This window comes from Furipterus horrens, unplaced genomic scaffold, assembly GCF_987537825.1.
Source record: "Furipterus horrens unplaced genomic scaffold, mFurHor1.1.pri manual_scaffold_7, whole genome shotgun sequence".
In the NCBI taxonomy this organism is placed as follows: Eukaryota; Metazoa; Chordata; class Mammalia; order Chiroptera; family Furipteridae; genus Furipterus; species Furipterus horrens.
This window is the reverse complement of record NW_028327177.1, coordinates 59,882,984-59,955,072: the sequence shown is the minus strand read 5'-3', so window position 1 is coordinate 59,955,072 and position 72,089 is coordinate 59,882,984. Positions and strand designations below refer to the sequence as shown.

General features: G+C 36.3%; 1 protein-coding gene across 2 annotated transcripts; it reads right to left on the bottom strand.

Annotated features, from left to right (window-relative positions):
• Nucleotides 1-23,820: 23,820 nt before the first annotated feature.
• Nucleotides 23,821-60,256, bottom strand: CRISPLD1 (cysteine rich secretory protein LCCL domain containing 1). 2 transcript variants are annotated; one of them, XM_090282887.1, is made up of 14 exons: nucleotides 59,996-60,256; nucleotides 42,773-42,891; nucleotides 42,302-42,434; nucleotides 40,947-41,062; nucleotides 40,157-40,257; nucleotides 38,360-38,500; nucleotides 38,130-38,190; nucleotides 37,958-38,024; nucleotides 37,626-37,756; nucleotides 35,669-35,712; nucleotides 35,503-35,575; nucleotides 31,309-31,384; nucleotides 26,268-26,398; nucleotides 23,821-23,880 (listed from the first exon to the last, which is right to left on the bottom strand). In XM_090282887.1, the coding sequence occupies exons 1-14, from the start codon at nucleotides 60,254-60,256 to the stop codon at nucleotides 23,829-23,831; spliced, it is 1,506 nt and encodes a 501-aa protein (XP_090139013.1). In that variant the 3' UTR covers nucleotides 23,821-23,828. The 2 variants fall into 2 exon arrangements, with proteins under 2 accessions (XP_090139013.1, XP_090139014.1); XM_090282888.1 differs by lacking the exons at nucleotides 40,947-41,062; nucleotides 42,773-42,891; nucleotides 59,996-60,256 and having other exon boundaries at nucleotides 42,302-42,369.
• Nucleotides 60,257-72,089: the final 11,833 nt, after the last annotated feature.

Below are 72,089 nucleotides of genomic sequence, written 5' to 3'. Positions count from 1 at the left end.
CAACATGCAGAAGAGTAAAATTGGATCCTTATATCACCCCATATACAAAAGTAAATTCAAAATGGGTTGAAGCCTTAAACCTAAGACCTGAAACTGTAAAACTTTTAGATAGAAGAAAACATAGCTTCTTGACATTGGTCTGTGGAGGGATTCTTTGGATATGAACCCCAAAACATTAAACAGAACAAATTTTTTTTTTATTGATTATGCTGTTACAGTTGTCCCAATTTCTTTTCCCTCTGCTCCCCCCCTTCCAGTTGTCCTCCCCTCTTAGTCCATGCCTATTGGTTGTGCATGTAGTTCTTCTCAACATCTTCCTGTCTACTCCACTCCCTCCTAATATGCTTCTTAATTCCTGCATCATCTCTCTCCCTTTTCCCCCTTCGCTCTCCCCGCTGACCTCCTCCCCATATGTTCCCTGTACCTATAATTCTTTTTCCCCTCTTGTTGCCTACTTAGTTTGCCTTTGTTTCAATTCCCTAGCTTCTGCTGTTGGTTGTTGTGATTCAGTTTTCATTTTAATGTTCATAGTTTTGATCTTCCTTCTTCTAAACAAGTCCCTTTAACATCTCATATAACAGTGGTTTGGATCTGATGAACTCCTTCAGTTTTACTTTGTCCTGGAAGCACTTTCTCTGCCCTTCTATCCTGAATGACAGCTTCACTGGATGGAGTAATCATGGTTGTAGGTTTTTGATTTTCATTACTTTGAATATTTCTTGCTGGTCCCTTCTTGCCTGTAAAGTCTCCTTTGAGAAGTCAGCTGATAGTCTAATTGGGACCTCTTTGTACATAATTCTCTTCTTCTCTCTTGCCGCTTTTAAAATTCTCTCTTTATCTTTAACTTTTGACATTTTGATGATAATGTGTCTTGGAGTGGTCCTCCCTGGGTCCAGCCTATCTGGAACTCTCTGTGCTTCCTGGACCTGTAAGTTCATTTCCTTCCCCAAGTTAGGGAAGTTCTGCTTCATTATTTTTTTTACACAATTTTTCAATTTCTAGTTCTTCTTCTTCACCCTTTGACAATCCTATAATTCTAATGTTCATTCACTTATAGCTGTCCCAGAGGTTTCTGAGCCTCTCATCATATTTCTCACTTTTTGTTTCCTCTTTCTGCACTGGTAGACTGTTTGTTCTTTCCCTATGTTCCAATTTGTTGATTTGATCCATGGCTTTCCCTTCCTCACCACTTGTCTTGTATGTATTTTTGTTCATTTCAACAGGACTAGTCTTCATTCCTTCCCTGTCTTGATTCAGTCCTGCTGTTTGGTCTGTAAGCCGCCTTATAACTACAGCTCTGAACTGAGCCTCAGAAAGATTCACTATTTGTTCACCAGTCAAGGCTTTTATTTGTTTTTTTGTTAGCTGTGTGATTGGTATTTCAATCATTAATTCTGCCATTCTGACCATTTTGTTTATCTTTCCCTCTTGGGCGGGGCACTGTCACACCTCCTACGCTATATTAGGCGGAGCCCCGTGTGCTCATCACAACCTGGCCACCTTTCTCACCACACTGTGGCAGTTTGCGTGAGGGTGGGGGTCCAAGATGGATTCCTGCTATTACTCTCCACTGAGGAATCGGGAGCCTCCTCTATCCCCACAGTCCAAGACAATGGGGTCACCTTCCCTGGTGTTGGAATTGCGAGTTGATGGGTCTGGTCTGCAGCCAGGGTGGGCTCCCAAGCACCTCTCTCCTCTCCCAAAATACGGGTGTCTGCTTACCAGGTCCCGCTGTTTGCTGCTGTGGCTGCCGCCTCCAGCACAGTTTGATCGTTATCAGCTGTGGTTTCACCCTTTCTACCCATCCATACGAGCACCACTTGTTTATGACTTCATACTTTGGACTTCCAGGTAGCTTAATTTTCTGGAACTTATTATTTCTGGTTTTGCGGTAGTTGTAGTCCTTCTTAGTTGTGGAGGGAGACAGAGTGTATAAGTCTATGCCTCCATCTTGGCTGAAAGTAAACAGTGCAAAGTTTAATGGAAGTAGTGAGAGCAAATAACATTGCCTTGCTCCTGACCTTAGGGGAAAAGAATGATTTTTTCTTTTTTTTACCAACATAATTTGGATTTCTTATTTTTCTATACAATTAGATCAGTTTTTGTTTCATGTATATTCTCTCCATGAATTGACCCTTTTATCAGTATGAAATGTCTCTTTCATACTATATGAATACTGATATTTCTTATTCTAAAGACTACTTTATCTGATATTAATGTAGTCATTCTGGTTCTTTTGATTTGTTTTTACATAACATATTTTCCACTTATTTACCTTTAATATATTTGTCTATTTATATTTAAGATGGGTTTTTTTTAGATGGTTGACCTTGCTTTTATATTCAATTTCACAATAAATAATGTAAGGCATTTCAGACTACTAGTTGCCTCTCTAGAATCTGTTTATGTCTTTTCCACACTAAATTAGTAAATGTTAGAAAATGGCTTTGCTAAACAACTAGCCAGTCTCTGCCACACATAATAATATTTACCCTGGTATATTGCCATTCAGAAATAAATAAATAAATCCCATTCCCAGTTTCCACAAGGCTAGGGATCCTATGTGAGAACATTCAGACTAACAGAATGTGAACAAAGTGAAGGGGAAAATGTCTGTTATTTGAAAGACAGGTTGCTTATCCTCATCTTTTTTCTTTCCCCTTCAGATGGGCTGAAATGTGTTCACAGCAAGGACATAGATTTAACTGTACAGATGAGGAAAGATCCAAGAAAATAGTAGAACAACAAGGATACAATAGGGACCCTGGTCCTTGAATGAGAGAGGCAAAACTGCTTCCCTAGACTGTCCACTATTAGTGAAAGTGGCATTGATATTGTCCCACACACAATATTTTTCTCTGTTTTAAAACCTTATCATTTCTAGTTATAATGACTCTAAATTGACATGATGTAAGAATCTAAAAACTTAATCTACTCTGCTCATTTATATTTACTTTTCAGAGCAAAATAAAAACAACCTCCACATTTTTAGCTTAGTAACTTCCAGAAATGGCCAATAGTTCCATACATGCTGAATCGATAGAGAAACTGAAATTTTGTGGCCTCTCTTATTTTAGAAATAGCTTCCATATGATCTAAATTACTTTAAATTTCTTCTTTCATCTGAAACCAAGGAACAAGGTCATGTTACCACTGACCATGTTTGTTATGTACCAGAAAAAAGCTTACAGTATTCTTCCAAAAAATGTTTAACGTTAATTTTCCACTTGCAGATCTTGAGAAAGAATTAACACAAAGAAGGGCTCTGGGGAGCTATCTGGGCTCAAATTTAAAATACAGAGCCTAAGCGTCACTTCTAAACAGGGGCCACTTATGCAAACTATGATTCAGGGAGCAACCTGCACTGAATTACCTGCCTCCCACACTGAATTGCCTGCCTGCACTATGTTCCCGTCTTCTGAGCCGGCCTTTATAAATCAGTTCCTGAAATTTTATTTTAGCCAATAGAACTGAGACTTTCCCTATCCAGTCAAAGCTGCGCAGCTGTATCTCAATCAGTGTCTTCACTGACCAATCAGAGCAGCTCCGATCAGGACAATGTTTTTTGAACCAATGAAAGAATCTGGAGTCCTCATTTACATAAGGAAAGACCAATCAAGGACTGGGTCAAGGAATTCTGTCTATAAATCAGCTTTCATCTGGCTAAGGAGCTCATTTTCTCCTTCTGCCAAAGACCGAAACTGCATTTCCCTAGCTGAAGCTGAAATACCAAAGATGCCTCACCAGATCAGAGTAGAACAGAGAAGGTAGAAGAAAGCAGGGCAAAGTGGAGCCAACTGGCATGGAATAGAGCAGGTAGAGCAGGACAGACCAGGGCTGTCTAGCCAGAGACGAGGCTCGCTAGAGAACCTCCTAGCCCAGGACCTCCTTGCCCTGGGGCCATGTCAAAGCCATGCTGTTCCACAGCCATGTTGCTTCATAACTCAGCTGTAACACTACTGAGCTGTTCTCACAGCCCTTCTGGTCTCATAGTTGTGCTGTATCACATTTAAACTCTTTGCATTAAATAAAGTTTCCTTCACCCCAAATTGGGAATTCCTGTTGGCACTGATTTGTGCCAACAACTATCAGCTGACATATTAATGCAAAATAAATGATTGCAGAAGTTGCATGTCTTATTGTGGTGAGGCACAATGAAAGAGGGAAAAAAGAAAAAAAGTAAAGAAGAAGTGAGCAAACACACACTGTAAACATGCAATGTTCTTTACTTCCTAATCTGTACCAAAATTGAGACAACCAACACTCCAACTCTAAAGAGGCAAGTAGAAATCTGTCAGGGCTAATGGATAGGTAGAGTATATACATGTGTATTTTGACTGAGTACTGTCAGATTGCCTGACAGAATGGTTGCAATAGTAGATCTTTGCACCAGTAGAAGTCTATATACCCCACTCCTGCCCATATTCCTCATTTTCCAGTTTTCTATTTTTTTCAGTTCAGTAAGTGTAAAGTGATATCTCTTTATTCTTGTAATATGTATTACTCACTTATAAGTTAAAATGTGTCTTCGTATTTTTGTTGGCCATTTGGTTTTCCTCTTTTTTTAATTTTTTTAATCTTTTGCCTTATTCTGCACTGGGATGGTTGTATTTTATATAACTTTTGTAGGGATTCTTACATATTCTAAACATTAATCTCTAAATATTAATCAGTAATCTCATTTTTGATTGTATATTATTAATTTTTCCTATGGTATTTCTTGTTATACCAAAAATTTTAATTTGTGTATGGTTAAAATAATATATTTGGTGTGTGCTTTTTAAGTTTTAAGAAGTTCTTTTTTCCTCTGGGTCACAAAGATATGCTCTCTCCTGCAGTTTTCTTGTCTTTAATATTTTATCTTTTATTTTTAGGACATTAGACATTAATCTACATTCGTCTGTGAAAGGTTAAGCTGGAATGTTTTTTTTTTTAAATTTTCATATCATAAACCAGTTCCCCCAATACTATCTAAGAAATTCATTCTTTTCTTATTGATTTGTTAGAAGTGAATAATATTTCATTCACCTACTGAAGGACATTTTAGTTGCTTCCAAGTTTGAGCAATTATAAGTAAATCTGCTATAAACATCCATGTGCAAGTTATTGTGTGGACCTAAGCTTGTACTTGGTTGAATTTTGTTCTTTAAAAATACTTTTATCTAAATATATTTTGTGTATGGTGTTTTAAAAATCAAAGAAAGCAATGGTAGGTGGCTATGAATTATATACAAACATTTCTCACTTTGACTCATAATTCTAAGATTCTGTTTTTTTATTTTTATGAAAAAGAATTATCAAATCATTTTCTCTTGTTTTTTCCAGAACTTTTCCACTTCTCTTTCACACTAGCCCAAATTTTCACATCTATATCTGTTTCTCCTTACCAGTCAAGTACTTCCAGTGGGCAAGGCTACCAGTAAGATTTAGTCAGCATGTGAGGACGTGGAAGAATACTTGGCTGATGCATGCCAATGCTAGCTTTCTCTGGCACTGCTACACTGAAGACTACTGTCAAACACAACATCATATTGACCAAAAGAGCTGGGGAAGAACCATTAGAATCTGCAGAAATTATCTGTGTGTTTGTCTAATGTTTTTTAACTGTAAAGAAACATTTCTTTTTTTCCTTTTAAGATTATTATGTTACTTCAACTGACACAAGGACAATATTTAAATGGTTTAAACAAGATGTCTTGTATAAAGAAGGAACAAAAATTCAACACATGCAATAAAGTTTATATTTAGTAATGCTTTATAGTAAACAGCAAATAAAGAATTTCCTATGCAAGTCGAGTTTTCAAATGTTTGTAAAGTACATTTACTATAATATATGCTGAATGCTATAATTTTGACAATATTGTATTGTAAGAAAATAATATGCAGATAAAAAATAATGCATATTATGATATATATTATTTGTCTTATGATCATACATAAATGAATCTTAATATGCATATAGTGTGTGCATGTATCCTTGTACATAAATAAAAAATGTGCAAGTACTTATGGACACTATCTTATGAATAAAAATATTTTTAAATGATTAAAATATGGCAACGACCAGTTAAACCCTGATTTATAAAAAGCTGTAATATATTCCAAATAAATCTTTGCAATTAACTGACATCCTCTTAGTAATCTTAGGTGGGTCTACATCAGATCACATGCCTTACTACTTCTTTATATAAAGCAGTTAGAAGGCCAGTCAGTTCGATTGATTATACTATTTCAACAAGAGAAGAAGTAGTGATACTCTGCTACACAAACTAAGCATTAACACATTTTGTGTTACCTATCCTACACAAGCCTCCAGGGCTTTTGTAATACACATTCATTAATCTTTGACATCACAGACAAAGAAGTCTATTCAGACTCTTAAACTCTTCTGCATTCTCATTGTTTTTATTTTTCTATTATTTTACCTCACTTTATTAATTTCAGGTTTCTAGACTCTAGTCTTATTAACCAACCAAAAAGCCTGCCTACTATTATTTTGACCTTCCATATCTTGGATTCTCCCAATGACCTATAATTATGAAAGTTCTCAACTCTTAGTTCGGTGTAATCAGAAGAACTTGATGATTCATTCATTTGATCCTACCTACGTGACTGCGAAAGCCTTTTTTTTTTTCAGTTTGGCATCAACCATAGGAATTGATTTTATCCTCCAAGAGATACAAAGAGACCTGATCAGATCATTGGGAATGAGTATGGAGGGGCTGTAAGAGGAGATTGCCCAAGGCAATGGCAAACAATCTAGGGCAGATTGGCTGAGAAGCTGAATGCCTCCAGGAGTGCATGGAATTATGGATCAGAAGATTTAAAATAAAAAAGAGAGCAGAGGCTGGCTCTTGGGCATTCTTCTTCAAGGATGCTTGGATGATAATGTTGCAGCTACCTGCATTTCCCAAAGGATAGTATTTTGAATGGATTTTGGGTGGGGGAAGAAACTCTGGTCATAGCCCAGGATCAGGCTGGCCTGGCAGAGGATGGCAGGATTTTTCTTCTTTGAGTATTCTAGAGGGAATGGGCTCTGAGGCACAAGTCTGCCATTCTTCCAAAATTGTGTAGCTTTTGTATCTTACGTTGTTTTAGTTTATAAACTGACCCTACAAAAATAAGATACATGTATCCCCCATATAACATGGTATGTCTATAACACGGGTTTGCTCTAACACGGTTAGAGAATTGGGGGGTCCCCCATATAAAGTGGTACTTCTATAACATGGTTTCACTCTAACATGATATGACTGTAGAAGATATCCAAGAGTTGCTAGTAGAATAAGAAACTGATGAAGCAATTTTGGAGGAAATGACATCTGGAATGTGCCAAGATAACTTAGGGGACAATAGCACTGATTAAAAAGAAGAAGTTAAGCCCCTGGCTGCTGTGGCTCAGTGGATTGAGCATTGGCCTGTGAGCCAAGTGTCGCTGGTTCAATTCCCAGTCAGGGCACATGACTAGGTTGCATGTCAGGTCCCTAGCTGAGGGCATGAGTGAGAGGCAACCACACAGTGATGTTTCTCTCCCTCTCTTTCACCTTTCCCCTCTCTCTACAAATAAATAGACAAATTAATTAATTTTTTTAAAAAATAAGAAGTTAAATAGTTTACTCCAAAAACATAAAGAAAGGCCTATACTTAGCCAAACAGTCAGAGGCATATTTCTTAAATGAAGATCCTTGCACTGAAAGGAGCACAAATTTTAAGAGAGAACTTCAAAAGTGCTTAGCACCATATAACAAAATTTGTAAATATCTCTCAGCTAAAAGCTAAATTAACAAATCTTTTGCAAAAAGTAGAGCATAGAAATCAAGACAATGCTGAAGAAATTTCAGAGGATGAGGATACCTTGTCAAAAAGAAAATGCATTCAGTTAATGAAGCTTAGTAGTGATGACAAAGAAAACATTACTTAATTCACATTAATATGTAATACTGATGTAATTTGATGAAAATTGCTTTGATAAAAATATATTTATTAATATTAATATATTTATTAAAATATTTATTTTTTATAAAAATATAATAGTATGTTTTAAAAAATTTTTTGGAATCTAACCCCCCTTTTTGTACTAGTTCTTTGTTTCATATAACATGGATTTGCATAACACTGCATTTTTCAGGAACCTAACAAACGTGTTATATGGGGTTACCTGTAATTAAAAACTAACAGGGGTAATGATAGGAGACTAAGGTGTTAAAGAGTTTAGCCTTCATTGATTAGTTTAAGTGATTAAAGTTATAACTAAAGAGTTAAAAAAAATTTAGCCTTAATTGATAGGCTTAAGTGATTAAAGCTGTGACTAATGTATGTGGAAAGTTGTTACTCCAATATTGTGTAGCTTTTGAATAAAGACTCCCCTCCTTTATCACCAAACCTTTGCCTCCAGAATTTTGCCTAGAGGGTGGAAGCAGATAGCAGGACCTCACTTGCTGTTTGGTAACAAAAGCATAGGGGTTATTTAAAGTAGTCTTTAATATAAATCTGTTTACTCTCAGAAAAAGAAAATATACCAAGAGTCCTTTGTCTTCAATCATTTATTGAAATATATGATTATAATATTTTTCTATGTCTTTGTGAATATTGATGGTTTATTCTTCTGATAAAAAAAATTCATAGGCTTTAGATTGGCAAAAAGGTGATATATTTGAACCTCCTGTTATAATAAAGTATTTTGGTATTAGTAAAAAGGTAAAATAAAATTTGCATGTCACTATTTCAATAAATGAAGGGAGAAGTTCAGAATACCCTTCATAGGTACTTAATAAATATTAAATAAACAAATTAATAACAATCATATTTAAAGCAAAAGTGCCTTATTTTATTTTCAAATCATTCTGAAGTACAGTGAATAGAGTTTGAGTCTAAAATTACTTTTCCCAGTTGTAAATTAGAAATACAAGCATCTACTTCATGAAGTTTTTGTCAAAATAAAATTAGATACTGTATGTGAAAAAATATTGTAAATTGTAAGAGTATTGGAATTGTTAGAATTATTCTGTGACATTTTCACCAATATAACAAAAATTAATATAATTTTCATTTATTAAAACATGTAAAATAAACGGTGTTAATATCAAATGAGTTTTATAGCATTTATTGCTTTCATAAAATATAGGTTGGAATCATAATAAAATATACGTGGCAAAGTTTTCAAATTTGTGTATACTCAGCATTGTATAAAAAATTGTTGACTTCCAGCCAAGATGGAGGCATAGACAGACATGCTGCATCTTCCTCCATAACTAAGAAGGAATACAACTACCTCAAAACCAGAAACAGGACTTCCGGCCAAGATGGAGGCTTAGACGGACACGCTAGGTCTCCCTCTACAACTATAGAGGAATACAACTACTTCAAAACAAAGGATAACTAGAAATTCCAGAAAATAAAACTACACGGAAGCCCAACATATGAAGTTATAAACCAGCGGTGCCATTTGGGCAGGTAAGAGTTAAAGAGGGCAGTGCTGTTTGCGGTAGCACCTGGACAGCGGCGGGGCGGCGAGGAATCCCGGCTGCGGTCAAGCCCCTGGCGGTGCGCGACTCCGGCGCTGGGGAGAGCAGCCACCGCATCGCCTTGAACAGTGAGGCCCAGGGGGGCGGGAGGACGGATCCCGGTCTCCTAGCTGAATAACTGTGTGAATCCATCTTGGACCCCCGCCCCCAAAGAAAGCACCACAGGGCTGCGAAATAGGTCGCGGACAGGCAGGCGCCGGTCGCTGATTTGTGACGCGTACACAGGCACTGCCCCGGACAGCCGGCCCAAGAAAACAAAACGCATCTGTCAAAATGAGGCAGACAACTATAGAAATCCCGGTGACACAGCTCACCAGGCAGCAGATAGAGAACCTGACAGATGAACAGATAAGAAACCTGTCAGAGGCTCAGTTCTGGGCCATTGTTATCAGGTGGCTTACAGAATTCACAAAAGAGCAGGAAAAAGATAAGAAAGAAGTGAAAAACTTTCATAACAAAAGGAACAAAACCGCATACGAGATAGATGGTGAGAAAAAAAAATCCAGAGTTCATTTCAACAAACTGGAATATGGAGAAGAAACAAGCAGTCAACCAATGCAGCGAGAGGAAATGGGAAGCAACAATGAGAGGATCAGAAACCTCTGGGACAGCTATAAAAGGCCCAACATAAGAATCATTGGTTTGCCAGAGAATGAGGAAGATGAACTAGAACTTGAAAAATTGAGTGAAAATATAATAAAGGAGAACTTCCCAGACTTGGGGAAGGGAATAGACTTGCAGGTCCAGGAAGCAAGGAGAGTTCCCAAGAGACTGGACCCAGGGAGAACCACTCCAAGACACATTATAATCAAAATGTCAAAAATTAAAGATAAAGAGAGAATCTTAAAAGCAGCAAGAGAGAAGAAAAGAATTATGTACAAAGGGGTCCCAATTAGACTATCAGCTGACTTCTCAAGGGAAACCCTACAGGCAAGAAGAGATTGGCAAGAAATATTCAAAGTAATGAAAATCCAAAACCTACAACCACGAATACTCTACCCAGCGAAATTGTCATTCAGAATAGAAGGACAGAGAAAGTGTTTCCAGGACAAAATAAAACTGAAAGAGTTCATTAGATCCAAACCACTGTTATATGAGATGTTAAAGGGACTGGTTTAAAAAAAAACAGAAGCTAGGGAGATGAAACAAAGGCAAACTAAATAGGCAACGAGAGTGGAAAAGGAACTGTGGGTACGGGAAGCATATTGGGGGGAGGTCAACAGGGAGGGGGAATGGGGAAAGGGAGGGAGATGATATAGGAATTGGGGATCAAGGTAGGAGGGAATGGAATAGACGGAGAGAGGTTGGGAGGAACTGTATGCACAACTAATGGACATAATCTAAAAGGGGGGGACAACTGGAGGGAGGGGGGCCACCGGGTGGAGGGGAGCAGAGGGAAGGGAAATTGGCACAAATGTAATATTTTAATCAATAAAACACATTAAATCTGAAAAAAAAATAAAAATAAAATAAAATATATGAGTGAAAAAAAAAAAAAAAAAAAAAAAAAAACCAGAAACAACCAGGAGTTCTAGGAAAATCAAACTGCATAGAAGTCCAGAAAACAAAGATATAAAGAAGAAACACTCATCCAGACAGGTAGGAGGGGTGGAGAGGACGCGGTGTGGTGGTGGCAGCAGTGGCAGGCCAGCAGAAAGCGCAGTCACACATTTTAAAAAGTCAGCAGGGACACCTGGGGAGCATTCCCAGCTCCTCACCAGACCTTGCAGCCCACGGTCCCAGCACCAGGGAAAATCAAGCCTCATTGCTTCTGACTGTGCAAACCAGTGAGGGTTGGGACAGAGGCAGAAACTGCCAGTCTCAGCAGAGTCTGCTTGTTTAAAGGGCCCCATGGTCCTAGAATGTCCGCAGACCCACCCAGTCTGGGAATGACATCCAGGGCAGCAGCTAGAGGGGTGCCAGTCCAGTGCGGAAGTGGGAGAGGTACCTGGAAAAGGGGCAAGTGCTGGGCAGGTGGCATTGTTTTCTCTCAGACCCCTCCCCCACATACAGCACCACAGCATGGTGAAACAGGTCGCCCTGTACTGATGAATCCCTAAGGCTCGGCCCCTTACAACATAACAGGAGTGACAGCTCTACCTGGGATGTGGAGGCAAACAAATACACGAGCCTGTCAGAATGAGGAGACAGAGAAGTATGGCCCAAAAGGGGAAACGGATCAAGGTTCCAGTGGGAGAACTAAATGACAAGGAGGTAGCCAACCTAACAGATGAGGAGAGAGACAACCTAACAGATGCAGAATTCAAAACACTGGTGATAAAGATGCTCACAGGTTTGACAGATATGCTTGAGTATGGCAAATGCATAAGAGAAGAAGTGAAGGCTCTGCTAAATGAAACAAAGAAAAATTCACACAAAACCAATGGTGAAGGGAAGGAAACCAGGTTCAAATCAATGATTTGGAACATAGGGAAGAAAAGAAAACAGTCAACCAGTGCAGAATGAGGAAGCAAGAATTGAAAAAAAAAAAAAAAAAGAGAAAAACTTCCCAGATTTTGCTAAGGAGATGGACATACAGGTCCAGGAAGCATGAAGGGTCCTAGGCGAGCTTGACCCAGAGGGGACCACACCAGGACACATCATGATTGAGATGCCAAAGGTGAGAGATAAAGACAGTCCTGGGGGCAGCAAGAGAAAGAGAGGTGTAGAGTTGCCTACAGGGGGGTGCCTGTAGGACTATCAGCTGATTTCTCAGAGAACACTTTGCAGGCAGGAAGGAACTGGCAAGCAGTATTCAATGAAGACAACTTGCAATCGGGATTACTTTATCCAGCAAAGCTATCATTTGGAATGGAAGGGCAGATGAAGTCCTTCCCAGACAAGGTGAAGCTAAAGGAGTTCACCATCACCAAGCCATTATTATATGAAATGTCAAAGGGACTTATTTAAGGAAAAGAAGATCAGTACTATGAACACCAAAATGACAACAAACTCACAACTATCAACAACTGATTCTAAAAAATAAAACCAAAATTCAACTAAGCAAACCAGAATAAGAACAGAATCATAGGTACGGGGATCATTTGAAGGGTTATCAGCTGGCAGCGGGGAGGGGGAGAAATGGGGAAATGGTGCAGGGACTAAGAAGCATAATCAGTTGGTACAAAATAGATGGGGAAATTAAGAATAAAATAGAAAAGGGTGAAGCCAAAGAACTTATATGCATGACCCATGGACATGAACTAAGGGGGGTGGGATTGCTGGAGAGGAGGGGGGTACTGGGCAGAGGGGAGCAAAGGGGAAAAAATTGGAACTACTGTAACAACATAATCAATAAAATATTCTTAAAAATTACTGTTTACAATAATGCAATGAATGTATATGGAGCAGATAAAATGACAGCTAGAAACTAAGTGAGAACATTAAGTGCATTGCACATCTCAATGTTGAAACACATATTGGACATTACTGAAGTGACTAAATATATTTTTAAGTATCTTTTCAAACATGCAAGGAATATTTGTAAGAGTTAGACTGAGAACTGAGAACACTGCACAAATCAATGTTAAATTATATACTTTATTATTCTTTTTGGTGTTGACTATAACTTATTGCCTGTATACATCAAGAACTTCTTTGGGATATGTTTCAAAGAACTTCTTTGAGAAATGTTATCTAAGTCCTAGTTAGATTGACTAGAAATAGGAAAGAATGACCCCTCCTGGAAGAACTCTGCCAGGTGCCAAGAATATGCACACAGCTAGTAGGAACATGCCACTGCACTACAGAGTGCATATGACTATGACCTCAAGTCTTAGGCTGTAGAGATAACATTAACCCACTTTAATGAAATGTACTGTATAGAAATTATGGCAGCAAAAACTGTAATTATAAGTAAAAGCAAAATCACGAAAACTCTGCTAACATACCATGTTTCTCAAACTTGACAATTTGCAGTTCTTATCAAAATTTAAACATGTGGACTACCTGGAAATTTTTTTTAAAACATCAGTAGTAGTCCACACCAAACATTGAAATATAACACAAAGCGCATTAATAAAATATGTTAGTACTGGCTAATAGATAGCTAGATTAATATATCAGAAGATAGAGCCAATAATCATATCAAATATTTGTAGAAATTTAGTTCAAAAACAGTAGCTTTGTGTGGGAAGATAAGGATGAATTATTAAAAAACAGTATTATAAAAATAGAAAATAAATTTTCCTCAGTCTTTACACCAGAATAAATGTTTGGTTGACTCAACATTTAAACATAAAATATGAAAATCTTAAAGGACCTTAAGAAAATGTTAGGTAGCAGCTAACAATTAGTGGCCAGAGGGGAAATAAAGGGCCTTGCCATTACAATCTGACAGCCTCAGTTCCCATGCCCTCCCCCTCCCCCCACCCACCTGCAGCTGTCTGGGAGTTTCCCGTGATTGCAGAATGTGCCAAACCGAACCTCCTTCGGCCTTGATCAGCCAGCTGAAAGATAAATGACTGAATTCAATAGTTTCTATTTTTCTTCCCCCTATAAAACAGCCCCTTCCTTCCCTAGGAGGCCGAAGTGGGAGCCATCCGCAGCACCACTTCCTCCCCACTTGCTAATTCTCTCAATAAACTTTTTTTCTGCTCGCTGCCTCTTAATGGTTCTCTGAGCGACTCCGTTCTTACATGATGGTGCCAAAACCAGAGATTGGGACACCGGCTCAATTGGGACTCCTGAGTCGGACTCAGGCCCTAGTTGACCCCAATTCTTGAACCTGGAGTTACTCAGACCTCCGTAAATCGGCACCTCGAGCTTTCCCTCTGGCTTGCTGACCCCTTCTGCCTCCTTTTTCCTCAGACCCCCTTCCCCAGCTGCCATTTACTCCCAGTCAACACCGGCCCTCAGATTTATAGGTGGGTCTCCGCCTCCATTTCCTCCGGTGGCTCTGTTTCCTGATCTAAACTGAGACCATTCTGGGCAATCCCGCCCTAAATCTGAGCGCTCAGTGGGAACCACTCTTGGGTTCAATCCAGACCCTTTCTCTGGGGCCTGATGAAACCCAGGGATGCCTGGGATAAATCAGTGCCTCTCCTCTCAGCGTTTGGCCTCTCCACCTTCTGGTTGAAACAGGGACACTCCTCTGGACTGAGTGCGGAGCCGGAAACGTTGGCTTGGATTCGCCCTCCCCCTCCTTCTCGGAAACCGTCCCTATGGGAATCGGCCAGTCCCTCCCACCCCAAAATACCCCTTTTAAGTGTTTAGCCTGTAATCTCAGACCTCTCCAACTAAATGGAGAAGTCAAGGCACTGTTGCGTGGCCCCCATATTCTGTAAATAACTAGAGTCAGTAGCCCAAAAATGGCACGCTTAACTTCAGAGTTATCACAGACCTCCATAGCTTTCTCCACAGTCAGACAAGAGGTCTAAAATCCCCCAGGCTCAAGCTTTCTGGACTCCTTGGACCAAAAACTCTCGCTGCAAAAAGCTCACTATCCACCAAATTATCCTTATCCAAAAAAGCCACCTTCCTCTCGGCCCTCTACACCAACCCCCAACCCCTTCTCCTTCTTCCTTGCAAAAAAAAAAAAAAGAAAAAAGAAAATTACAATGAAACACCAGGACACGGGATTTTAACAATAACCCAAACAGTTATTTATTCACGGGCCTCCAGCTTTGGGCGCCGCCTGGCTCTGCGCTCCTGCTGGCCCTGTGCTCCTGCCTCCGCGGCTGCTGGCACCCCAGTACTAGATCTCCCTGGCCGTACAGTGGCCAAGCCGCCGAGGGAGAACTGAGGCATGTGGTTTCCTTTCCCCACCCCTCCCCTGCTCCTGCCTTCCAGGCCACCGGCACCGTATCTCCCTAGTCGCGCCTTGGCCAGGTCAGTTCAGCATGGTTTCCTCTCCCCCTGCCCATGCGCACCGGCACCCGCCGGGCTATCCCGGGCGCAGCCACTACACCAGCTCAGCTAGGGCGATCCACCGGAAGGGCCCAGCTTGCGTCCAGAATCGCTGCTGCTGCCGCACCCCCTTCCCTGCCCCGCCCCACCCCGTGTGCAGGACCCTGTCTGCAGGGGGAACCTCCTTCTGCCGCCTTCAAAACCTCGGTTACTTGACTCCTCACAGCTCCCGCCCTCCTGCAGGCTCCGGGACTGCAACCCATCCCTACCTCCTCTTCCCTGAGTCTCTCCCAGCCTCCCGTCAGCCTCGTCACTCTAGTCTCCACCCACCCCTCTGCGAGGTCTCTGCTGATAGAGACAGTGTCATACCAATACCTGTCCCACTTCGCTTGAGGGACGCCTCATCTTACCCACCCACTCCATTAGTCAATAGGCCCCAAACATTCAAAAAAGCTCCAAAAATTACAGGCAAGCCACAAAAGCCCCCAAAATAAACTTATTCAGGTTGCCTTCCAAATATATAAAAACCGACAAGAGGAGAGGGAGAAGGAGCGACAAAAATGGAAATACAACCACTCTTCTTCGCTGGCTAATGCCCTAAAAAACTCCTCCAAAAAGCAAAAATTAAGCCAAAGGGCAAAGCCTCCACCAACAGGCAGCCTCCAGGACCCTATTTCCATCCAGTCAGGAGAAACATTGGAAAAAGCTCTGTCCAACCCCCCGCCCTTCCCCGCTTATCTTTTCTGGGTCCCTGCCCTCTCTGTCAAAAGACAGGTCATTGGAAGATTGACCATCCATCGGCCTCTAACCATGGAACTAGCCCACCTACCCCAGCAGTGGATCTAGATGCTGGCCTTACGGTTCCAGACCTCCTTGGGCTTTCCACCGCCTGACAGGGCCTGTGTTCGGGAGCCCCACCTTTCACCATCAAGGCTGCAAAACCCAGGGTAAACATACTGGTGACAGGTAAGCTTGTCTCCTTTAACCTTGATACAGGAGCTACTTATTCTGTCCTGCCCGAATTTTGGGGGCTCCTAACTCCCTCTGCCATATCGGTTATAAAAATAGACAGCAAGGCAACCCAACCCCTAAGTACCCCTCCCCTAACATGTCTCATTAGACATCAGGCATTCACCCACTCCTTTCTAGTACTGCCCCACGGTCCAACCCCACTTCTCAGACACAGTATTCTAACCAAACTGCACACATCTATATTTCTTAGTTGTTTTAACTCCATGCCCTCACCAAATAATCCGACTCCTCTCATTTTCTTCTAATTTTAGAGCAGTCCCTTCACAATATCCCAAACATTCCCTTACCATCCTAACTAACAGCAATCAATCCCAATATCTAAAACACAAATAATTCTTCCATCACCTCTCACTACACTCCAGTCTCTATAACCCTAAAAAAATACCTCCCATATCCCCAACAAATCTCAATATTCATTAACCCCCTTGGCCTTAAATGATCTGAAGCCTATTACAGACCGCCTGCTGGGAGCAGGTCACCTCTGACCTGCTGCCTCTCTCACCAATTCCCCCATCCTAGCAGTAAAAAAAACCACCAAATCTCACCATCTTGTCCAAAATCTACATACAATCAATAAAGCCACCATCTCTATCAACCCCATTGTCTCTAATCCAGCGGTTCTCAACCTATGGGTCGCAACCCCTTTGGGAGTTGAATGACCCTTTCATAGGGGTCGCCTAAGACCATCGGAAAACACATATATAATTACATATTATTTTTGTGATTAATCACTATGCTTTAGTTATGGTTGGGGGTCACCACAACATGAGAAACTGTATTAAAGGGCCGCAGCATTAGGAAGGTTGAGAACCACTGCGTTATATCTTGCTGGTAGGAATGTAAATTATGCATCTTGTTTAAAAAACAATTATATAGTTATCTTGAATATGTTGTTCTGGAGATGTAATGTATAGCATGGTGATTACAGTTAAAAATATTATATAATATACTTGAAATTTACTAACAGAATGGATCTCAAGTGTTCTCACATGCACACAAAATAGTAACTATGAGATACTGGATATGTTATCTAGCTTGACTTTAGTGATCATTTCAAAATGTATACACATATCAAAGCATGAAGTTGTATACCTTAAATATATACAATTTTTGACTTACAATTATAATATACCAATAAAGCTAAAAAAGAAAAATTATTAATTAAACTGGATATTAAATTATATAATTTAGTTATATAAATATAAGTATTGAGTTGGCCAAAATGTTTGTTTTTTTCTGTAAGTTTCCACTAGTAGCACTTAGTTGTCTTTAACTTTATTCAAAAAAATTTAGATTTTATGCAACAGCTGTGATATCAGCATGCATTTTTTAAAAAACATCAGAATTGGTGAATTTTTGTGTAGCCATTTTAATATTGAAGATAGAAGAAAATATAATTTATTACTTCAAGAAAGGTAAAAACACAAGTGAAATACAAAAAAAAATAAAAGATTTGTGCAGTGTATGGAGAAGGTGTTGTGACTGATCAAACATGTCGAGTGGTTTACAAAGTTTCATGCTGGAGATTTCTCACTGGACAATGCTCCACAGTCTAGTAGACCAGTTGAAGTTGTTAGTGATCAGATCAAGACATTAACTGAGAACAATCAACATTATACCACATGAGCGATAATTGACATACTCAAAATATCCAAATCAATAAAGTTATTGATGAAAATGAAAAATTGTGTCTTATTTTATGGAAAAAGCTAAATGTACATTTGGCTAACCCAATATATTTAACAATTACATAACTCATTAACTAATTATATAAATTAACATATCTTAAAATTATAGATATATCTATTATAATTATATAAATATATAAGTTTATTACTTATAAATTAAATTTATATTGGACATTTTATTGGAATAAAGTGTCCCAAAATAGATCCACATATATGTGATCAATTGATTTGTAACAGAGGTATCATGGTAAATTCAATGGAAAAATGATAGTTTTTTTCCACAGTGGTGCGTGGAAAATTGGATGCCATATGGAAAAAAATAAACTTCCACTCTTACCTTATACAATGCACAAAAATTAATTCAAATGGATCATACAATTAATCCTAAAATATATATATGCATACATATGTGTGTGTGTATATATATATATGTGCAAAAACCTACACAAAATATTTTTTAAAACTTTTACTATTATAAATCAATAATAAAAATACAAATCTAATTTTAAAATGGCAAAATATTTGAATAGACAGTTCAGAGTAGATATACAAATGACACATGAAAAGATGTTCAACGGTATTAGTTAATCATCAAGTAAAATAAAGTAAAACCACAGTGAAATAGCTCTACACACAAATTGAATTGCTAAAATTATCTCTAACAAATTTTCTGTTATGTTTTTCATTTCTATACCTCTCTTAAAATTACTACTTTTAGACCAAATGACAACTTGGAAACATGTCTTCTTTCTTACTTTCTGGAGTTCAGTAGCTAACTCTTATATATTCTAATCTCTTCTAAGACCTGGTACTTTTCTTTCTTTTTCTTTTCTATGCTTGCCTGTTCTTCTTTTATGGGTATAGTATCTTCTAAACTCCTTTTGAGGATATTAATGATAATATTTTTAGAGATACTACTCTTCTTTTCTCTGAAATGTCTGCTTCTTCTGGTGTCAGTTGATGTGATATTTGTGTATCTGTGTATATCAGACTTATGTCTGATGATCCTGTTGTCTGTCCGTATGTGTTTGAAAAACTGGTTTGATTAACATAAGTATATCTTATTGTCAACTTCTTTGCTGAATGGTAAGGGTCTTACTTAACATTGTGTATGGTGAAGTGTTGATAAGTTGGAGTCATTTAAGGAATGATATGCAGGCATATAGGGATTGGAGAATAAAGAATAAAATAGGGGAAGCCGACTTAATGAAAGTAAGAAAGCTTACTTCCATCACTTTGGTTTATGGCTGTACCATTAAGAGAGGCCCTGTTGTCAACTGCAGCCTTTTCTTGTGCAGGCTCTGAACTGAGGGTCCATGTGCTCTGAATCAGTCATCACTATGATTCCAGCACTCATCTATTTTCAGGATAGTCATGCTTTTATGAGTATATTATATTTCTTCCTCTTTGTTATCTTTTGAATGAATTGGAGGAGGAAAAGCATTTAATCTAGTTCAAAATCTATAAAATATAAACCTCGTATTTTTCTGGTGTTTCCTGAACCAATGTTCTTTTTTTATCTTATAGGCCACTTCTAAAGAAAACTAATTCCTCTTCTGCAGATCTTCCCACATACCACACATTTTTAGCATAGTTCAGGATTATAAAATTTTCTGCCATAGTAATTCTCAATCTGATGTGGGAAAAATTAATGAAGTTATTCAGTCTCCAAGGAAATGTGTAGGAGGGGTGATCTAGCAGCAAAAACATGGGCTTTGAAATTAGGTAAATAGAGACTTGAATTATATTTCTCAAACTCAAGACCCTAGACAATGTTGCATAACCTTTTAGAATCTGTGTTCTAATATATGTTTGGAAAAACAATCTTGTCTCACCATTTCCATTACCATTTATCCCCGCTATACCCTCTTCCACCTCCACCCACCCCGTGTCCTCCTGCAATCACCACTGTTGTCCGTGTTCATGAGTTCTCTCTTTTTTGCTCAATCCCTCCACTCCTCCAGACATCCCCCAGAGCTGTCAGCCTGTTCTCTATCTATGAATCAAATGAATAAACTGAACTAACAAGAAAAATAGGGATAGACTCATAGGTAAAAGGCATTTTTGCTTATAAGCATATCTACAGTGATCAGCCAGTCCACAAGCAAATTGTAGGAACTCAATATTTTTGTAATGAATAAAAGCAGAAGCTTCAGGAGGAGCTGTTTGTTTTTCATTATATTGTTTCTAACCAAGTTTTTCTCACATGGATTTTTAAAAATATTTCTTTTAGGCCAAGTAAAAAGTTCAACCAGGTTGTAATTTTATATTTCTAATGTTATTTTAAATAACTTCTAGCACTTTTAAGTATTTATTCTTGAATTCCACTTCATTTTTTAATACATGTTCCTTCTTAAAACTGAGCTTGTCAAATACAGCTTTGTATAGCCTCTCTGCTTTTCATCTTCATCAGCATAGTCTTAAATGCAGTTGGCAATTGTTGTTAATTAGAGAGATTTTAGTAATTATTGAAAAATGTGTTTCATAATTTAATTGTCTAGTGCAAAGATGTTTGCTTATCAGTAGTGTTTTATACTCTATGTTGTGGAACATGACATAGGAATTGGATGATAAGAGGAAAGGAGTATCTTAATTACTAAGCATAATAATAGAGCTCTAAAAAGTTTGCCTGCCTCTTTAAAATCTCAGACTGAGATGATTTAGCCTTTAATTCTAACAAATTAGTGAAAGAGGATCATATTATCTGGCTAAACTATTTCTTCAGCTCCTAAATATTATGGTCCCAGGGTTGACAAGTATTTTAAATTAACCTAAACGATATAATTCTTTGTGCAATAAATTAGCTTAAATTCCAAATTTGAAGTTTGTTATGTTTGCAAAGAATAGCTCTGTTTCTTTGCTTAGAACAAAAGAGTTTACATTAAAAAAAGATTAGAAATTCTAGAAACATTCAAGATTGCAGAATACAATATTGAACAAAAAAACATATGCTATAATATACCAATTATCTAACAAATTAAGGGGGAAGAATTTTTGGAAAATTCTGCTTTGCTTAAAATGCATAATTACTTTTATTAGATACAAAACATTGAAGAAATAATTACAATGTGGTCTGATAAACTTTAAAAAATAAATTGATGCTAATACTATTTTATAAGTATTAACCTCTTTAAAATACACATTTAGAATATTTATCAATTAACTACTTTCATTAGCTACAATAATGTATCTTTTGCTGTTATAATATGCAATAATATTCACTTAGGTCATCAAGAATAAAATTAGGGATTATTGAATATAGATTTGGCAGTAGTGACCCACCACATAAATGGTAAAAATCACTGTGTCTCTGGGGTAGAGAGATCGATAAAGAAAATTACTATTCTCATGGAGCTTATCCTTAAGTTTAAGGAACTAAACATAACACAAGGCAAAGTTTAAAAAATTAATATGGTCAAAGTAGAAGGGCTTATTAAAGAGTATTATTTCATTATTACCAGGATAATTGCAGGTAAATTCTTGGAGAATTTTATTTAGTTAGGTTCTGAAGGATAAACAGGGTAGTATAATAGATGCATAGTAAATAACAATTATAATGATATTATAAAAACTAACATATATTGACCACACGTCATGTGTTTGATGTTCTTTTCAATATAATAAGTAACATCTAAGCTACTTCCTAGAGCAATTTCTATGAAGTATTATTTGTTCTATTTTTCAGGCAAAGTAATTGAAATACAGAAAATTGAGTAACTCACTCAAGATCACGAACCTGTGTAGAAGAGTATAGAAAAGCAGTATGGAAGAAGACTACAGAGGTACTTAAATACTTTTATAAGATGGTTTATTTTTCTTAAATACTGCAGTGGCAACTTATAGAAGAGAGTGATTCCAGTGAAAAAAATTAAGTATGCATTAAAAAGGAGTGGAGATGAAAAAAAGAGGAGGCTCTTTGGAGACCTTTAAATAGTATGGAAAATTGGTGACGAGTATCTAAACTAGGGATAATACTAGAATCCTGACTAAATTGATAAGGCTTTCCTGTTAGGGGAAGAAGTGAGAAATAGAAGATGATTATGGATAGTTTAAATTTGAATGATGCTATTTAAGAAGGTGTAATGCATCTATTGGGAAAAAGAAAATGTTCCCACAAAATCTGCCTTAACTTTAAAAACTTTTAATCTATAAGTGCTGAATTTTTGATTACCTGTATTTGAACCATTTAATTCCCAGCCAATACTTCATAACTTATAATGGTGTTCATCTTTCACAATTTGCTCTCCAGCAGCTGTCTATATGAGCCCTTCTTTTCTTTTTTGTATTATCCATCAATCTGTCTTGCTCTCCCTGATCTCTGAATGTAATTTACTGCTATTCTCTGCTCCTAAATACCTACTCATTTACTTTCTAAAAAAATATTTGAAGTATCTATTGTCTTGTTGATTCTTTTATAATTACTTTATATCTTTCAGATTATTTCCTTCTAGTTTAGAAATTCATTTCTCTCATTTTATTCAAGTTTTCCCTTCATATAATGCTTCTGAAGTTAAGATTGCTTCCCCTTTCACATACAGATACCTAAATAGGTTGACTTTGCAGACTTTTGGTATTAAGGATGCTATTGATGTTCATGTTAATAACCCAAATTTAAAAGGCAATAATTTTGTAGAATTGAAATGATTTCTAAATCAAAAGAAGAATGCAAAGGAGACTGAAAATAATACTTTGAAACATGATTATTTTAATGTGTTTACAGGGAAAGAGTAAATTCACCAGCAGAAAAAATTTAACATTTTACAGATTTTAGTCTCAAAGCACAATACATTTTTCATAGAAACAAATATATCACCATTATAGGTACCATAATATGGCAAAATTTATACACACAGCCATTTACCATTAAGACAATCAGTGGCAATGGTGATACAATACATTAGTTCATCTTTGTTAAATGGTTTGTTGTAATACTTCCTGGCCTGCAGGAGTATTTGCTAGGATACAAAAGAAGACGTGAAGTCAATGTGAACAGTATGCAGAAAGCTCTGGCTGCCCATTCTTACCTCTCTGTTTACTATATAATCTTAGGAACGTCATCCTACCACTGCTCTGGTTTCATTGCATTTGCTATGAAAGCCATTCCCAGGGAATCAAATATTATAACAGATTCATTTAGATATTAAGGAATTACTTTATACAAAATAAGAAGAATAGCATATTTGATATGCCTAAAATTAACAGAAGAGAAAAACTATACAGGCAATAAGTGAAAAATAATTTGAGATTATTTGGAATGGGTAATGGCATAGTATTAAACTGGGGAAAGTGTAATAACATCTTTTCTCTCATTTTTACAGTTAATATTTTTGTCATTATTGTTTTTAAATATATCAGATGATTGTCTGAGGGCCATTCACATTCAATGTTAAGATTCATTTTATTAGTGGCATATACACAGCACCATGTAATATAACATATAAAATGTAGAACAATCATGACTATGTAATTAACTGTAGAAATAACTGCTAAGAAAATATAGCAATATTTAACACAGGATTTCTAAAACCATTACATATTCATTACTTTTTCCAAAGCTAATAATGTCCCATGTTTTATTTTACAGACTTTGTGTATCAAGATTTATATGTAGTTGGTACTTTTGAGAGGAGGCTTAAAATAGTTTCTGTGTTCTGTACAGTAATGTTACAGTTTTATACAAACTTCAGAAATATGGCATTTGGAATAGTTTTTAAGATCCTCTTCCAAGTGTTCCATTTCACACAACAGCAAATACTCTGAATGCCTTTCCCCCTGGAGGATTCTGTAAACTGCAAAAATACAAAAAGTACATTGATGTCATCTCCACATATAATACCTCAAATAAATCATGCTTTCTTATGACATTCAAGAAAACAGCTCTATGAATCCAGCTGGTCACCTTTCTTAGGCTACTGTAATTTATATTTATTGGAAAGCTTGAGTAAGGATGACATAATTCTTTAAATCTTGGCTGTGCCAATCTGCAAGTTCACTAAAGAAACTTAAGGTGCACAGTGGTAAAATTGTATTTTATATAAAACTTCACTGATTCGAGATCATGTTTTCATATATTACCACATTTGATTCTAATAGACCATAGTTAGCAGCTGCAATTCAGTTTCACTGGGGAAATACTGAGATGCTGCTGTTCAATACTGAGATCCAGGTTTACTGCCTGACTGACATGGTTAAACTAATTGCAAGTTAAAAAGATGGTGTATTTAAGCAATACTCTAGAGTACTAACATTATCATTTCCTAAGTCTGACAAAATTTATATATATTTTTTGCTATCATACTTCATATTTTTAACATCTATGGTTTCAAGAAAAATCTTAGAAAATTTAATGATGAAATCTGAAAGATTCTAAGAATTTTTCATTAAAATGAAAACATTAAAAAAAAAGAAAAAACATACACACACAGTAATCAATTTCATTTTGGAGGTATTTTAAAACAATACAGAATCATACATTTACTTCTTCTTAAATTTCTTTTACTTTATTTGGCAATATCAATCAAGGTATGTTTTGTTTAAAAGCCTAAAATTTAAAACAGATTAATAATGCCATTAGTCATTAGTTATTCTAATAAAACTTACACTTTTGAAGTCTACATTTTTTTGCAAAAAGTTTTATTTTCTTAATAATAAAGAAGGCTTTGGGGACCAATACAATAAATGCCATGAGGGAGACAAAATACAATTCTTTTTCTATATATATTCATGTACAAGAAAGGGGGAGAATTTTAAAGTGAAGAAAGTATATCACAGATGATCACACACAGTAAACACACATGACAGGTTTTCCACACAAATAGATGGCCACTCAAAAGCCATGTTATTTATTGGACATGGATTGACTAAGTTCCAGAAATATGTTTTATTTATAGGACACATACTGACTAAGTTCTAGAAATGTGTTTCCTTTGTACACAGTGATAATACTGGGAAAATGTAGATTTCTGAACATGAGCTATTAGACTGACCAGGTATATGGCCTGGGCATATTATTTAACCTCTTTGGGTATCAGTTAACATGTCTATAAATTAGGGTTTATAGAATTGACTTTACAGGATTGTTGGTGAAGCTGAGCTAATAAAGTGCCCAGAGCATCTGGAAAATTTGTAGCAGATTCTCAGAATAATTACTCTCAGTTTCCTTAGGCTATCACCTATCATCTTATTGTTTTAAAATAAATTTAAAAAATAGGACAGATAAATGAAAGCACATCACTTAGTTTTTAGCTTATAAAACTGCATCTCAGTATCTTATAACTCAAGCATTTATTTTATACATCATATCTGCTTAAGGAGATAAGCCAGGTTGTAGAGAAGTCATCTTAATATAGTCTCATCTGAAAAAAAAAATGCTAAATACAAATCTCTCTTTTTATGAAGATAGCATCCAAATAGTTTTGTGGAAGGCAAGGTAAACACCATGCTGGGCATACCTTTGGTGTCCTTCAAAGAAATCTTACTAAAATGTAAACTTTCATTTGCAATTTGAATAATTCACTAAATATCTAAAAGCTAAGGACTTTTCTGCATCTATACAAAACATATGGGACTTAATATTATTTCTACAAGTACCAGTGATTTGAAAAGTCATTATGGGTTCATTTCTCTTAACTTTTATTAATACTTCATAATGTAAGCCACATGCATTTTCTCAAACTACCAAAATGTATAATACTAATGAGCCAGATACTATGAGATGACCTGAAAGAGTTCATTTATGTCATATTAATCACTCAACATCCAATCACAAAGAAAATTTGGTTCTGGGGGAAATCAGACTCATTGTTGTCAAATACTTTGTCAGATAACTGGATTAGAGAATTTGTCAGTGCCTTGCTCACCTAGAAAGAACTACTATAAAAACTTAATCTAGAAAATTGATAAGAGGATAAAAGATATTTTCTTATTATAAGATCAATTAACAAAAGAGTGGTTCTGACTTGTAATCCAATTTTCATTTTTATTTTTATAAGCCTGCAGGAGACAGGCACCTCTGGTACTAAGCCTCTCCCATCACTGGAAAACCTACTACTACAATCAGCAAGGGAAATACCGGCTCAGCCACATTACCTCAAACCCACGCGGAAGTGACTTGGTTGTAAGGCAAGCATCAAAGAATAGAATTTGTATATATGTACATATATGATTTTAAATTTACCTTTCTGAGAAGATTCCATTTTGAAAAGAAGCGGTATAAGCCTTTCTTTTGTCCACAGGCATAATGTCAACATAACCACCGTGATTTCGAATCACCCCGGCATGTACTGCTGCTCTGCAGATACTGGACAGCTGAGGAAACAGAAAACCTGCTGTTAGGAAATTCCTGCTGAATTCGTCCAGCTTACTCTTCAGTTGGACTGAAGTCACTGACATGTCTCTATGTCGATTCTCAGTGAGCAGCTGAAGGATGATGCTTTGTGCATAAAAATTGCAAAGTTAAAGCCACTTCTGAGCATGTGGGAAGGCAGAGCTTGAGATGGCTGCAGTGTTAAGATCCCCTCACCATCTAATCTAGCAAAGGCATGCCTGGCCAAACAGCAGGCTTTTTCTGTTGTTGAAGCAATAAAATGCAAATTAGCTCCTTCTAGTCTTAAATTTCAGCCTTTGCTGGTCCCTACTGGAATCACTGGCCTAATGTTCAGTTTTGACTTATAAACAGCTCAAACATAATTCTGTGTATCTCTATGGTCCCTTTTCCAGAATATTGGTGTATATTAAATTGGGAGTTTTCCCCTATTGAATAAATATAAACTCCTCAGAGAAAATCTGCCCAAGAGTAACTGCCTCCCCCTGCCCCCCATCCCTCCAAAATGAAGAACAATCATCGCTTCCACCTGGATTTGCAGTGTCTATCAGCACCCTGGTTTGAATGGTCTGATATGATGTACTGACAAATTTCTATGATTATTACATTGTGCCAGTTATATAATCTTAACTGAATGGAATGTCTGTGGAGGAGAAAATTGTTGTTTCAGGTCCAACACTTTCAAGTTTTTAAAACCACTGACTTCTAGAAGTCAACTCTTTTGGCCCATGGAAATCTTCTCTGGATTTTAACCTTTGATTTTTATTCAAATGTTCTGCCGAAATTGGTCAATAGCTGAGTAGAGCCCAAGGAAATGCCATAAAATGAAACACAAACTGTTTCAGTACCAAGTGATCCACCTCACTTCCCCATGGGTCTTTTCTGACCCCACTAGTGTGCTCTTTTCTTATCTTCATGCACATGTGAGTGGCTTAGCGTGCTTTTGAAAGTTCACATGAGCATGTGCATCTTACACGACCTTACTTTATTACTGTGCTCTGAACTTTGTGGCATTAGTATTTATTAGATCAGAGAGCCCAAATGTCAAGCTGGTTTATCCTTTTCATGTCTTGCTCTATCACAAAATGCCATATATCTAAAACCTCATATCCTTACTCTTTGGAGGCATTTTATTCAAAAGTTAAAGTTCTTTGCTGAATTTAATATTTGTATCCATAATGGTTCATAACAAATGGAGTTAAAAGAAATTCCATACACATTTTAGTATTTATCTTGCTCCATTAAAAAGGCATTATCAGCATTTTTCCTGAGGCAATAAAAGTGCTTAGATATACGTTAACAGTCACTAAATTTAAGTACTTAATATGTTTTGAAACTATTGTTTTCCCCATAACTATGGAGGTATTCCTACTTGAATTCAAAGATAAGAGAGTTTTTCTGTTCATGCCCACACTTTATAAGCATTAATATATATCATGAAATAAAAGAATTTATCTGTGAAAACAGGAGAACATTTTTAATGAATGCAGAAATTAACTTCATCTATCACAAATGGGAAATAAAAGTTGAAGCAATAAAATGTTTAAGCCGTAAATTTACAAATGGAAAGAGAGAGAGAGAGGAAGAAAGAGGAAGGTGGGGAAGAAGGGTGGTAGAGAGGAGGGAAGTTAAAAGATTGGTTCTCCTAGCTCCATATCTTGTACTTAAAGAGGTAATAAGATTGGCAGATAATAGTTGAATCTCTTTCCTTGTTATTATCGGTGAGAGTAATCTTTATATTCTCAATTTATCTTAAAAGGATCTATGTAATAATACATAATTACCCATTTCACTTAAGTAGGAAGATAAAATGATCTCAGGATATAAATTCTAAAAAATCCTTCACTCTGAGAAAGAAATGTCTTAGTACAGAAGAGTGTAGGGTACTGTGAAAGATTTTCACCAGACATAACTAAAATTAAAAGTTTTGGTATTAAAGGGACAATCTGGAAAGAATAATTTCTTTGGAATTCTCTGATGATCTAGATATGTTCATTCATATACACTTATAAACTTGTTTCTTCTACAAATATTTATGTGCAAACTATTTGCTTCATTTCTGATGTTACTCTGTTAAGTCAGGAAGCCAGTCTGTCTTGTTCACAGCTTGGCACCCATCAATTTATTAGTGAAAAAGTGATGCATGAATTGCCCAGCTGCTACCCTCAAGGGACTTACAAATTAATAAGACAGGTGATGAAACAATCATAATACTTAACTGAATCAGCTAAGTGCTAACAGGAGAAAACAAAGTAATAGGGTTGAATGAAAGGTGACATCTCCTTGGATTAGGAGATTTAGCAATACACTTCACAGAGAAAGTGATATGAAGAGTGGCCATAATTTTGACAGATAGAAAATTAGAAAAAGGATGTTTTTAAATAGAAACAAGATATGAACAAACTTGAGGACTAGCAAATTAAGATACCAGCAGGATTAAGCTGCAGATAAGAACATTGCAAAACTGGAGCTTGGGAGAAACTTAGATTTGGAGAATATTCAGAGGTAAAGCTGAACTAAAAGAAACATCTGGATGTAAATGAATTTACCAAGAGAAATAAGGTGGTAGCATACCTATTTCAGGCCTCTCTCTACAGTCATTATTTCCACCTTATTTGACTGAACATGTGCATCAAGAGTATTATTACCTAAGTTTGATTTTGTAACTCGCTGGTTTAAAAATCTGCAACAGTTCCCAAATGTCTACCACATAAAATATAAACTCATCAGCATGCACTCAGACTCGCCATTTAAGTGTTTCAAGAGCTGGATCCCTCTATTGGTCCACTGAATTTGCTGGAGCCATTTGCAAACCTATATGTTCTGCTCACATGCAGCTCAAATGTTCTCCCCTGCAGTCTCTATAGACATCATTCACCCCAGCCTCCGACCCCAGAATATGTTCCTTAATCCTCTTTACCAGTCCACACTTGAAACCTGGCTCAAGGAGCATTCATCCTCATCTGTACTGAAGCTATCACAGTTAATATTCCTTGTCCAGTTCTGGGAATGTCACCCATTACAACATCCCCTTAACTGATTTCCTTTTGTATGTATTCTAGTGTTTTATCTGTTTGTGATTCTATTTTTTCCCTTTTTAATTAATTTTAGTGGGATGACACTGGTTAACAAAATTATACAGCTGCACAATTCTACAACACATCATCTGTACACTGTATTGTATATTTATCATCCCAAGTCAAGTGTCAGTCCATCACCACTTACCTGCCTTTACCCTCCTCCACCTCTCTCCACAACCTCTCTTTCTGGCAGTCACCACAGTGCTGTCCATCTGTCCATACCCATGAGTTCTTTCTCTCTCTCTTTCTCCCTCTTTTTTTTTTTTGTTTGTGATTCTATACTACTTTAAAAATGACCTTTTGGCAGTGAAGATACTGTTCATACATTTGACAAATTCTTAATTATCCAGTTTATACTTCAAATGCTAAAGAACAAAAAAGGAAGACTAAAGAAAAGCAAAATGCTGTTTTGTTCCCAAAATTCCTCCAGACTATTTCATTAAGTTTCTGATATAAGATATATGGGTAGGATATAAAGAAAAATTTAACCAAACTAAATTATTGTGCATGCATATTTACATATGGATATTTATTTTTATTATTATCAGTGGTTAACTTCGGAGAATTCATATGTCAGCACAGAATCTGTTTTGTTATTTTGTGCAGTAGTCTACCCTTATCCATGGGGGCTACTGTTCCAAGACCCACAGTGGATGCCAAGCCCTGTATAATCTCTATATTTCCTATATATGCACAGTATGATAAAGTTTAATTAATAAATTAAGCACAGCAAGAAATTCACAGCAATAATAATACAACAGAACAATTATAACAATATACTGTAATAAAAGTTATGTAAGTAAATGTGGTTGCCATCTCTCTCTCTCTCTCTCTTCTCCCACCCTTTAGTATATCTTACTATACTATACTCAACTTTCACTTAAAGGAAGCCCTTTGTGTCTTCGCTTTGGCATGCCTGAATTGCCAGCATCACTACTCTTACTTGAGGCCATCATGAAGTAAAGTAAGGTAATTTGAATAGAAACATTGCCATACCATGACAGTTGGTATGATAACGGCAACTAATGGGAGGGGAGCATCTACAGTATGGAGACTCTGGACAAAGGGATGAGTCATGTCCTAGATGAGACAGAGCAGGTCATAATGAGATTTCATCATGCTACTCAGAACAGTATGCAATTTGAAGCTTATGAATTTTTTATTTCTTCAGTTTTTCGTTCAATATTTTCAGACCAGAGTTGGCTGCAGGTAACTGAAACCATGGAAAGTAAAACCATGGATTAGGAGGGACTACTGCATATAAATGTCGTCGTCGGCAGCCGTCCGTCTCGAGAGACGATGGTGTAGCTTCTTAAAAGTCTATCTGCACCACCGAGAATGGCTGTGCAGTCCGACTCGGGAGTGACATGGTATCTGTCTCCTCCCATGTTGAATTGACATCTTGCAATGATGCTGAAGCTACAGAGCCTGGGCAGGGTAATATGGAGGGTCTGCTGTTGCCCATGCAGCAGACCCCCCCTCTCTTCGCAGCTGAAGGGTCCAAGGGAAAGACGGAGTCAATACAGCTTGGCTTCAGGTGCACCGCAGGAGTTGCCGGTGTTGACTACAACGTCAAACAGCCTTAGGGACTCCGGCTCCGGATTTTCTGTCGGGGTTTACTCCCTTAGCCTTTCCCCTGAAGAGGTATGCCGCAAGGCAGCGGAGGTTTTTTGGAGTCAGAGTTTTCCTTCTCTGAGCATATAAATGTACATATACACATTTAAGTGTGTGTGTATGGAACCTACGGAATCTATACATACACACACGTATGCTCACCCATGAATGCTGAGAGCTGCATAAATTAGAATACTTACATCAGAATAAACTCGAGTTCCGATTACACGAGCATAATGTGGATTTGCCTGCATACAGTTGCGAGGACAGTATACTCTGAAAAATGAATATATATTTATAAATATGTAGTAGTTGGTTATTTCAGTCTTTCTTATTAGTAAGACTAGAGACATGCAAACACAAAAGTAAACTCAGATTCTAAACCCTACTCATTTTTTTTTTTTTCTTCTCAAATAGGTCAATTGTAAAAGCCATGCACTGGACACAACTGCTTCTGCTTACACTCTCCACTTCCAGCTTTTGGCACAAATGTGTTTCCTATTAACCAGAAAGCCTTCTAATATAGGGACTCGAGCAGAAAGAGGCAGCAGGATGTAACTCTTAAGTGTCTGGGTATTTGATACCCAATATGTGTAAAGAATTTACTAAACAGATAACTTGTGGAATGTGAATCCGTTTGACTCATAAGTCTCATAGTTTCTTTTCTGTGTGTTCACACCTTGGGTATCTCATCCAATTTCATGGCTTTAATTATCATCCATAAACTTGATTTCCAAATTTACATCTATAGTTGGGACCATAATAATTAAATAAAGTTTCATTTAATAATAAATTTGTATGTCCTACTGCTTATTCCATATCTTCACTTAGACCTAATAAACTTCTCAAATGTAGTATGTTTGAACCCAAATTCCTAATCTCTGCTCCTAGCCCCCAAGTATGTTTTTCCTGTACTTTCCGAAATAAATGGCAAAGCCGTCAATTCCAGGTGCTCAAGGCCAAAGACTTTTATTCTATCCTAAATCCTTCCTCTTATCTCACACTTTACATTCCACCCACCAGCAACTCCTACTGACCATAGATTAAAATATATCCAAAATCAGACCACTGCCAAGCACCTCATCACTGTGATTCCAGCCTCGGTCATCTGACATCTGGCTTTCTGCAAAAGGCTCTCCTACAACCTCCCGGTTTCCTACTTTGCCTGCTCCAATTTACTTTTTCCACACACTTATATCCGTCTTTCCCTTGGACCCTTCAGCTGCGAAGAGAGGGGGGGTCTGCTGCATGGGCAACAGCAGACCCTCCATATCACCCTGCCCAGGCTCTGTAGCTTCAGCTCCACTGGAGAGGACACTCCAGCCAGCGTCATCGTAAGATGTCGATTCAACAGGGGAGGAGACAGATACCGTGTCACTCCCGAGTCGGACTGCACAACCATTCTCGGCGGTGCAGATAGACTCTTAAGAAGCTACACCATCGTCTCTCAAGACGGACGGCTGCCGACGATATATCGAAGCACAAAATTCCAATTATATAATTACTCTACACCAAATACTCCAATGGCTTTCCATCTCATTCAGAATAATAAAATCCATACAGTGATCAATAAGCCTTGCATATTTTCTCTTCCCATTTCCTCTCTGGCCTTATATCCTACTCTTCCACTTCTCACCCAAATAGAGTCACATTGGTCTAACAGTTATGCTTTAGAACCTTTACACTTACCTTTCTCTCTGCATGGAATGTTCTTTCTCCAGATATCCTACAGCCCGCCTTAGTGATATCTGATTGGCTTAGTCATTTTTAAAAAGGCCCCAAAGCTATTTTTTATTTAAAAATATGGTCCAATTATCAGTGTTCAGTCAGTTACATGATATTAAAAAGAAATCCACTCCCAGAGTTTAAGAAACTGTCAAGTGGCACCCTTTTTTTAAAAATTGATTGGCTCTTCTGAGTTTATTTTTCCTTTCCTTTCTTTTTCTTTCTCTCTCTCTCATACAAAAACATAATTCACTTTACATAGCAACAAAATGACTAAAACCATTCTTTGATGAAGGCATTGATGACTTTCTAAAAACTATTCTAAAAACTCCAATGCCCCCCCAATTAAATAATTAATTAAAAAAAAACTCACAACTATAAGCAACTGAATCTAAAAAATAAAAACAAAATCCAACAAAGCAAACCAAAATAGGAAAAGAATCATAGGTATGGAGGGTTATCAGCTGGGAGGGGGAGGGGGAAATGGTACAGGGATTAAGAAGCATAAGTGGTAGGTACAAAATACACATGAGCAAGTTAAGAATAATATAGGAAAGGGTGAAGCCAAAGAACTTATATGCATAACCCATGGACATGAACTAAGTGGAGTGGGGTTGCTAGAGGGAAGGGTGTTACTGGGCAGAGGGGAGCAAAGGGAAAATAAAATGAGGACTACTGTAACAACATAATCAATAAAATATACTTTTAAAAAAAACCTCCAATGGCAACTACCTTTACCAATTGAAGTGTTTAAGAAATAACTACATTTCTTAAAGTTCTTTTTTTCTAAAATGTGTATAACACTGTCCAATCTAAAGTGCATAACTTCCTATAAATTTAAGCCAGAACCATTTCCATATACGTAATAAATGAATCTGAGTTTTTATAACTTTGAACTAAAAGTTTCATTTTTGTAAAGACACTGTTGGGTGTTTCTGTAGAAAGAATAGTGTCACCATTGACTGTAGAAGTTTCTCCTTGTAATTGAGAGCTGTTGGGTATTCAGTGACCACTCAATGGTCTTAAAACTACCTGCTCTACCCTTAGGATCATGCTATGTGAGCTCTACCTTGACCTTATTTAGTACTTGGTTTGTGGAAGGCCAAGGTCAATAGCACCAAACAGAGAACTGGAAGAAAGCCTGGAGGAAGTTTTTGCTTGTTTGTGTTCTAATCTAGTTTTAACACCTTGTTACTACTTAGAATGTAGATAGTGATCTAGTAAAAATGTTCCTTTATCTACAAATTGCTTGTATGTTTTGAATGGACATGCTGAAGGATTTTAATGATAACTGCTTTTACATTGTGAGCATGCAACAAGTTTTAAAAACCTAATTGTTTATAGACATGTAAAACAGGATAAGATTGCCAATAATGCACACACAGGTACACATAGATACATCATCTACAAGATTATGGTACTAAATATTAGAGACTAGAGAGAGTTTATTTTGGGCTGATGTGCTAGCTATAAAACCTCTGAAGGACACAACATGCAGATGTCCAGGTAAATCTTATTTCTTCGTGCTCATCTTGAGTTAATATCCTTTAATTTATCTCTCTTGGCATTTTTTCTCCTGAATAGATTTATTCCTCAATTTAATAAGTGATATAAAATTCTAAAACAAATGCACTGACAATATGGTTCCCTAAAAGTCATAAAATGTCATATAAATAATATCATTATGAACTAATTTATCAAACTATTAAAAATTTTATATGAGGGGCAAAAAAGAAAACCTCCATTTCACTGGTATATAAAAAAATGGTAGGGGGGAGCTCTTCAGACCAATTAAGGTCAAAATTATGGATAAATCATTATTTCCACTGATTTGTTACAGTGGTGACAGTGCAAGTTAAATTTTTAAAAATTATGTCATTTCTATTTGGAGGGGTAAGTATTTGTATTTCCCTTCCTGAAATAAGCAAAGAAATAGAAAACTTATTTACTGATATTTTACTTGAATGATCTGTTCTTTTTGAAACAAGATTGCTATTGTTCCATAGATATGTTCCAGTGTGATTCTTACTATTTAGTTATCATAAACCTTGTCACATGGCTGAGATAAGGTCGAGCATAATACTGGCATGTAGTAGGTATTTAATAAATATATAAATGAAAAATTCTAAGTTTTTTGCTTTTTTTTTCATTGTATCACAATGCTAAAATTTCCCAGCTTCACCCAGTAATATGTTTTGTCCCTCTATAAAAATAAAATCTGTAAATATAGAGGTTTGAGAAATATGAAAAAACTTACACAAAATTTTCTAAGATTATAAAACATGCCATGATTTTAATTAAACCTAGCACAGTGAGTGAAGCTCTAGTAAGACATTATACCTTTATAACAAATATATTTGGTCTGTGCTTATAGCAGCCTGAGCAGAAGACAGAACTCTTGCAGCCTATGTGAACATGCAGATTATAGGCATGAGCCCAGCTACCATGGAGCAGAAGAGAATACTTGGCATTTGGAGAAAGAACACTAAGAATGCCTGGACTGCTTGGAGTTTGTGATGGCCCATGGCTCCCTGTTGCTTACCAGTTTTATATCACACCCCTTTGAACCTTAGAAACACCAGAATTTCAGGCAAAACCAGTTATAACAGGAAAAGAGCACCTTACATGTTCACTGGTAAAAAAGAATGAGAACATTTAGAAAACATTACCTTGGGCAGTGTGATGCCGGCTTATGGAATGGGCAGAGCTGTTCCACCGTTGTCTCACAAGTGACAGCCTGAACTGCAGAATTTAAGCACAAAACAAGGAGAAGATTCTTTGGAAACAGTAATGTGCAACACAGTAATAAGAAGGTAAGATGAAAAAAGGGCTAACCTGTTACTTTAGAGACTGTGAAGGAATTAGCAGAATGATATTTTCTGAGGATGAAAACAAAAATTTCAATCACTTTCTTGTAAGTATCATCATCTACATAACTTCTGGTATTTTTTTAAGTCTAGGAATATTTTATATTTTCTTAAATATTCTTATTTAAATGTCTAAATAACGTAATATAGGAATATATCATCTACTTTATGCTAAATCCATATTAACTTCAAGTATGAACCAAATCAATACCATTCTCTTAATTTATTGTATTATTTGCTTAATTCTCACCCAAGAATATGTTTATTCATTTTAGAGAGAGGGGAAGGAAAAGGGTGGGGAAAGAGAGAGGGTGGGGAAGGAGAGAGAGAGACAGAGACAGGCCAGGGATGAAACCCACAACCTACGTATGTGCCCTGACTGGGGATTGAACTAACAACCTTTTGGTGCATGGGACAAGCTCCAACCAGCTGAGCAATGCCATTCTTCATATTAGAGGATGATCTCTTCATTATCAGTTGCAAAAACTTATAGATACTATCATAAATCAGTAGATATTTATATCTATACATCTGTTTCTTATTCAAGTTAAAACTCTCAATATACTAATTTTCTGTCACCACAGAACCAGATGATTTAATCTTTCACAATAGTAAATACAAGGTAGTATAAAAATGCTAAATAGTAAGTACCTTATAGCAGTGTGCATTATTTAATGCCCCTAGTATCTAGTAAAATGTCTACAATAAATGAGTTAATTCCTCTTTATTATATGCATTAGTGAAAAACAAGAAAGTAAAAATAAGTATACCATTATATATAAAAAATGTCATTGGTTTATCTATATCCGGATTTTCAGAACGTCATCTACTGTACAAGGTAAGGATTATTTGTGATGGTACTTTAATATGACACACCTTTCTAATTTCAAGAGAATGTCCATAATGAACATAATCAAAAAGTAAGTTAAGAGAAAAAATAAATAATAGGATAAATGTTTTCTAATCCAATATCCAGTTTGGCGTACTGAGACTGAAAAATAATATTTATTATTTATTCAAGGAAGTTAACAAATATTTGCTAAATCAATCAGTTAATAAATGTTTCTATGAAGTTTTTATGTGAGAGTAATAGCTAATGGCTGAAAAACATACATCAAACCTTCGATAAAAATTGCACAAATTTGCAAGGCTTTTTAATAAATTCTCATCATCATGAGTTCCAGCTTTACTGTGACTTTCTGTGTAACTGTATATTTACAAAAGAAAGAAACTATGTCACATTTCCTAAGAAAAGGCATTCCATATGAGATTCAATAATGTTTATTTTTTCACACAGAAGGGAAAGACACTAAAAGACATTTCCAAAACCTCATTTTTTCTACCTTTTTATAGAGTATATATGAAAATATATGAGTGTATGAAAATATATATTCTATAAAATAGTATTTTTGACATGAAAAGCATTTTAAAAGTAATGCTTTTATGTGGGATTAAATTATATTTAAATGAACAAAAGAAAGTTGATGTATTACATACTTAGCAACTTTTCAAAATGCTCTTTTATGCACTAATCTAAGTTTATTAACAAAGTTACTGTTGCAGGAAATAAACTTCTCTCCCTTAATAGGGCAGGTAGAATATGCAAATCTATTAGCTTTCCCTGCAGTATTTTTCTGGTATAGCTGAAAAGTTTATTGGCTCACATTTGAAATAACTATAAATTTATACATTCTTGAAGAAACTAGAAAACTTGGAGTTTCAGCATGGTCTTTAAAAGCAAAAGGGTTCAACTTTAATTAAGATGCTTTTTCTTTGGTGTGTCCATAGAAATGTTGTAGCCAAAATGAACCTTGGAAATTACTAGCTTCCCTCTTAATAAATTCTATGCTTTTCCCTAAGTAATCTATTTAACTCATCGTTAGAATTTGAAATTATCTGGTCCAAAAGTTCATTTGAGTACTTACCCAATTGTTTGAACACCATTTCTATTGGATTTAATGAAATAATGTTTTCTTCCTTGTCTGGTGATATCTACCCAACCACCATCATTGTCTACTATACCATAATGAATTGCAGCTCTACAAATACTGGATTGCTTGGTGAGAAGGAGGGAAGAAAAATATATTAAAATATTAGAGTTCAGCATAAGATGCAGCTAGTTACCATTTACATGACTTTAAATTAGACAATCATTTCTGAGTAAAATATACTTAAATAAATTATTTTTGAAGTTAAAAAAAGCAAGTATTATATGAAATAATTCTACCCCTAAATAACTGTATTTATTAATACTTACCATTTCATAATATACACTGCCAATAACTTTAGCTTTACTATCCAAACAGCCAGCAGGACATTCATATCTAAACAAAAGATAATGGGGACAAAATTTAGTTTCTCTGATTGTCAGTATAAACTGAAAATATTTCTTACATTTTGCTAATTTTGAGAATAATAATAAACATTACCGATTGCAGGTTGTTCCTTTGCACTGATCTCTTAATCTTACTTCGCAAGAAACAATTTGGGCTACAAGAAAAAAAAATTAATTTAGATAATGTAAAAACAGCTATAATTCTTCACATTCAGTCAAATGCCAAGGTTTTAACATTCTAAAAATAATAAAGCTAATAAAATATGGATAGATATGCCACCTATGTTTGCCTTAGCATTTTTGTAAACAGTGCAGAAGTCTTACACATTTGCTGCGTGCTTATAACTTCGTTTGTGTTAATATCATCTGTTCTTGTCCGAATATGGGTGTCATGGACTTGTGACTGCTGCCGCTCAATTTCATTGGTTTCTTCTTCTTGAGGAGTATAGTACCTGTCTGATCCTTCTGTTAGAGAGAATGGAGTTAAGAAATATGAATCCTATTTAAATGTGCACAAATTATCAAATAATGGTAAATCTTTACTTGTCTAACGTGAAACTAGAAAAATCAGATTGCTTTTTGGCATAGGTTTTGACTTAAGGAGGTGCTCTTATGCACTACATTGGAGTAATAGAAACAGACATAAGCCTCTGAGCCCCTGATTTATTGATTCAGCCCTTTGGCTAATGTTAAATGGGGTCATTTCTAAACTCTGCTTATATTTTAACATGTTATCAGTGATTGGTTTTCATAATGACAACATGAAATCTATGCAGTGATCTAATCAAGCCAGGGCTTGGTGAATTTGAATTTGTTTTCCCAAATGAAATCATATCCTTAATATTTTTGGGAAAATCACACTTAAAATTCTCCTGTAAGGAAATTCAGCCTAAAGAAGGGTTGATACGCCCCTGTATTTTATTACAACATCGGTTTTCCTGAAAAGGTGTTTCTCTTTCAGAAGGGAATTCACTGTGCACAAATTTAAACTTCACAATGAAAAATAATTTCAAGATTTGAATATAACATTTTTCCAGATTGAATTATATCAAGGGCTTGACATTGGCATATTTTAGAGAGCTGTGTTATTTTCATGTGTGTCTAAGGATGCAGAACCCAGAAGAAGGAAGTCAGAATAAAGCCAGGTTTAAGTAAAACATAGAAGCCATTGGAGAAAGGGTAAGTAGGTTGGAGGTTTAGAGGTAAAGAGGATGGAAACAGAAAAACACACACAATGAAAAATGCTTCCAGGAATTAAAAGTGGCTTATATAACACAATGAAATATATAGTCACTTCTTGTCTTAATGAGCGCTGAGTCACTAAGGGGGTAAAAAAAGACCCATTGCCTTATGAGTCCTGAAAAAGGAATGCATTTATTCATAGATTTTCTAATACACTTAGTCTATATTAATCTTAATTTAGACATCAGAAACAAAAAAGTACAAGAAAGTAAAAATTGTTCATGTGGATGGATGCCCAACAAAAGCTTGATGACTTTCACAAAGCTTTGTCACATTTTATCTTCATGTGCTATAAATAGGGCACCATATTTGTATTTACCTTTAGGACATCAAATGCATTTGGGAGCACTACTTTTACAATAGTTTTACAACACTATAATACATTTATTAATTATTATTTGGGCTTGAGAAATAGTATACTCTACGGTGAGAAGCAGAGAATCAGTACAATTCATTAGCATGGTTCAAGTAAAAATTATGGTATTTTGGCAAAAACTTCAAAAGTGCTAAAACTAAATTGTGTTAAATTGCTAAATTCTTCAAAAAGAATTAGTTTTAGAAATAACTCCAGTCTACAGTATATGAAAATGGCTTTTGCAAATGTAAATATAGTTGTCATTCTGGGATAAATTCCAAGTATAATTGGAAGTTATCTGGAATAATCATGAAACTTTCCTTTAAATACAAAGGCATTAATACTGCATATATATATATATATATATATATATATATATATACACACACACACACACACACACACATACATATATATATTTAAATATTCTAAATGGTTTCTTCAGAATATTTGAATATTTGAAATAGAACTCTGGAAACTTTCAGGTAATCAAAAACTAAATAGCATGGCACAACAACACATACCTTTGTAGCACAGATTATCTCTACAGCCTCCTCCGAAACTAGGTGGACAAGCAGAACAGGGCCTTCCATGTTTGTAGGGCGCATGGCCCCACCAGTTCCCCCTTAAAGAAATAACAGCACTCTCTTAAGAGGTAGTCTCATAGTATCATTTATAAGACATTGCAAAATATTACTGTATAGAAATCTCCTAAGTGATGATTTTGAGGTGTGGATTTAAGACATTTATATATCGTTTTATCCTTTGTTTACTAGGTTTAAGTATAAATTGTTGTCTCATTCTTTTGAAATATACTAAATAATTTGTTATGCATATTGTTAAAAATTACAAGACCAAACTTTTGCAGAAGACCAAACTCTGTTATGGGATATTCATCCACATTCCATTTGTTTTAATAAAAACAGATTTTAGACTTAACTTTGACCTTACATATGACTGTGTAATATTTTGAATGTAATAATTTGAATAGGTAAAATGCATTTCTCAGATAATATATCATTGTTTGTATCTAATAAATCAAAATTATTGGATATTTATGCAATGTAATAGTGCATTGAGTAAAACTGAAGGCATATTAATCCTGTCTTTACAAAGATCGTATTTTCAATTTCAATTCCTTTTAAGTACTGATTTCATGCATCAGGCAATCATAATTATTATCATATTAAGTAAACTAGGTTAAAACAATATACTTAATAATACACACCGAAAATTAGAAAAATTCCGAAATATAAAGTAATTTTTATATTATTCAGAAAACTTACATATGAAATTATTGTTTTGTGTACTTACTTTGGGGAATAATTACACACCAAGTAGACAGCTTTGGGCCATATCTGCCCCCAGATATTCATGTTATGACACAAATTAATGGCACAGCCTATTCTGCTACTTGTTGCCCACACAACCTACATTAGAGAAAAGAAAGGCTCAGAAAACAGAAGTTGAGATGAAGCAAGACACAATATACTGAAGAGAAAAGTAAATAAAACTGAACTTGAGAAATGAACATTTATCACTGAAAATTAAATGAGGCAATGTCAAAGAGGATACATTTCCTGAGACTTTGGAAAGTGATTAATTCAATTAAAATACTAGATCTACAACTCAATAACTCAATCTGGCTATAAAATGTAAGCATTTTCAAAATACAAATTTACTGCCCTGGTTGGTGTGGCTCAGTGGATTGAACACTGGCTTGTAAGTAGAAGGGTTGCCAGTTTGATTCCCGGTCAGGCCACACGCCTGGGTTGTGGGCCAGATTCCTGGTTAGGGGCATGCAAGAGGCAACTGATCATGCATCTTTTGCACATCAATGTTTCTCTCCCTCTTTTTCTCCCTCCCTTCCTTTCTCTCTAAAAATAAATAAATAAATTTCAAAAAATACAAATTTACTCAATAATTCAAAAGTTGTCTCCTCACAAACCTAAATTCTGTGTTAATATTTCTATGAAGAAATGAACCTAACAAAGGAACAGAATTTCTCATCTTAAACAGAAAGTACTGGAGCAAAATTTAGGTGTTCAAATTTCTTATACAATGTGATATTTTCATTGTCCCACTGGTCATTAGGGAGTTCAATAGTGATCTTACTCTTGTTACACACAAAGGCACATAGTACAATTTGTCTTCTCTATATTCCCTAATAATCAGCCATAGATCTTCTGGAAACTCACATCTGTGGTGAGCTTTATCTAATTGAATCTGCCTTCAGTTGTGTGATTTCAAAGTTAAAACATATCCAATATCAAATGCAGACTTTCAATTTAAAAGAAAGAACTGCTGCACACATGTAAATACTCAATATCATTGGTAAATAAAACTATATTTTTATTTTTTGGAAAATAAAAAATAATGACACCTGATTTTGAAGATAGTATATTTCTCCCCATTTGCATTTATTGGGGCCATATTAAAAATGTTTCATATGTAAAATTATTGCAATAATGTTTTTTAAGTATATGTTTGGACATTTTTTCTGATCATTACTTTTATTGTTCATAGAAATTTATAAACTTATTCTACATAAATCAATAATTAAATAATTAGTAGCCATAGTAGACAGATGCAAATTCAGTAGCCTAAGTTTTCCCATAGTTACATAAACTCAACTTAGAAAAATGAAGTATAATATACTTAAAACATACCTGTGTATAATGAGTACATACAGGACCAGAACATCTGAATGGGCAATATGGGTTGCACTCATGTTCATATGGGTAGCTAAAGTCTCTCACTTCATCATACCATGCTTGTACATGAAATGTTGGGGGCCTATATCTATTTGAAATAAAATAACCACAAAGAGCAAGTAGTGGAGAAAATTTAAAACCAAATATTGCAAACAGACTGATAAAGAAGTGTAGAGATATTTTTGTGTAAGTCATTAATCTTAAATACTTATGCTCATTACATTACTATTATATCAATTATTTAAAACAAAAATAAATCTCTAATACTGCTTATCATTCTTGTATATTTATTTTTTGTTATTCATGTTGGTTATGATTGCTTGTTTTCCTTTTAGGTACAAGCCTCTGAAAATGTGCAACATTAACAAATAAGCATTTCATTTCAAACATGTTTTCATAAACAGAAAAAATTACATTTTAAGCTACCTTCCCCAATGTGCTCCCAAATTCTGTCCGATTGATGGAAGTAAGCTTGCAGGCCCATGTTCCCACAAGCAAGTTTCAGCCCAGGACTCTGCAGATCTTTCCAGCTCGACATCCCATGTCTATAGTTTAAAACAAAAACAAAATACAGATACAAACACTTAATGTTTGTGTACAGTTTGAATATTTCTTCTGGAATACAGTGTTTCTGAGTTCTTATGTTTTTCTTCCTTCTTACTTTTGATAAAGTGAACATCTTAGTCTGGGTTCTCACTATCTCTCATCAAGATTTTTGGAGTAACCTCCTACTTAATCTCCTGGCCTCATCTCTCATCCCTTCCAATCTGCCCTAACAAATGTTTAGAATCACCTAAGTGAACACAAATATACTTAACTAATTCCTCTGTCTGAACACATGCAACAAATTCCCATCTATGTGAATTCCAAGATTCTTGGTCCAACTGTTCCCTATTACAAACTCTGCTATTCATTGTTCTCACTAGCGTTTCCTTTGCCTAAAATATCCTTCTCTCAATTATCTGTCAGACAGATTGCTACTCTCCTTTCACAATCCAGCTTTATGTAATACATTCTTGACACCTTTTCAATTCTTTCAGATGCCAACTATTCTCTCCCTGGGGCACCTGAGCTTTGTTATGTCGTTGTCGGCAGCCGTCCGTCTCGAGAGACGATGGTGTAGCTTCTTAAGAGTCTATCTGCACCGCCGAGAATGGCTGTGCAGTCCGACTCGGGAGTGACATGGTATCTGTCTCCTCCCGTGTTGAATCGACATCTTGTGATGACGCTGAAGCTACAGAGCCTGGGCAGGGTGATATGGAGGGTCTGCTGTTGCCCATGCAGCAGACCCCCCCTCTCTTCGCAGCTGAAGGGTCCAAGGGAAAGACGGAGTCAATACAGCTTGGCTTCAGGTGCGCCGCAGGAGTTGCCGGTGTTGACTACAACGTCAAACTGCCTTAGGGACTCCGGCTCCGGATTTTCTGTCGGGGTTTACTCCCTTACCCTTTCCCCTGAAGAGGTATGCCGCAAGGCAGCGGAGGTTTTTTGGAGTCAGAGTTTTCCTTCTCTGATGTACCCTGACTGGAAAATCGAACCAGCGACACTTAGCTCGCAGGCCGACGCTCAATCCACTGAGCTAAACCAGCCAGGGCAGAGCTTTGTTATACTCCTTTGTTTAGTAGCTATTACACTGCAATGTTAGTATTTGTATACATGTTTCTCTCTTTCTTAAGACTGTGAGTTGTTTGGGGCAGTTACTTAAGTCATGCTGGTGCTTTTGGCCTAGTTTCTGTTTCACATGGACACGGTGGTTAATAAATGTTTGTGAATACATGAATGATTAATAAGTCTGAACCCTATAAAAAAATATATATATATATGTATTTTCTATATAAAACTCAATGAGGGTGATTAAGCCATACTTTAAAAATAATTTGTAAAGAAATATTTAAAATTACAAAATTATTACTGAAATGGTTTTTCCTACCTTGGGTTTAATATTCAATTTGTTAATTTGACAAAGAGATAGTGTATTATGTGGTGGTAAAAACACAGTTAGGTAGAAGTGGTTTAGTCTTGGCACAATATAGGATGTGAAGAGGAGAGGAAAATAGCCCTGGAATGAGAATGTGAGAACACAACCTAAGGAAACAGAAAGGAAAGACAGACTAAACTGATTTTTAGGAATTTAAATACCTAGAACTTGATGGATGACAGAACTTGGTATGTGGTGAGGGGGGAAAAGTGTAGACTGATGAGGTTAGCAAGTTGAGAAAAAGAAAATACAATAAGAGAAACAGGTTGTTGTAGTGGAAATGTTTGTGTATTTCTATGCACATTTCAAGGGTGAGGGGTGAGGTGTCTGCATTACATGCACTATACATGTCAGATAGAGGGTAGAAATATATGACTGGGTTCTGGGAGATAAAATATTTTCAGAACATATGAATTTTGAAGTTATTCATTCAGAGATAAATTTCTTCAGGAAGATTACATAGAATAAAAAAGAAATTTAAAGAAAATTCTGGAATTTTCAAAATTGAAGAAGAGTGAAAACAATTAGTACCATAAACTAGGAAAATGGGATCATAATATTTCAGGGAAAACTGAAAAGGATTAAATTATAGAACTGAAGGGACAAGAGATTCCAGAAAGAGTATGCCACAAGGTCAAATGCCAGAGAGGAGTCAAGAAAGATGAGGTCTGCTAAGTTGCTTTCATTATTACCCAAACAAATTAGGTAAGGAAAAATAAAGAATTTGGATATAAAGCCCCAGAAAATAAGCAATATGCTGATTTCCTTTTGTATCCAGTAGGTTGGAGAGGGAGTTATCCCTCAAAAGCAAGCAGGTTTCCAGGCAGAGTTTTCTGAAAAGTAATTTGTCCTTACGAGATAAACAAATTCTTGTCTTCAATCTTGGAAATTGGGTTCTTGCATAGTACTTAGTTACAGGTACAGTGAAACTACACTTATCCATAGGTTTCTAATCTAGCTACCTCATATTGAGAGTAGCCAAGAACCAGAAGAAAAACAAACAGTTTAAAAATGCCTTGAAAGTACTGTGATGATTTTAAAGAAGAGAAGGTGGAGTTGAATTCCCTTCCCTTTCTTTCAACTTGAGCTGGATAGTGACTACCTTGTCATGAATAAGATGACTTCTCAGGCTGGGTTAGGAAACACAGCCTCTATCTATCTGGTTGTTTCTCTTTTAAGACATACATCTTAGCAGAACAGAGCCAACAAATTAGGAGCCCAGCTGCCCTGTAGAAGTATCTGGAAAGATTATATGGAAAGGCCAGACAGAGACAGAATGAGATGCAGGAGTTCCTTGTTTGTGTTTTCTCAGCTCAGGCATGAGAACCTTCAGTGTGCGGGTCCAGCTCACTGCAAACATGTGAGACTCAGTGAGGACCATCCAGCTGAGCCTTGCAAAGAGAACTTAAGACCCTTATTCAAAGTCATTTTACTCTTTTTTGCACATGATGCTGCAATCTTAGGTGTCAGTTTTTCCCATGAAGTTGAAGATGGATCCTTTTTGGAGAGGATATATATACCAGTCCCAAATTCACAAAACAAAATATGTTATATTTCTAATTTTTGTTTATAAATCTGCTGTATAGAAATTAAAATAAAATATAAAACATCACTGAAATCCTTTAGGCTAAGTTTTCTTACTTGTGAAATGTATTAGTTGAAATAGCAGATAACTCAGGCTCCTTTGAGGACTAAAATTCAATTAAGTATATAATGTGCGTAAGCTGTGTTTATGGCATGGCACGTTTTCTACCTGATCTATTAGAAATAAGGAGGAAAATATATCAAATGAACTATAATAAGGAAAATAGGGGCATACATTACTTTAATAGAAGAACTGAGGCAGAGGAGACTGCAACTAAAATTTACTATCAATATTTTAAAAATATTAATTAGGAACGATTTTTGAAGTAATTACTTAAAATCTAATCAAGTATAGGTGTTTGGGTTGAGTTCAGTAATATAAATCAAGGAGATTCTTTTTTAAAAAGCTTACTAAAAGTATAACTGTCCTAGAAGAAATATTGCCATAACATAACTGCATAGAATGTATATTTTATTCTACAACATTATATTTCAGATTTTAAGACCATCAGTAATTCATGCCAATCCAATTTAAATGTAGGTTAGTCTCTATACATTTCTATTTAAATTAAGGTTTGAAAATAAAATCAAGATGGCCTGAAGGCTTCATTTTATCCACTCTAAACTATTCACCCAGCAGTAATTTAAAGCCGAACCACACTTAAAATTACCATTTCTTCATAAGATGGATACTTGACATGTATAGAAATAAAAAGCACTCTATTTTCCACCTACATCTTAAGCTCTTCCTTCTTAGAGCATAGTATAGCAGTCAATGAAGTTTTATTACTGAAAGAAACAGTTGGAAAGCAACTGACATTCTTTGTCTCCAATAATATTTTAAGCCAGTTCCACATGGAGGTTCTATCATTGTGTGTGTGTGTGTTTGTGTGTGTGTGTGTGTACACAAGAAATTTTAAATGTTACCAAAGGACTTTCAAAAGTCAACCTAGAACTATATAATAATTGTAGTACTAAAATATGATATTGTAGAAATTGTAATTGTGTAGTTATCTAAACATATACAGACAATTCCATTGACTACTATACTTTGGAAAGTATGAATGAGCATATACAATTCTAATTCCTACCAGAATACCCTGCTATCTTGCTTTAATAACAATCAATGAAGACTGGAAATCACTCAACAATGCAGTTTGAAAGAGAGTTAATATGAACAAAGTGGAATTTACTTATTAAAAAAGTGTGTGTGTATGCGTATTCTTACATATTTCAACTTCCTCTTCATCTGATACAATACATCTATCGAGATGGTTTTTCAACTGCTCAAAACAGTTTTTGAACTCATCGATTTTGATGCCTGTATTGCTCCTACCGTTTTTTGTTTCACCTCTTCCACATCAGCAAAATGTTTCCCTTTGAGGACTCTTTTCATATGTGAAAACAAAGAGTTCCACTGGGGGTGATATCCGGTGAATAGGAAGGGAGGGGCATAAGGGTCATGCTCCTTTTGGTCAAAAACAGTTGAACGGAGTGGACAGGTACCCTCATAACACATCCATCATGAAACGGGCAAATGAGTTAGTTGAAAGAGTCTTTAAATAAAATTCACAGAAGCTGAAGGCAGCCTCTCACAACACCAGCTAGTGTATTGATACAGATGGGTTCCTAGAACACTCATCTAGTAGGGGAAGCCTGTACTACAAGGCGCCTGCCATCCAGAAGATAATTCCTTTTTTTTAGATCTTCCTACCCAATATTGCCAGCTTGCCAGTACCTTTGGCAAAACCAGTACTATGCTTGGGGCAATGGGTGCACGATGCAGTGTGGAGGTAATGTTTATTGAGTCGTACTCTTGAAACCTATACCCCAATAAACTCAATTTTAAAAAAGTACTGTACACTAGGCAAAAACAGTCATTAGTAACATGAATTTGTCTTTCTATTTGACATGGGAATAGTTCTCTCTCTTAAAAATGATAAAGCATTTCAAATACATCTTCTTGACTACAGTAAATTTACAACTTTTTTCAAATTTATATCATTTGAAAATTCATATCCTGGGAACTGTTTAATCTTTATAGCTTTAAAATTAAGAGTTGAAAGCCAATGTTAATTAGTCACTAAGAAATTGTCTAAAGATGAGCATTTTCTTGTAATTTATTAAAAAATATTATTAAAAATTAAAGTGAAAGATGGACTGTTTTTCAAATAAAAATCAAACAATTTACACAATAGCTAATGTTAAAGCACTTAATCATTATCATTTTAGACTGTATTAAAGAACATGGAATAAAGTCTTGTGAGATTATGTGTTTGATGAACACTTACGTAACTAAAACTCTTCATACATAAGTCATCCCAAAGATTGATGATAGGGGAAAAATAATGGGCATCAATTATTCCACAAAGTTACTGCAAAGCACCTTATAGCAAAGGTATTGATAATTAGTCTACCAAAGAGAATATCCTAGGTGACAGTGAGGTTGTTTTATTGTTTATTTTATAGAGTTAGATTCACCAATGAAAAAATATATAAATTAATAAAGAAAGAAATTTTAATAGGAAATTGTTTGGCATGGTCTGACACCTTTAAATGCACACAGAAGTAATGTACTGAATGGAAATTCTCATATAATTGCATAATTTAAATGTCATTCTAAGTAAGGAGATATAGGATTGCAAGATAACTAACATTCTAGAAAACTCACCTAAGTGGATAAAACTACAATAGGTCTTTTCAATGACATGCTGAGAAAAATGTCTTTAAATAGTTAAGATACACTTAAAAAAAAGTGCAAAATAGTAATTAATGTAATTAATTATCTAACAATCTGAAAGAATATCTAAATAATATAGAAATAATATTTTAACTCATTATGCCTTTTTGCAAAACTGATATAATTTTAATGGGTTTCCAAAATAAATCCAAAAAATAATTGTTCTTTGTCTATCATACATTTAGGTAGTCTAATTAAAGACAAAAGCAGTCCATGATACAATCTGATATTTAATGTGGACTTTTAAAATATGCACTGCTCTTTGGCAAAGTAATAACATGAAATTACAGTGGTGTTGAAAAGGCAATTTCTCTGGAAGTCCAAGTCTAGTCTGGAGGATCTGATCTTACCTTCCTACCACTGAAAACTATAAATAGTGTGATAAAAACTATTTTAAGAACTATATAATTATTTGAAATAATTTTAAAAATGAATTCCATAAGCATCCTTCTTTTGTGATCTATATACATCTGCACATTTTATTTGGAACCCCCCACCCCTTATCTCCAAGCCAGTTCTGAGTTGTTGGAAAGAACTGTAACACTCCAGCTTTCAATGGCATTGAAAACCCCTGCCCTAGGGCTATGTTTTCTTGACATTTGCAGGTGAGGTCATTAGTGACAACTTTCTCTCTCCTTTTCTTATATAGACAGAAAGAAAAATATGCTTGCACTTGTTCAAATTACTCAAATTATGGATAAATACATAATATACCCTTGAAGAGTTTTCATTACTATTGCAATTGTATATTTTCAAATTTATCTCATTGACTATGTTAGGTTTGGTTTGTTTCCTTATCTGTAACATTAGGAAGCTGGAAAAAGTCTCTTCAATTTCTTTTAGTGTTAAAATTCTATTATTTGTACTTTTAGTCTCTTATAGGATGTCCTGTATTGCTTGAAAAACAATATAAACTATAAAATAATCTTTCTATTGATAATTAAGGGCATTTATTAACTAAGAAGCAAAAGCTGCTTTGTGGTTTTAATAACTGTAAAACCAAGAACATTTCAGAAAAACCAAGAACACTTCAGATCTTCCAATTAAATGTGTAGAGCAGAGTTCAATTGTTTCTGAATCATCTCTATTTGAGAAAGTTTTAATATTATCCAAAACTAATAAATACAATGAAATGTATAATTGATTGAAAAAGACAAGAAAATATTCTCAGTAAAATGTTAACACCAGGCCACTTTTTTCAGTTTAGTCCTAAAAACCCAATGGAAAAATCTTTGAAATAAAGCAGTTTTGTATATATAATTTCCTCCCACAGCTAAATGGAACATCAGGATTTTTAGCCAACTCATGAGTAGAAGTAGTTGGAGAAAATTAGACATATAGAATTATCTCTTTCTAAATACCGCCTTTAAAAGATCATTCATGCTGGGCCGCCACTTCTGAAACAGTAGGTTTGCAAATTACCCATTCTATGTCAAAATGAAGTCACTCACAAATGACCATTGTGATTTCCTATTTAAATCAGAAAGTGCAATTCAAAAATCAAATGACATAAGTGTCAATGTGATCATTTAAACAGCAATAACCTAACCTTCAAGAACAAATCTGTTTTTTTATGGAAGCAACACATTTGACAGTTCATGAGATTACAGATTTAAATTTTAAATACAATGCCTCATTATAAAATATTTAAAGCCAACTTCTTTTCTCCCTGCTGTGGTATTATTAGAACTGTAAAGAAACTGACATCATGAAAGAAATAAATAAGTCCACCCATGCTGACAGAGTGCATGATGATTTTGTGCACAAAGTCATCTGGTATGAAAAGCACTGTGGAAAACAGCAGCAATACATTCCTGACAATTCAGAAATGACCTCAGGTGTTTAACTACTCTACTTCACTTGATTTAAACAGTCTTTGTTCTTACAGGGAAAATGCATGAGACTCAGATTTCAAAGGGAACACCTGTGTTACTGGGCAGACAGCTCTTGCCAGGTACTAAGAAAGTATCCTTACCTGGGGCAATGCACTTATTAGGGTCTCCTGGAAGTTAGAGATGTGAGGCAGATGTGGCAGTATTGTACTTAAAATCCACTTTAAAACGGGGCCTAAATCTTAAAAATGTAGCTGTCTAAAATTTTAAGACACTGTCTCTTTATTAAAATTAAAATAATTCTTGAAATGGAAATTGAATGTCTAGATACACTCACAAGATGATTTCAGTTAAACCCATTATTTCAATGTTATACTGATATACTGAATGCATGATGTAGGGTAGATTGTCCTAGTGAGGCAGCAGAGCCATTAACTGGACACAATCCTTATATTTCTACTGAATGTCTGCTAACTCTTCCCATCTCATCTCATTGCCAAGGTCTTCATGAGTCTGGCCATCACTTACCTAAGGCACTTATATCCATCCCATCCTCATCAACATAGGCCCTGCTCCACAGCTGCCTCTCTTGATCTTTAAAGAGCTTACAAAATCACCAGATCTTTTTAAAATATAGATTCTGATTTGGTAGGCAGGAGATAAATTCAAGCTATGACATTTCTCAGGCCTGGTGCCAGGACTGTACACTGCATACCCATACTTTGAGAAGTGAAGTTCCATCACCTGTCCATTCATATTTCTTGGCCACTAAATCCATCAGAGGTATTCCCCCAGGGCCTAAAGAACTGTTCTTTCTCTCCTCCCCTCTTTAGTTACTTAAACTTTATCCTTTCACAGGAGTCCAATTGACATTCCATCTCCTCCTGGAAGTCATTCCAATGACAATACCCCATTTATCTCACCACTCTCTGAGCCTTCATAATCACATAATTTACCAAGTACAAGACAGAACTCTATCTAATGCATTGGGTCTTAATTTCCAAAGTACAGAACCCCTTGAAAAGCTGAACTTGGATTATTTTTATAAATGCCATATCTTTGTGTTGACTTTGTGACAAATTCAGGGCTATGATGTCTTCTTTATTTTTCTTGTCATTTAAAATAGGAGTAGTTAGTAATCTTCAAGACTATGTTCTGGATACTTGAGACCACAGTATTTAAGGAAGTCCTTTAGGAATTGAGAAAGTACCATCTATTGGTTCTTTACTCATTGGCTCAATTTATTAGTGCAAACACCTGTGTTTTAGTTTATTGATAGCCCATTAATTTTAGATAGATTCAAGACTGATACAACAGTCAAGCCTAGAAAAATATGTGAAAGATAAACTCTCATAATAAGTCACTCTATAGTACCTACTTATGCATTAGTTTATATTTTACATTTGAATATCAAAATAATAACTCGGGTGTTGAAAGTAAATGAAATATTAATTGCTTTTATTTATTGTACTTAGGAATGCTTTTCTAATTTTCAAAAGAAAAAGGGATGGGTTATCAAATGAAAGAGTTCTTGGGCAAATTAGTACAAGAAAAAGTTCAACGACATATAGAAACTGAAACTTGCAATTTAACACTATAACCTCAATTTAAACCAAAGACTAAAATAAAAAAAATATTAAAATGCATATGTTCATATACTTTTAATAAAACTGCTATATTAAGTTGCTCATTTGTTTCTATATTGCTCTGTGTTAAGTTTTCACTAATAATTACTGCTTCAAGAATGACAGTTATTCTTCCAAGCAGTCACTGGAAACTGTTGAAGCCATATGATTTCCTGTTCTCCCCTGCTTCTAGGAAGCTCAAAGCTGGTTTAATAACCATAGCATTCTCAATCCGATTTTTACACATTCCTTAGCGTTGTCTTCTTCAATAATTAATGACTAAGGTGATAGTTTTTAAAAAATTTGGTTTTCAAACATCCTTATTTGAAAATCCGAGAAAGAATATGGTGTTAAATATTCTTCATTTGTTCCCACATAGCTTTTCTCAGCTCCTAAGTGATATTCTCTCTGCCCCAAAAGGCTCCACTCTATATATTGAGAGCCACTTCAAGCTCTAAACCCTGGATTCCAGTTGGATTTGGCCAAGGAAGATAATGACAGGAAGTCAGAGGATAGGAGGTGAATTTAAGTGTGTACTCCCTCCTTTTTGATCCCACTCACCTCCTTTGAGTACAGATGCTCCTCAATTTAGGATGAGGTTACTTACATCCCAATAAACTCATTGTAAGTTGAAAATGTTGTTGTTGAAACTGTTGTCAAAAATGCATTTAATACCTGCTGAGCATCATAGCTGAGTCTAGCTTACCTTAAGCAGAATATGGGAATTACTGAACAGGAATTGGGCCACTGTCCTGTTCTTCTCAGGTCAAAGTTCTCTTCTGTTGCTCATGGAGGCAGTAAGGGTAGATCAGCTTTTGGGAGGGTAGGAAAGAGCAGATCACATGAGAAAACAGCGGGAATCCTTATCCTGGGAAGTTGGGAGGCAGAGGTTGATTTCAACTCCTCTAATCTCTTGAAATTGGGTTGGCAAAATGGATGATTTCTGGAATCTCTCTAACTATTATGGAATCTAAGTTTTAAGATCTGGAATCTTCCCCATGGATATTTAAACCAGAATGAAAACTTCTGCCAGTTTTTAAAAAAAACTGCAGTCAGGGTTCAGGTGGATTTAGACTTGTACCAGACTAGGAGCTCCCAGGCTACTGGCTGCTGGCTGACCAAGTCAATTTCATGAGTCCTGCAACAGGCCTCCTTGAATTCTCCGAGATTGATGTTGTGATTACCAAGGGGGTTTAGTGTGTATTAACACTCTTGCCACGTCCCACCGCCCCACTCCTAGCCAACACCACCTGTTAGATGGATTATGGCAATAGCCTGTCTTCCTGCTCACACCCTTTGCCCTACCTTCCACCACCTAAATACTGTTCTCAACAAAGCCATGATTCTGAATAAGATCGTGCTGTTTATTTGTTCAATTAGTTTAAATGTCATTTTACCACTCAGTGAGCCTTTACAGTGATCTATGTGTGTTCTCCTCACTTAAATCCCTACAGCACTTCACACTTATGCCAGGCAAGAAATAACGTTTTGTTGTGTACTACTAGGCCCTAGGTGGTGTCTACAGTATGGTAAACTCCTAATACCTGGAAGAAATAAGTAACAGTAACAATTTCAAAAGTCTGTGGTATTTTTATAGCACTGAGTGTTCCATTCCCTTATTAAAACTACTTTTTTCCCTGCCTTGCTAAGACCCTAGATTTGCTGCTTACATTTAAGGAGGAATCTTTAATCCCCTAGAACTCCAGGGTAATTACTAATTTCCATAGAACTGAGCTGTAATGTCACTATCTTTTACAGATATTGTCATCTACAGTGCAATATCCAAAAAGAAAAATACATTCATTTGAAAGTGTTAGTGTCTTAAAAAAGCCATCTATTCAAATTAAGGTTTTGTAAACTTTTAAGTTTGCAGACCAAGAGACTTAAAACATAACTTTATTTATCTAAACAATATTATTAAAGTGAAATTACATTAGGAAAATGAGATAAGGTATTTCAAAGATAATTTAAAGAGCCTTAATAATTTTAAATAATGCTAATATTCTTGGAACCCAGAAAGCAGTGAATTCCTGCTACTTTTAGCAAGAAATGTGTAAACACTGAGTTTTAAGTAAATGAGTCACAAAACCATCATTTCATTATCTGCATTTATTCTGAATATACGTCATTAGTGGCAAATAATGTCAGAAGATACAGACTAAGAGAGTAAATAGAGAAACTCACATGCTTAAGAACACTTTTTTAGGCTTGGATTCAGGCTACAGAGAGTGAGAAATAAGGCAAAACCCATACTAGCATCACCCTGTTTAGCAAAGTAAATTATCCTGTGTCCAGTTTCTGGAATTATCTGCTGTACTGAAGCCCAGAAGAAGAAATTTAATTTCTAGTGTTAAGCATGGCCTTAGAAAGAATATAAGTGACAAACTGGAACCAAGCCATCAACATGCACCAAGGATCAAAAGGACCACTGGTTGTGGCTCAGAGCCTCGGGTTGCCCAGCAGATGGAGAGGTATCCAGCTGTATTTTGTTCTGCATTTGGAAATACATGACAAATGCGTGCCAAGGTTTTCCCTACTCTTACCTAGATGTGAGGGGAGAGCAGGCAGGCACAGCCGCCCACCTTCACTCACGGTCTATCAACAGTTCTCCAAAAGACATGGAAATAGTTATAACAGGGGAAAATGGCTCATATAATCGGCCCATATGTCATTTTTAGATAAAGTGTCCTTGTTGCTAAAGCACATTCTAGACATAGGTCTACATTATGTATCATAGTGAACTTACTGGATTTTAGTCATCTATGCTAAAAATTTGTAGCAAGAGGTAAATACCCATTATTTCATTTTATTACTTAAATTCCAGAACATTTGGATATTTTTACTATCATCTCAGTGGTTCTATATTACTGGACAATTTATAGTATACCATGAATATTTTTAAAAAGTAGGAAAAAATTCTGAATTATTTGAGACATTTATTCCTCCATCTCTAGTGTTTCCAAATCCCACGTAAGTATCTCTGGTGTTGGTAATATCTTACCTTCTAGACTTTTTATTATATTCTCTTATCTATCCCCCATATTTATCTCCTATATAATCTCACCAATTGCTCCACCCACTATTTCATTCAACACTTATTTATTGAGTATTCGACAATATTTGATCAACAAATATTTACAGAGTATTTCTTCTATGTATCAGGCATAGGTTTAGAAGGAGAAATAAGCCACGATCCTTACCTATCTAGGAATTCAGTGACTTGGAAAGGACAACAGACTAGTAAATATTTAATTGTAACAAAATTTTAACACTAAACGGGCTTAAATAAAATACTTTAGGAGTACAGAAGAGTGGGGCAGGTGAATGGGTGCACCAGAGAAAGTTTTACAGAAAGATGTTTGTACTTAGTTTTGAGGAAGAGTTTGGAAGGAGACAGGAAGCACAGGCATTCTGGACACTGAGCAAAGAGGCAGAGAGCATAAGAGAACACCATCATCTTTAAGAACAACAAGTAGTTCAATGTGAACACAGCTCCATATATGCAAGGGCATTGATATAAGGGCATATTGGACTGGCTATGCTTCCTTTTCTAAACCAATCAGCATGGGCTTTCACCGTAAGCAGAAGGGAGCTAAAACAATTTTTGTGCAGCTGAGTAACTATCCCAGATTTGTTTGTGGGAAAACAAATATTTTGGAACAATGAGGAAGGTGGACTAAAACAGAAATAAAGTTGCAATATACTGGTAACGTTTGCTGGATGGGAGCCATAGAACCAATCTTGGGGTGAACAAAAGTAAGAATGAAATAGAAGAGATGGATTCAAAAGACATTTCTGAGACAGAATCTACAGAATTGGCAAGTAATTGTGTACTTATGTTTGTGTGTGTGTTGTGTGAAGGTGGGTGAAGAGAAGGCGAGAGTTGAAGATATGCCCAATTTTCTGGGTGGTTGTTGTTTGCTTACAGAGGACTGACAATCCTGGCTGGTTTGGCTCAGTGGATTGAGCGTCGGCCTGCGAGCTAAGTGTCGCTGGTTCGATCTTCCAGTCAGGGCACATCAGAGAAGGAAAACTCTGATTCCAAAAAACCTCCGCTGCCTTGCGGCATACCTCTTCAGGGGAAAGGCTAAGGGAGTAAACCCCGACAGAAAATCCGGAGCCGGAGTCCCTAAGGCGGTTTGACATTGTAGTCAACACCGGCAACTCCTGCGGCGCACCTGAAGCCAAGCTGTATTGACTCCGTCTTTCCCTTGGACCCTTCAGCTGCGAAGAGAGGGGGGGTCTGCTGCATGGGCAACAGCAGACCCTCCATATCACCCTGCCCAGGCTCTGTAGCTTCAGCTTCACTGGAGAGGACACTCCAGCGTCATCGCAAGATGTCGATTCAACACGGGAGGAGACAGATACCGTGTCACTCCCGAGTCGGACTGCACAACCATTCTCGGCGGTGCAGATAGACTCTTAAGAAGCTACACCATCGTCTCTCGAGACGGATGGCTGCCGACGACGACGACAGAGGACTGACTGAGCAGATGTAGATCAGAGTAAATCCATGAAGGGAAGTAAGATGACAATCAGGGGTGGAGGAAAAGGGTAAAACAGTAATTCATTTTCTTCTTCAACATCTTAAGCTTCAAGAAACTGTTGGGTCATATTACACAGAGATGACCCGGGCAGTAGGACTAGTGAAAATGAATCTCAGAGAAGATTGTTAAACAGAGATGCAGACTATGGAGCCATCAAAATATGAGTGCTATTTACAGTCAAAGGAGTATATAAGGTAGATCCAGAAGGAAGCCAGAGGCCACGAGAAAAAACCTAGGGAATAAAACTTTAAGAAATAAGCAGGAAACAAGATGTTGTTGATGAATTAACCAGAAAAATAAAAGAACCAAGTGATGGGGTCCTAAAACCCATGGAAAGGAAAGGTTTGAAGAAAGAGAACATGCTCAGTAGTTCAAATGTGTTATCTCACTACTACACTGGGGGTGGGGGGGTGGGGGGGGCTTATATCCTTACACCAATTTTACCTATGAATAAAGTGAAGCCCAGAATGGTTGCTGACTGTCAGAATTCACAAACCAGGAAGCAGCACAGACAAAAGGTGAACCAACTACTATCTCAGTCAAAGACAGTATTTTTTCTTCTAAATCCATTGATTCTTCAGCAACAACTCCATTTGATGCCCTAAAAGCTCAATTTCTAAATTTACATTAAATTAAATGTAAGTAATTGCTCTCCTTAGGATCACTGGTTTCCATAATCAATAACTCATTCTCTCCTTTCTGATTCTGCCGTAATCTAACTGCTTCTATTTCTTGACAACCAGCCTGCTACCCTAAGTCTGTCTGTTCCCCAGCCTCTACCTCATATGCCCCCAACCCTCCACCACAGTCATGGTCCTGACCGCCTCCCAGGAAGTATGCGTATATATATATTTAGACTCTCATCATTAGGAATAGTCCATTACTCTGTGCTCTCTTGGCTTTATTCATACACATACACAGAATTTGGTTTTCTTTGCTTACTTGAAAACTTTCAAATGTGTCTATTCTTTCTTCTCAATCAGCCTGTAAATGTTTCAAAGGAAGATGTGGCTTTCCAGAGTATATGAGTATAAGAGTAAGGGTAGGGATGTGATGTTAAAAAGTGTGAATGTGGCTTGGCTGCCATAGGTTCAAGGACAAAGAATACACCAAAATAAGAACTAAATGTAAATAAGGTAACTGGCTACTGAAAAGTTTAATATGACATACATATAGAGAAAAAATGGCCAACAGATCTTACAGGAAACAGCTCTTTAACCAGTTTTTAATTTTTTCTCAGAATAAATTCACTTTCACTATTTGAATAACTTACGTTTTCACAAGGTTGACAAACATCTGTACTTACATTATCATGTAACACACACATAAACAGTATTTTGAATAAAATATTATAATTCTTTTAACTTCCCCTTAAATGTATATTCTAGAAAACACATGCCAGTGTTCCGGCTGGGCACTGAACTCCTCTGCGGCCCAGTTCATGGACAAGTCACAGTTCCCTGGCTGCTTTCTGAACCTACATTTCAAGGATAGAAGGGAATCAGTGAAACTAAAAAGGAAGTCAGATAAACAGCCCAGACCAGACCTCAGACAACAGACAGTTATTGTCTTTGGAAGTCAGACATCAAAACAAATCACAGAACTGTTCTTTCATTATTTCCACACACAAATATTCTGAGATTTCTTCTTGTGGGTTTGAACTCCCAAGTTCTTCCTTATTTTAAATAAAAAGCAACTGCACACCTATCCACGTGGAATGAGCATACAGTGGCTGACTTGGAAAGGTTCCATAATTATTAGCTCTTTCTGTTTGAAAGTTCACAGGTGAAGTAGCCATGAATTTTTTTTACTTTGGACAAACACTTTAAAATATACCAAAAGCAGAAATATGAGACATTACCTATGTCATTTCCTGCACAGAATTTTGAAAAGAACTAACGATTTCCTTGGATATTCTATTTAAACAGTATGTGAAGACAAAATCAGTATTATGTCTTATTAACATTTAATGAGACTTTACAATATGCTTGAAAATGAGCTATACTTTACCCAAGTTATCTCATTCAACCCTCACAACAACCCTCAGAGGTGAGACACATGTTACTGTAAATTGACATGAGGAAACTAAAGAATAGAGAAATTAGTAAGCTCCCCACAGTCACATAGCTAATGGGTTTCAGCCTGATTGCTTCCTGCTTTCTTTAGGGTAAAATACTTTTCCAGTGTAAGTTAAAATAATATAATACTATATTTTGTAATGGGTAGTGCAAAGTTTAAACTCCTGTGGTCAATGAAGTAATCTAAACAAAGAACCCATCAAAACTAATGTAAATGCAGAAAAAAAGAAAATATAGATGCACTGAAATTAACTGTACTCTGCACTGTATCCAAGGAGAAATATCATTCCAAATATTCATTAAATAATTTTGCTATCACCAATGATTATTTATCAGTCTTTGATAATACATTCCTAATTCATGTAAGTAGTGTTAACGGTTTTTTTTTAAATTTTTCTAAATACTTAGGGTAGGAAGTAGTATATTAATGAATATTAGTAACCTTAAAAAATGTTTCCCAAATTGCTATTTTACTGTAAGAGTAAATATAAGGTTATTAAGGATATGTTGCATATTTTTATTTAATCCTTTGCCCAGGTTGATTTTCAAACTTCAAAGTTCACAAATAAATCCAGAAAAAAAAAGCCATTGCTGAACACTCAACCTAAAGCCACCAGAGAAAAGTACCCTTTACAATATGTCACTTACAAATTTGTAAGAAACAAGGACCCATTTGAAAAAAATTAAACACACACACACACACACACACACACACACACACGGTGGAGTAGAAGAAGGTTTACAGTTGTGAGTATGCAAAACACAGCTTATTCTTGTATTATTAATCATTGTGTTATTTTCCATACAAACAACTGTAAACCTACTTTCCACCCCACTTTGCATAACAGCAATCCAGAAAGCTTCTTCAAATTACTGGTCCCTGACTTTTCAGATCCACCATTCACAAGAAGGCTCCATTAGTTAATAATTAGAAAGTAACTGTTCTACTAAGTCACTAAAAGCAAATACACCAGATGTTCACATTTTCAAAATTGCAATGTTCCTGGTAAGAGTAGAATTTAGAGCACTTAAGAGCACTGACATCTAAAGGTATTTAATTCTACCCTAAAATTCAAAAAGCACTTAAGAATAAAGTGAACACTAATAAAAGAATATGAATAGGAAGATACCATAAAAGAAAATCTTCCTTTTTAAATTTCATACCCAACAAATTGTAGAAGATTAAATAATAGCACAATGGAATTTAACCAAGTGGGCTGAAAGCATCAAAAAACATTTCTTTGTACTTATTAGAAAGATTTCCTTACCATATATTCCATATTTGATGCTGTTGGGTACACCTGACTTCGTAATTTATTATGAAGGTCCAAGATACTGTGCATGTCATTGTCTGTGATGGCCCTTTTCCCTCTTTGCTTGGCCGTCCACCACTCACCATCCTCATCCATGTACTTTTCCAAAAGTTTTTCCAATAAAGTGGCATTAGGAACTACCATGGCTGGAATGGCTCTAGCCATGAATAGCAGCACTGTGGTCGCTCTGAGCCACTCCCATGTGGTACACTTCATAATGAATGATCTCAGGATTTCCCTGGGAAAATCTCCAAGACAGGCTCTTCCACTCCTTTTTGCTATAACGACATGCAATGTGATTAACATGAAAATCTAGGCAGATACCAATTTTCTAGTAATAAATTCAAACAGTTACAAAGGCAATGCTCCAATTTGATTCATGTATATATAATGCCACCAAACAAACATGCACTTTTGAAACAATACCCCCTTTCTCCTCCAGGACTTAACACAATGTATTGTTTCCCCAAAACAGACAATATATTTTCCAAGATAATATGCATGGCCAAAAAGAAATGGCAAAAGGAGCCCAAAAGACACAAAGCTTGAAAATAATTCCTGAATTACAAGGCTTTAAATGGCTGTAATTACATACAGCCTGCAAAGGGCATTACCTACCTAGAATGTTTTATATCAATCTAGAGGTCCATGTTACTCTGTTCTAAAGTATTGTTTTTATCCCAGCGTCCTATCTCCAGTTCACAGACATTCAGAATGTCGGCACCATTCTGAAATTCAGGCGAATGTTTTAAAGAAGTACAAAATGTTATCTGTACATATATCCACTGGTAAAACCAGAGGGCTCAGTGAACGAATGTGAATGAATGGTTCAGGTCACTGGAGGAAGTCTCCTCTTTCCCAGACGCTAGTCAAAAAGGACTCGATCATTATTCCTGGAAAACGTGCCTAACCTGTGGCCTGCACCCCAAAGAACGGACAATTCACCCGCAACTTCAGAGCTTTTCCGGCCACACGCCCAAAGAGCATGCTGCTCACTCACTTCACCCAAAAGGAAAGCGCGCGTTCGAAGGAAGGGATGAAACTCAGTCTCCATCACCGCTGCTTTCTGAGCAGCCCACCCACCCTTGGGTCTGACCCTGCTCTGCAAGTCGATTTTATGTAAAAGTGGGGATTAAGGAGAAAAGTGTAGTTAGGAAAAGGGAGGATGAGTGACGACTTGGAGGTGAGTTTTAGAAATGCCCTTACCTCTCCAGTGTGAAGTTCCCTTCGAGAGCGGAGCCCAACGAGCCGAGCCCCTGCTCCACAAGCCACCGCACACAGACAGACTCCTTCGGAAAGGACCGGGCACCGAGCGTCCAGGGCGACTAGAGAACTGACTGCAGCGACACGCGAGTCTGGGCCTCTGCGATCCTCTAGGACTTGCACCGAGGAGCAGGCAAAGCGCTCCAAAGTCAGAGCCTGAAGTTGGAGCGCAGAGGGAGCCACTTAGTTAGCTGGCCAGTGTGCGCGCCCAAGCGTCTCCGAGTGCTTTCTGCAAGACCTGGGGGCGGGGAGAGCATCAGAGCCCCGCTGCGAAAGCTGGCGGCGACCAGGAGCCCCTGTGCTGTGTTGCTGCGGTGCGCAGAGCCAGGAGCCCAGAGCTTCCGCCGCTAGCTCCTGCCCCGGGCATTTATTGCGGTCCCAGCGCGCGCACGTGACTCGAGAGCCCTCCTCGCCCACCCCCACCTCTCCCTGTCTTGGCCCGGCGCGGTCGGTGGGAGAGAGGAGCAGCCACCTGCTTCTTCAGGGCCCCGCGAAGCCAGGAAGCTCGGTCTCTGTGGGGACCCTATGGGAGGTATGTCCAAGAAGAGACCCAACTTCTCCAGCCCCTCGCGACTCCTCTCCTCCCAGCTACTTCCAGATGAAACGCTAAAATGGTTTTAACAACCGTTACAGAAGAGGAGCTGCCCCCTAAGAGCTTGCGGAGGAAGAGGGGTGGTATTAACACATTTGTGTTTGAAGATGCAGAAGGGGAATTTGGAGGTGAGAGAGAGGAATGAGGAGAAAGAGAGCGGAGAGAGGAGAGAGAGAGAGGGGTGGGTGGGGAGGAAAGGACTTTTTCTTTCTTTCTTTTTTTTTCTCCAAGGGATGGCTTTTGTTTTCAAGAGCTATTGTCTAGAATTTAGAAGTTGTTGTTTTTGGCTTCTTTAAACCTTGATGGTGACCAGATGGGGAAGTGATCTGTAACCCAGGATTGTCTGATGGTTGAGGGTCCCACTTCATCCAGAAAATATATGGCATTCGCTTTGCAAGGTGACCACAGTATTTTTTTCTTTTCTGTTGATGTAGACATTTATGGAGTCGATATAAAGTGTACTATACCCTCAATTTATTTCTCCGAGCTCTGTGGACAAGAATTCAAAACCCAAACCTAGAATTGATGGTGAAATGAGCTAGTGAGTTTCTCTGTTGTTCACGCTATAATCTGAGGTAGGAAAATTACTAAGTTTAAAGTCACAAACTCATCCTACTGCGTGTGTTATGGCTTCTACAGGTAGTTTTTTGTTTTTGTTTTTTAATTAAGAAACAGGTAATTCATTTTCCCTTGCTTCCTGTCTGTAGTGAGCCATGATCTAAATTTTCTTTATCTGTAAATGCTAGAGTGTTATCAAATAAAGTAAAACATTCTGATAGGAACTCCCAAATCATTCCAAACTGCTGCCTGACTCCACTATCCAACTACTTTTATCAAACCTAAAAATTCAGATCTAAGCATCTGGTGACTTGGAGAACTTGCTTCTCGAAATAAAGAAAAGGGTAACTTCACCTCTCAGAAGGTCACGGAGGTAAAAGGTGACACAGAACTTTCACAGAAGGTGTAATTTTGAAATGTCATAGCAGCTTAAGCACAAGAAAACCGTTTCCTTTGTATTTTACAAATAATTATAGCTCTCCTGCACAGGACTCAGAAAACTGGCTTTCCCTCCTGAAAAGTGATAGAAAACCCCTAAGTTTGTGACATAAGAGCTATCAGTTGTCCCTGAAGATGAAGAACATGTTTCTACACTGCAGTTTTAATGAAGTATTATAAAGTATACTGAGTATCAAAACAGTTAAAATTAATAATATTACTTGAAACATTTTCAAATACAATATAGTTTAGGAAGAAGGCAATTAAGATGATAAAGAAATGAAATTAAGTGCATTGACTCTTGAATGTTTCCGTTATAAACTTTGTGTATGTTGTATACACATTATAGATCAAACACCTGCAAACTTAACATTAAAGAAAAGATTTGCATAACTAAACCTTTCCCTAGGCAAGAATAAAAAAAGTTTATATTTCTTGTCTTAGTGTTTCTGTTGGCTTCCAATATGGTATTGCAGGTCATACTTTTATGTAAAAGAATTATGTAAACATTTACTATATTAAATATGGGCATGCCTGATTTAATATATATTCTGGAAATTCCATTTTAAAGAGTAATCAAAGACAATATTCTCAAATACTCAAAGATGATACTGTTCACATTTTTATTTGTTATTGAGAAATATGTATGTAGGCAGAAGAAAACATCACACAGAATTCATGTAAAAGTGGCACTTTGGTTTGTGGCTAAGGCTGTTAGTTGTAAAGCCATGGTTGTTTTTAGCATTACTACTTTCTTGTGGCAGGCACTGGTTGGTGGCCTAACCATAACCAGCTTTCCACACCTTTCTTCCAATCCCATAGTCTTCAATTTGCTGGGGGTGTTCACCTTTGCATGGGCCTTCAAACTGGCATCCTTAGAAAGTGAATATTTGTTAGTCAAAGCCAGTTGTCATAATTTATCTCGTCTACCGCTGATTGACTTAGCATGGACAAGACAAACAACTCTGACTACTAAAAGAAAGAAATGAACTTGAGGACAAGGATTTTCTTTTGTGATAAAAAGAGATGCAAAATGAGTAAATGTCCCTTCAGGTGCTGATGTGTAAGTCTGTGAAATTTAAAAATGCAGATTTTACTGTGCAAAGAACCCTATCATCTTGGCTAAGCAGGAAGACAGATCATGTCTGAGCCTTTCTGTTGTTGATCAATCATTGAAGAGCTAACCTCCATTTTTCTGGTTGTAAGAGACAGTAAATGTATCATTTAAGCCACAATGACTTGGATATGCAGTTACCTCTAGCTCAAAAATTCTGATATATTTTCACAAAGAAGATACTTTTCCCTGGCAATGTCATATTTTCTCCATGCTGCTGCTGCTATTATTTTCTGCTTATGTGCATACTTAGCAGTTATCTTTAAATATATTCACAGGTGTGTTTTCTATCAGTGTACTTGCAAAGTGGGTACATATTCATCTTTAGATATTTCATCCACTGTATATTCGCATGACCCCAAACCTCAGTCTCAAGCTCAGACACTGTTTTATGACCACTTTGCTAGTGAGTTCATCCTCCATTGGAGAATGCAAATATAGAACTTCTGTTGTTTTTGGAAGCGGAATCAGTGTAGTGCAATGTTCTTAAAGCATGTAATTTTAAATTAAGATGCCCAAATTAGTTTCATGATGGGTCACTAGTCATGGAAACTTGATTATGCTACTTGGCCTCTATGAGCCATAGACCCTTCCTCTTTTAAGTAAAATAATAATAGTGCTATCTTGCTTTGTCATTTCATTTTGTCTTTCTGAGTTAAGTTAATACATAAAAGTACTTAAACAGAGTGTACTTGAAAGTTAAATATATTATTATAAGTATTGAAGTAGAGGTTTTATAGTTGCTATTTTGTAAATTTAATGGGCTTTAGTCAAACTACATTCATTTTAAAAGTTTAATGTTTGAACAGAAGATAGAAGTAACTGGCTATATACATGATAGAAAATAATCTATAATATTTCTGGAAATGTAGAGTGGATTTTCCTCTCACAGGTGATACAGTTTTCAATTCTTCTTCTTACCACAGGAGAGTTTCCATTTTATCCAAGGCAACCATTTGTCTCTGCCTCAAGACCTGAAAATACAGTTAACCCTTGAGCAATGTAGAGTTAGGAGTGCCGACCTCCACATAGTCAAAAATCCAAGTGCAACTTTTGACTCTTTCAAAACTTAGCTATAGTCTGCCCTTTGCACCTACAGATTCGACCAACTGAGGTTCAAAACCAGTATTTTTAATCCACAGGTGGGAATCCTTGGTTGGTAATTTGTGGTTGGAAATGTGAAAATACTATTTTCAACCTGCAGTTAGCACAATTGTTCTCTACGCTATCTCCAGACCCACTACCACTGGAAAAGTTTGAGTTGCACTGCCCTAAGCCACTGATTGCACGAATTTATATATGAGAACTTTTAAAAAAGAAGAATGCAATTCAGTTATAAACCACTCCTTTTCAGTATATCATTGCTAAACAGTCATAGGGAAATGGTGTTTCCTAAAGTAAAACAGAGAAGTCAAATATTTATTTTAAATTGTTTTTCAGAATAATCCTCTCCTTGAGTGATGTCCTGCTATCTACATTCTACTGATGGCTTATATCTCTGTAAGTTTGTTTATAGTACAGATGAAGTTCTGGCAGATATGTGGTGTTAGCTGGGCAAAACTGTCCATCACAGCAGGAACTGTACTGTAAAATTGAAAAAAGGCATTCCTTGATATATACTGTTCATTGTGGTTGAAACACTGTATTAAATTTCTTTAAAGCAGAATGTACCTAAATCAGCAGTAGGTAATGCTAAAAGCTTTTATAATTAAAGAAATATCTCTGAAGTACAACCAGGTTGGCATGGGAAGTTTGGCTGCAGCTTCATGTTTTAATGATGACTTTGTCTGGATCTACAGAAAAGCTGCACCATGTCCTGGGTTAGAGGGTACATTTCAGGTTTAATGGGAAGGGTTATTGAAAGGTGAACACTGTCATTTACTTTTTCATCTACAGAATTAATGTCACAGACAGGCTTTTCATCCTAATATAAACTAACCCATTAGCTAACCCATGCAGAAATAGTTGGCAAAATCTTGCAGTCTATCTTCAAAGGCAATTTTAAAGAATTATATTTAACAAAATTGAAACAATTAAAATCCCTGATGTTTTTCTACAAATATACACTCTCCACAATTAAACAATTATACATAAAACATAAAAATTATATTCATATGAAAAGTATATGTATATATGTGGGCAGTATTTGAATATTAAACACATCACTTTCCTAGGTAACAGGAGAGAATAAGAACATTTCATTTTAGGTAAGTTATAGGAGAAGACACTACAAACTTGGAAGAAAATGTGCAACTTTTCATTTTCCGTGTGTTACCTCTAGTTAGTCTCCTGGGGCTAAGCCCAGGAATTAACAGAGATTTTAGAAATACTTTGGTCTAAAAAAATGAAATAACTAAAAACTAATCTCTTTAGTAAATAATGACTCTATAAATAATAAAGAGAGCACATGGAAAAATATGAAATGTGTTTCAGTAAACAACTTTTATAAACATCTGAAACAATCATAACCTCAAAATTGTGTTAACTGTGATGTCCACAGAAACTGCCCTTTGTTTCTGTTCTGTCTTGCTTCATGCTGTTCCCTTACCTCTGGTACCTCAGGTACCTTACCTCTTGGCATCTCACTGCCTCCTAAATAGCCTTCTCTTTGTGCCCTTTGCCTTAGTTCTTCCCCAGTTTATAACATTGTTCTCAATTGCTACATATATCTCTCTGCCCTTTCAAGATTTTGTCTCAAATCCTAATTCTTTCAAGAAATCATCCTGATAGTCCTCATATAGAAGTGTTCTATCTATACTCTAAAAATTCTATAGACCCTGAAACATTGAGGAAAAACCAAGGTTAAGACCAGACATGTTTTTAGACTTGCGAATAACTTAATATTTAAGTGGAAAGGTTATTTACACTGGTGATCCAGATATTAGGACCTTTAAAATATAAGCTTTTTCATAAAAGAAATGTTTACCAATCTAAACCCATAATAAACTTATAACAAGCAAAATTAAATTTAATATGTACTTGCTAAAATTTAGGTATACAATTTGAAGTTGTAGGTGTAAAAATGTGACATTTTAAAGGAAATGTCCTTTCATTTTTTTAAAAGCAACCATTGAACATCGAGAATTATAATTGGTCTTAGATTGAATTATTTGCCAACAAATCTTTCTCTTGTCATTGATTTTGGCCTCAGCCATGTGACTTGCTTTGTTCAGTAGAATGTGGGTGAAGCTTAGACCCTTGGAGGCTTGGAATTTTCATCCATTACTGGGAGCTTCTGCCTTCTATCACAAAAGGAGCTTTCCTTGGCAGCTATGACTCCTTTAGTTTTGGTCAGACTGAACCAATCTATACCCAGGAGTCCAGCCTAGTCCTGCTGTGGCCAGCCAAGACCAGAGCCAACCTGTCAGATCCCTGAATACCCAATTAATATTTTTATAATCCTCTAAGAGTTTAATGTTGTGTGCCTCACAAAATGATCACAAAGAAAGACTGTCTGACAAATACTTTTATATTTAATGTATCAACAGTCCTGTGACATATATGTTATTGAGGTTCAGAAAGATTAAGTGATCTACACAAAATCTGATGATAAATATTTCCCTGAAGGCTAAGGAGGCTTCCATGACATCCTTCTCCCTGCCACCACATCTGCTCCAATCCCATTACTACTTTTTTTTTCATTTGCAGTAAATAATCTTTTGAAAATGCCAAAACTGGAAGTAGGCAATAAGAAATAAGCAATAGTAGGTTAATAGAAAACATATGTGCCAAACATTTTGATTTGAAGTTTCTAGCTCTCACTCACTGATGAATACATTCATTTGTGACTTTAACGTGTGAGAATTTTTTTTTGTGAGCCTTGGAAAAATGCTGATGGATCTATTTTAACAAAATACGTATCAGTAATGGTGTCTATGTGATCTAACCAACTAGAGTAACAGAATGAAAGGTTTTATCACAGCACTCCACGATTATCTAGAATTAGAGGTTGTTCCTCTTTTGAAGAATTGTATTGCTTCTCTAAAGAATTTCTTGCTCTAAAATTTTGTTAGGTAAATTTGTTTTAGCCAATCCCAGGATAATGTTATATTTTAAGAAATAAAATATTATGTATTTTATAGTATTATGTTTTTCTACATGATGGAAAAATGACCTTGAAAGGTTGGCTCCATCCTGAGCAGGATTCTTCAGTTTGGAAGGGTCTGGTGGTGCCAAAAAGTATATTCATATGACTGAAGAAATGAACAACAGGAAATGTATAGGCTCAAATCCAAGGAGATACATATTTTTTGATATTGGAGAAGGGAAAATGAAGTACTAAGGCTTTCTTCCCTTGACACTATTATATAAGAGAAGTTATGTTATGAAAGTAGGGCCATGGTATTGCCAGGGAGGAAGAAGTAGGTGTGTATGTTTTGAGATGTGAAAAATGGTTCCTTTCCAGATGGCAGACAGGACGGCTGAAGGAGGAATCAGAGGAATTCAAGACACATTTCTCTTTTTGCCAAGGCAGAAGTCTATCCAAGTTTATACAAGATTTAATACTTAAAAATTGAGGTGAAACTGTAACCTTAATTATACATTTGGAATATTTGAAAATTAAGATCATCTGTAGTTATAAATATAACATCTGGAAAGGGATATGTAAAAAAACCCATTACTCTGTAAATCCCATAAGATGGATTCAATTTCTATTTGAAATTAATAGCTTATCTGTTAGTAACAATTCTGCTCACAGACCATATATGAACATTATGAAGCTTCCACATGTTGAACAAATTGCCCTTATCTTAACAAACCAGATTTCCTGTTACTCTTTTGGCATCATCTCACACCTTGCTTAAAGTCAGCACTTGGCATGCTTTGTTAACCAAGGATAGGAAGAGAATTAAAGGAGTGCAAACACAAAGAAAAAGAATTCCAAGCTATACAATGTACTCTTTCTTTCATTGGGTCCCTTTTTACTATTCTAGCCACTATTTCATTTTTTAATCTTTTAAAAGACAATTTTTTATAACATTCAATTTTACTTTTTTTGAAAAAAAGTTTTTATTTATTTATTTTTAGAAAGAGGAGGAGGGAGGGAGAAAGAGAGGGAGAGAAATATCATGTGTGGTTGCCTCTCATGCACCCACAACTGGGAACCTGACCCAACACCCAGGCATGTGCCCTGACTGTGAATCGAACTGGCAACCCTTCGGTTTCCAAGCTGGAACTCAATCCACTGAGCCACATCAGCCAGGGCCAATTTTACCTTTAATGTTGATATGTTTAGTTTTTAAACACGCATTTGATTATGAATCACTTTCAAGAATATTTTTAGATATTTAATTTAATAAAATAGCCCTTGCTATTGATCTTCAGTTTGAGAGGTAAACCTGCCATCATGTACTACTGTGGGTGTCTAAAGGAGAATATAATATTCTTAAACACAGATAGCTCTGTCTTGACATTTCATGAATACTCAGTAAACATGACTTACTGATTCATAAGTCTGCATGACTCTGATTGGTTTCCTTTGGTAATCAACACCAGGAAAATACCTACAGAGAGCTTCAACAACCCCTGGAAATGTATTGTATTCATAACTTTAGTTTTCACCCTCAGAGAAGGAAAACTCTGACTCCAAAAAACCTCCGCTGCCTTGCGGCATACCTCTTCAGGGGAAAGGCTAAGGGAGTAAACCCCGACAGAAAATCCGGAGCCGGAGTCCCTAAGGCGGTTTGACGTTGTAGTCAACACCGGCAACTCCTGCGGCGCACCTGAAGCCAAGCTGTATCGACTCCGTCTTTCCCTTGGACCCTTCAGCTGCGAAGAGAGAGGGGGTCTGCTGCATGGGCAACAGCAGACCCTCCATATCACCCTGCCCAGGCTCTGTAGCTTCAGCTTCACTGGAGAGGACACTCCAGAGTCATCGCAAGATGTCGATTCAACACGGGAGGAGACAGATACCGTGTCACTCCCGAGTCGGACTGCACAGCCATTCTCGGCGGTGCAGATAGACTCTTAAGAAGCTACACCATCGTCTCTCTAGACGGACGGCTGCCGACGAGTTTTCACCCATACATTCATTTTATAATAGTATGGTAAATACCTTTGAGTGACTATAAAAATGAGCAACTTTTAATTATTGACATAAGTATGTATAAGGAGTCATATTAAAAAGTTTTCTTTATATTTATTAAAGAGTAAGCCCAAGTAAAAGAAATCCTGTTCACTGTTGTTTATGCATATATATTTAACAAACCAAATTACTTGGCGATACATTGTCACCTTTTATTTATTTATTTGTTTGTTTGTTTATTATTTATTTCTAGTTGACCCTACAACCTTTTTATTGTTCCTTCCTTGGAATAAAAAAATATATTCCAGGGGTAAGAATTACAAATACGCCTCAAACACCTGCCTTTAAAAATTTTTTAAGTATATTTTATTGATTATCTTATGACAGTTGTCCCAATTTTGTTTCCTCTTTCTCCGCTCTGCCCAGTATCTCCCTTCCTTCCAGGAATTCTCCCCTTTAGTTCATGTCCATGGGTCATGCATATAAGTCCTTTGGCTTCTTTATTGCCTTTACTATTCTTAATTTCCCCCAATCTTTTTTGTAGCAACCAATTATGCTTCTTGATCCCTGCACTTTTTCCTCCATTCTTTCCTTTCCCTCTCCCTGCTGATAACCCTCCATATGATCCCCATACCAATGATTCTGTTCCTGTTCTGGTCGTTTGCTTAGTTTGTTTTTTTTATTTTTTAGATTCAGTTGTTGATAGTTATGAGGTTGTTGTCATTTTACTGTTCATAGTTTTGATGTTCTTCTTTTTCTTAAATATGTCCTTTTGACATTTCATATATAAGGGCTTGGTGATGATGAACTCCTTTAGCTTTACAAAGTCTGGGAAGCACTTTATCTGCCCTTTGATTCAAAATGATAGCTTTACTGGATAGAGTAATCTTGATTGTATGTCTTTGCTTTTCATCACTTTGAACACTTCTCTATAGTCCCTTCTTGCCTAAGAAGTTTCTTTTGAGAAATCATCTGATAGTCTTATCTTAACTCCTTCATAAGTAACTCTCTGTTTTTCTCTTGTTGCTTTTAACATTCTCTCTTTATCTTTAACCTTTATAATTTTAATTATGATGTGTATTGATGTAGTCCTCTTTGAGTCTAGTTTGTTTGGGACTCTATGCTTCCTGGACTTGCATGTCTATTTCCTTCACTAAATTAGGGAAGTTTTCCTTCATTATTTTTCCAACTAAGTTTTCAATTTCTTGTTCTACCTCTTCTCCTCTGGTGCTCTTATGATTTGGATATTTGTGTGTTTAAAGTTGTCCTAGAGGTTACTAAACCTCTTCTTGTCTTTTTTTATTCTCACAATTCTTGTTCCTTCATTCTGTATTGTTTGACTGTTTATTTCTTCCTTTTGTTCCAAATTGTTGATTTGAACCATGATTTCATTCCCTTCACCATTGGTTTCTCTGGATTTTTTCTTTTTAACTTTATTTTTTTATTTTTCAATACAGTTGTCCCATTTTTTCCCCATTGCTCCCCCTCACACATACCACCCCTTCTCCCACAATCATATCTCTCCCTGTTGTCCATGTCCATGAGTCATTTATACCTATTCCTTGACTAGATCCTTCCCTTACTTATCCCCCTTCTCTCCCTCCCCCCTATTGACTGTTATTCTGCTCCTCATCCCATTAAGTTCGTTTGTTTATGTTGTTTTTTAGTTTCCTGTATTAGGTGATATCATATAGTATTTTTCTTTCTTTGCTTGGCTTATCTCACTAAGCTTAATTCTCTCTAGTTCCATCCATGTTGTTGCAAATGACAAGAGTTCCTTCTTTCTCTCTGCTGCATAGTATTCCATTGTGTAAGTGTGCCACTATTTTTGATCCACTCCTCTACACATGGGCACTTAGGCTGTTTCCAGCACTTAGCTATTATAAACAGTGCTGCTATGAACAGAGGGGTACATAAGTTCTTTTGAATTAGGATTTTAGGATTTTTCAGGTATAATCCTAGCAGTGGAATCGCTGGTTCAAAAGGCAGTTCCATTTTTAGTTTTTTGAGGTAAGTCCATACTGTTTTCCATAGTGGCTGTACCAGTCTGCATTCCCAC

Coding starts and splice junctions, on each gene's coding strand:
- CRISPLD1 (XM_090282887.1), bottom strand. CDS start 60,256: ATGAAGTGTACCACATGGGAGTGGCTCAGAGCGACCACAGTGCTGCTA. Junction 38,501..40,156: donor AGATAATCTGTGCTACAAAG/GTATGTGTTGTT, acceptor TCTCTCTAACAG/AAGGATCAGACAGGTACTAT. Junction 31,385..35,502: donor CCGGCATCACACTGCCCAAG/GTAATGTTTTCT, acceptor TTCATTTTTCAG/AGTATACTGTCCTCGCAACT.